The following is a 72,089-nucleotide window of genomic DNA, read 5'->3' as shown; positions in this document are numbered from 1 at the left end:
TGGCTCTGGGACGATGCCAGCTGTCAATCAAAGAACAAAAAAAACCAAAAAACTGAAACACAAAAGGCAGTTTGATCCACACAGGCTTTGGTAAACATACATTATTTCTACCGCTCTTATTCACTGCCAGAGAAGGCAAATGTGGAACAGATTTTTTTTTAAATAATTTTTACAAATCCTCAACTGACTATCACAACATCACACACGCAGATACACACAGACAGGAAATTAATAGAAGGGGAAAAAAGGCAGACTAACACATGTGCATGTACGCGCACAGAGCACTGAGACAGCCAGACACACAGAGAGGTTTACATAATAAGTCTAGGAGGACCGCCAGAACAGACTCAATCATTTAATTTCCATGATTCACTGAGTGAGAGAGAAAGAGAGACACAGCGAGAGACAGAGAGAAGGAGAGAAACAAAGAAAAAACAATCAATGAGAACTAAAAGACAGAGACAAGAAACACAAACTGTTGGCCTTGTTTGGAAAGAATAACACATAACTGAACTCTTATTTCACCTCTTGGTTTTGGAGCGCTCAGTTTTCACATGGATTTGTTGAAACATCTCTTCCTTAAGCACAGTGATGGAATGTAAATGTCCTTAATTGTGTTTAAGTACAATTTTGAGCTACTTGACTTGAGTTTTTCCATTTAATGCTACTTTATACTTCTACTCCACTACAATTTGGAGGCAGATTGCAGATTAATACAAAATATAATCCATAAATAAATGATGATGTATTATCATAGATTAAACTACCCAGCAGTAAATATGACAATTATCCCGACCGTTACCATCTACAACATTAAAGTAATGAACACATTTGAGTCACTATAATTCAGCAATATAATAAATGAATCTGATATGGGTAATCCTGCGTAATGAGTTATTTTACTTTAAGTACATTTTGATGCTTCAGATTTGGAATGTAGAACTTTATTTTTTGCATTATTATTAGTATTTTTACATTGTGGTGTAACGGACCGTACAAATCCCCCCCACTAAATACAGTTTAAACATCATAGCATGAAAAAATAAAGTTTTATAGTTGATCGTTATGTAAAAAACACTCAATCGGGAGATCTGCATTAATGCTTTCTGGTCGCCGAGCCATTATAAAACCATAAATCCATTTTTAAAATCGACAAGAGGAGAGCTAGTAACGTTGGCAGCACCGGCGCTAACAGCCAACATATAGAGGTTTCATTTAGTTACATTATGATGGGTTTATGCTCTGTTTATTCAAAAATTAGTATAAGGCGAAGAAGGTAAATTATAACGTTATCATGATGTGTTCACATGTCATCTTGTAAAATATAGTTTTCGCAAAGAAACTTGAATAAATACAACAAAATGTTTTTGCTGCAATATAAAATAGATATTAGAGAGGAAGTTATGACCTGCTTACCTTTATAACACTAACTCTAAACAGCTAATATTATATAATTAAAACTACTAATGCTAAGATTATTTTCCTAATCTTTTCCTATGTCCTTATCATTTGAATTGTGTGTTTTTATGCAAATAACCACATATATATGCTGACTTTAGGGTCGTTTACATACAATTTTGGGGCGGTGTTTGAAAAATAATTGTTTGGTGGCAGATACAAAAACAGTTTTTGGCCGATATGGCTTATCAACAATCTGCAATCATTATCAGCAGCAAAACAAAGCAACCGGTGCATCTCTAAAAGATATATCTGCTCCCTTCTTTTCGGTTGATGTGATCCGTGACTCAAAACCGTGACTATGTTGGATAACTATCTATCAATAGATCCCAAACATTATACCAAAATAAACTGACAACAATGACAAAAAAAGAGCAGTATAAGAAAACTAAACTTCCAACACTGTTCAGTTACACTGTGTGCCCGAATTGACATGTCTTCCCATTGTTGTGTCTTCTTGACAGCGCATTAAAATGGTGTAAAAGTCGCTTGTTCCGGTGAGCGATCAAAGACAAAGTTGCGTGCAGGTTGCCTCAGGATGTAGCTCTGCACCACAGATATGCCGTCAAAAAGTGGAACTGAATTTTTTTTTTTAAAAAGGCTGCTGTTCTTGTTTTTCATACACTGATTAGTAAACATCATTTCCGTGTCACATGGGAGACAGGATGTGAGCAGCGATGTTTGTGACACATGACAGTGACAGAATGACACATGACAGTCACAAAGCCGGAGATCAGCTGTTAGATGATTTCTTTTTTTTTTCAAGCTAAAAATAAAGTAAATATTGTTGACTGTTGGTGCTTTTACAAAGACATTGGCCCCTATTTAACAAAAACAAGAAGTGGATGATGTGATCTCCACACGGAAAAAGACATCTACAACATTAGCACGTCGTGTCTCAAACGTAGGTATAGCTGTTTCTATTGGATGTGGTTTGGGCTGATGAAATGCCTGAAAATACCTCAGGTAAGATTGTTTGTGAGGATTTTTTTTTCAGATTTAATAAAAGTTTAATATCTTTAACTGCTCTCCTCATTTCTTTCAGGTTGCATCAACAAGTTGTCAACAAAAACTAGGATCTCAACTGACCCTTCCCTAAGCCCCGCCCAGCTTCAGAGCTACCACAGAGCCCACACTGTCACTAACTGTACTCACTAAAAATATATCATATCATTTTAGGATAAAAGGAAATGCCAATTTCAGAGAGAAGCAGACAAAAAAGGTCTACAATATATAGAAGAATATATTGAGGCTGGCAAAATGATTCAGCAGCAAAAACAGGTTAAAAAGATAGAAGCTAAAGCTACGGTTCACAGTGTAAAAGTAAAGAACCACATCATCTGTGGATCGAGGCAATAAAATTAAGGAACAACACTGTTCCTGTGAAGCCAAGTAGGTCTTTATTCACTGTTAAAATCATTAAAAAGCAAAAGCAGCAAGTGTATACATTCAGTATACCGTCTAACGCAAGTTAATGATACGCTAACATACTCTGCTAATGTTAGCTCCACAGGATTTTAGGTAGAAAAGCAACGTTTTGAAAATTTCCTTCCATCCTCTTTGGGTAATGAGTATCACTATTACACAACATTTAACAGTGACTAGCTCAAAATCCACTAAACCGGCCTGAAAATGATAGAAAACCTGAAACGATTACACAAGAGTTTATGTATCAGAGACGATTAGTTGTTGGAGATGACCAATGCTACGATTTGATTGGCCGGTCTGCATTTGAAGGACGAGACTTAGCAGAATGTTGAAAGCTGAACCAAAATGAAAGGTATCAGTATTTCAAAAGTAGATTCAATACTGGAATCAGGTTAAATAAAAAAAACCTTTAAACCCAGATGCCAAGTACAGGTTGTGTGTCTTGCTCATGGGTACATGAGTTGTTGCAGGGATCAAACTTGTGACTTGACATTAACAGGAATGTGTGCTAACCAGAATGTAAAAAAAAAAAAAAAAAAGCCCAGTCACAGCAAGTCCTCCCGACGCCGCAGACTCCCCCCTCCACTTCAGGAACACTCTGACTCTTTTCCTCGAATTCAATTATCAAAATAAATACCGCTACCCTCCAGCTGAACTCACACACACACACACACACACACACACACACACACACACACACACACTCAGACAACATTTATGTTGGCTACAGAGACAGACTGTGGAGGTGTCGATGACTGCCAGACATGTAGCAACAAATGTAGAAGGAAACCAAGCTGCTGGTAGGAAATGATTCTTATGAACTGATACAAGCGATGACTTCACCACACAGACTCACGCACACACACACACACACACACACACACACACACACACACACACATGGCTGGCCTGTGAGTAACGCTGATGTCATGTGCTTTGACTAGCAATGTCTGCCGCTCAGAACAGATGTGTTTTTGCATATGTGTGTGTTGCTCTTGTATGTCAGAGGGTGTAACAGGCATTTGTAAGCCTGCAATTACAACTTCACAGATCCAGGTGAGGGGTGAGGCGCGGGACAGGAAGAACAAGACGGGGGATTGATTCATTCATTAATTGACTGAATTGGTAGGTCTGTACATAAAGTCTACTATTTTACATAAATTCAACCCATGGAGCATTTTAGTCTGTTAAGAAACTGTGGAAATAGTGGAACAGCGCCGTGCTTGTGTTCTACACGTGATGCGAATAGCCTAGAACGCCTATAGCCTCCTTATACGCGACGTGTAGAAAACGCAAAGCGAAGTAGCGACGGTGTTCCTTTGTAATGCTGAAGTCTGTTGCGTCTTGGCTTGCTGCCTGGGATGTCCTAATTTATCCAAATTCAATTACTTTGAATTATTTAAAAGCTTTTAATCCAACTATTGCAGGTGCCATATGGCCCATATGTTTCATGTTTTAATTACATTTTATTTTATTTTGTTTAATTCATATATTTTAATTTTTTTACTTATTCTATTTATTAAGTTTTATTTTATTTATTTATTTATTTATTTATTTATTTATTTATTTATTTATTTATCTTATTTATCTTATTTATTTTATTTGTCAAGGATATATGTGTTTATGCTCGGACAACATTCCAAGAAAAATCTTTGTGGTTTAATTTGACCATATATGAATATATTGAATTCCTGATTTGTTCTGTTTTGTTCCTTTAAAAATAAAAAATAAAGCGGGAAAAAACAAACATATAACAGCATAGAGTGAGCTGACCTTTTTCTTAAACCATAACTCAGCTAGTTGGGTTGCTATGGTTAGTTAGCTAAGTGCTATAGTTGTAGCTATAGCTAGCTATTTCGCTTTCGATTTCTAGATTAGAAATGCTGATTACAAATAACTCTTATTTGTTACAGATTTGTTTCTTCATGCTTGATGTTTATCAGGTCTCACGTTTGATATCAGATCAGATGTCTGTTATAAACTGAGGGCCTTTTCCACCTAGATATGGATCTATTTTTAACGTATTCTGAAGCAAAGACCCAGGGAAACACTGGCGTTCCTCTCATGTCTGCGTCGTCCTTTGATCACCACATCTCAAGTGTATAACGTGGATTATCCTGTGTTATACTTTCCTCCACTATGTCTTTCATCTTCCCTGTCACACTCCACTGCATAATGCCCAATACAGCTGGACCGATGCCGTAAAACATAATCTTGTTTTATACACAAACCCGCCAATGCATCATTAGTTTCAGCCTCAAAAAACCAAGGTTTCTTTATCTTCGAGCCATTTTTTCTGCTTCTTTTCGGTGTATTTTCTTTGCTGACATCCTTTTTTCTTAAAGTTTTGACATGTTCCTTTTTCCCTCCCTTCTCCGTCTCCGCAGTACTCTCCCCCCCTCTCTCTCTCTCTCTCTCTCCCCTCACTTTTGGTTTATCTGTTTCCCTCCCTCTGTCCTCCAGACTAAACACCATGTCTGCTCTCAGACAGAGGAATTGTGTGTGTGTGTCTGCTTGCATTCTTATCTTGCATTTCTGTTACAAGTCCAGGCAATTTGCTGCGTTTCACTGAATGATTGCTATTACTGCTACCACTATAAACATTCCACCTGTTTAGATTCATGTGGACATACTGAAGTGTACATTCGGTCACTTTGGTTGCAGGTATTTAACCTTTACTGGCAAGCCTCAATAAGCATCTGCTTAGGACAAATGCCATTTCAAGTATAGCTGCATGGTAAATAAATGACTGATGACACCAGCATGAACCCTTGGCACACATGATGAGGGGGAACACATTACTCACTGTGTTCTCAGCCATCGTTTCTTCCAAATCTAAAACTGGAAAAATCATAATAAGCCTGTCAAAATATCTCCGCACCCGGTCCAAGAAAATCAAGTTTCTAAATAAATCTTAGGTTCAAAAAAAATAAAAAGGCAGTTGAGTCACGAGTCATGCTTCTTGTTTGTGTCTGTAACATTTTCAAAAGGGATTGTCAAGAGACACTTCATCGTCATAACGCTCTTTTTAAGTCAGTCACTGGTTCACATCTGCATATTTTCCTCTCTTGAATCACACACAGCAGAGTAAACTGAACTCACACAAAGTAGTCTGGCTTCATGAGGCTAGACTTACTTCTATTCCATTATAAGTAGTTTTAAAAAATGTATATTAATAATATATTCATCATTTGCTGGATTCATTGATTAATTGCTGGATACACACAGACATCAATGGTATATAAAATGTCAAATTGTGACTTAACACTCCAAAAACCTAAACATTTTTTGTTAGTTTAGAGCTACAACGATTAGTCCGTTAATGAATCTATGACTGTTATGATTATTATTCCAGCAGACTTCAGCCGGCTGATCTGACCAAACAAGACGTTTGAATTCAACACCTTGAACTGGGTGAACTGGGAAATATAGATTTTGTTGACTTGTCCAAACTGTTGAAATCTTGCCCGTTTTTTCCGCTCTGAGTCTGTCTGAGTCAACCCTGCTGGTGACCTCAGCTGGACACACACACACACACACACACACACACACACACACACACACACACACACACACTTTTCATCTGTGACCTTTCAGCATTAGGACTGTATACCTGCCAGCATGGGTTTGTCCCCAATGGGAGTTGAACCCCCAACCAACCCATGTAGGTTATTTCCTTACATTTAACCAACAAGCACACATTTAATAAAAAAAAAAAAAAGAAAAGTACACTCATATATAAACACACTGCACACACACACATAAACACAGGGCTTTCCCCGAACACTCACACACACACACACACACACACACACACACACACACACACACACACACACACACACACACACATGGCTAGACAGACGTCTGGCTTTGCTTTGCTCGAATGACGAAGCGGCGACAAAACTTCCACCTTCCCCCGACCCTCTGTGTGTGTGTGTGTGTGTGTGTGTGTGTGTGTGTGTGTGTGTGTGTGTGTGTGTGTGTGTGTGTGTGTGTGTGTGTGTGTTTCTTTTTTTTTCTTTCCTTAAAGGATCAAAAGCAGACAGAACAAATCACACTATTCATCCAAACTCATTGCTTTCATAGGAAATTATTTAAAAATAAATTAAAAAAAAAAAAAAAAAAAGCTTGAAAATGATGTTAATGGGATAAAACAGAAGGTTTATTCAGTGTGTAACAGATTGGGAACGCTTGAGGGTTTTGGTTCAAGTCCCCCTCCAAAAAAAGACCTTGTTAATCAGGAATGTTTTGTTTTTTATACATATATATATATATATAAAAATGAGTGAATACAGGGTGTGTAAGGCTTTCCACAGTCCTGCTTTCAAACATGTAGAGACAGAGAGAAGTCATTGATTGAATAGAAAAGGAAAGTAAAGACATAAAGTGGTGTAAATGTGGAGTAAATGTGGAGGTACTCACTGATCTCCATGCTCTGCAGGGAGGTGAAGCGTTTGCAGTTACAAGTACAGGAGACATTGGTGGAGGTGGCGTTTGTAACACCCATCAAGTTCAACATCTAAAGCTCCCCAAACACATCAGACATTCATACTCCGGACGAGGGAGGAAGGCTGGAGAGGAGAAGAGGAGTTCAACACAAAAAAAAAAAAAGAAAGAAGAGAGAGAAACACATGAAACTCCCCCTTTAAAAAAAAAAAAAAACAGAAAATCCTCCCTTTTTCTTGGTTTTTTTTTTTCCTCTCCTTCCTCCTGTCTCGGTTCTCTCCTCCTCCTCCTCTCTTCTGTTTCTCCTCCTCTTCTGATATCTATCTATCTGTGTATTGATCTGTCTGTCTGTCGGTGCAGCAGTGAAATGGAGTTGAAACGCTGCCACAGAAAAGGAAAAATTGTAGTTCAATCAAGCGCAAAGTCCTGGTTTCCTCCTGGAATTAGGGTTGAATGGTTCCGTGTTTTCAGCCGAGGAACCGGCGACTAAAACCTCTAACGGAGGTCTGTCTGGTCCCTCTGCTCCTCCTCCTCTCTCTCTCTCTCTCTCTCTCTCTCTCTCTCTCTCTCTCTCTCTCTCTCTCAGTCTCTCTCTCTCTCTCTCTCTCTCTCTCTCTCAGTCTCTCTCTCTCTCTCTCTCTCTCTCTCTCTCTCTCTCTCTCTCAGTCTCTCTCTCTCTCAAGGGATTTCTCAGTCTCTCTCTCTCTCTCTCTCTCTCTCTCTCAGTCTCAAGGGATTTCTCAGTCTCTCTCTCTCTCTCTCTCTCTCAGTCTCTCTCTCTCTCTCTCTCTCTCTCTCTCTCTCTCTCTCTCTCTCTCTCTCAGTCTCAGTCTCTCTCTCTCTCAGTCTCTCTCTCTCTCTCTCTCTCTCTCTCAGTCTCTCTCTCTCTCTCTCAGTCTCTCTCTCTCACTCTCTCAGTCTCTCTCTCAGTCTCAAGGGATTTCTCAGTCTCTCTCTCTCTCACTCTCTCTCTCTCTCTCTCTCTCACTCTCTCTCTCAGTCTCTCTCTCTCTCTCTCAGTCTCTCTCTCTCTCTCTCTCTCTCTCAGTCTCAAGGGATTTCTCAGTCTCTCTCTCTCTCTCTCTCTCTCTCTCAGTCTCTCTCTCTCTCTCTCAGTCTCTCTCTCTCTCTCTCTCTCTCTCTCTCTCAGTCTCTCTCTCTCTCTCTCTCTCTCACTCTCTCTCAGTCTCTCTCTCTCTCTCTCTCTCTCAGTCTCTCTCTCTCTCTCTCTCAGTCTCTCTCTCTCTCTCTCAGTCTCTCTCTCTCAGTCTCTCTCTCTCTCTCTCTCTCTCTCTCTCTCTCTCTCTCTCAGTCTCTCTCTCACTCTCTCTCTCTCAGTCTCTCTCTCTCTCTCTCTCTCTCTCTCTCTCTCTCTCTCTCTCTCTCTCTCTCTCTCTCAGTCTCTCTCTCTCTCTCTCTCTCTCTCTCTCTCTCTCAGTCTCTCTCTCTCTCTCTCTCTCTCTCTCTCTCTCTCAGTGACACTGTCTCTCTGTCTCTCATATCCATGTTTGTTCCACCACAGTGCCCACAGAGAGGAAGGAAACAGCAGATAAGCAGAATAAGGAGGATGATAAATCCAGTCACTTTTATTTAAATCATTTAGATCATCCCCCAGAGCATGGCCTAATATCCTAACAAGCTGTAAAAATAAAACTTACATGGAAAATATGATCTAATACCAAGATGACAAATAATTCACATTGTGGATGTATACATAAGAGAGAGAAAACAATCTCCTATAATCTACGATAATAAATATGATGCTCTGAGCTCTATGTACAGCTTATATTAAATTTAAGTTTTTTTGAGCACAGTTGATTTATTCAAGAGCACAAATTAGCAACTCTGCTCTTGAATTAACTAATTCATGCTCACAGGCTTTTTTAGAAATGACTTATTTGTGCTCACAAATTATTAAATTGTAGCCCGCATGAATGTCTAATTCATGTACTTATTTAATTAGTGCTCCACAACTACTACATTTTGAACATAATTTCAATGAACTAACCAAAACATGCATGAATTGTGCTCTGGATTTAACAGAACATAATGTTAAACAGTCAAGATTTGAATAAGTGTTTATGACACATCATTTTGCCAAAAATAAACTCCCACTGCAGCTCATGGTCCACTTATTAGCCTTTTCCGGAGCTTTCAACAGAACAAAAAAAGACCCTCCTTAAAGGATCAACGTGGATTACGATAAAGCCCCCTGTAACAGTGCTGTGAAATGTTTCTTAGCGTAGTGGACACTATGGGTATTGCAATTTCCCCGGTATCGTGACGCATCGTGGCCCAACAATCATTAATCAAATACATAATCATCAGGAAATGAGTGGTTTTAAATGGTTGAATACATTCTCTTTGAATCTGATGTCACAAATCCCCCAAATTCAATGTATTATTATGATTAATAGGCTGAAAACTCACCTCTTCAAGAAGTACTACCCGGAGCCTTCCTCGTAGCACTTATTGCACTCGTATTAGTTGTTGCACTCACTGTATTCGTATCAGTTCGCTGCACTTATTGAATTTGTATTAGTTTACTGCACTTATCCTATTCGTAGTAGTTTGTAGCACTTACTATATTCGGATTAGTCTGTTGCAATTATTGTTTTCCTAGTAATCTGCCTCTGCACTATACTTTTGCTCTGGTTTATGCTTTGAGATGCTTGTTTAAGAAAGGAGATGCACTTATGACTTCTGGTGACTAGTAGTTCTCTTGAATACCTATGTTGAATACACTTCCTGTAAGTCGCTTTGGATAAAAGCGTCTGCTAAATGACTGTAATGTAATGTAATGTAATGATTAAATCCATTCATGTGCGCCGGGATCCAAAACTACCGTGCTGTGTTTGGATAGTACTCGCTACCTCGACTGTTTGGCTCATTTTCTGTAACTTGTGTAGCATGAAACTATGGTGGAATAAGTAAGCTAGATAGCTACTAAATAGCTGCTAAATGACTTGATGCATCATCCACGCACTCTTGTTCTAGCGTAGGAAAACACATTGCTATTGTCGCACGTTCGGCTCATTTTCTGTAACCAGTGTAGCATGAAACTATGGTGGACTTAATTAGCCAACTAGCCAGCTTCTAAATGAGCGAAATCAAAAAACTTGATGCATCATCCACACACTCTTGTCACAGCGTAGGAGAGTATATTGCTATCGACACACGTTCAGGTCATTGTTCTATAACCTGTTTAGCATGAAATCATGGAGGAATTAGTAAACTATCTAGCTAACTTGCCAGCTGCTAAATGAGTGAATTCAACAACTTCATTCACACCAAAGACTCTTATTCATACTTTTGTTGTAAGAAAACATATCTATTGTTACATAATCCACCAATCAGAGAAGACTAGTGCTAGCCAATCACAGCACAGTAGAGCGGAACTAGGCGGATCACTTTGGGAAAAAAATAACGCTTTTTAACATCAAAACTTTGTTGACCAGGCAAAATATAAATGATCAGCATGTATAACGAAATCATTTAACTCTGTGTACACTTACTAGCTGTTTTTTTAGCATCATCTCATGGTCTTCATCAGCAAACACCTTTTAATTTAATTTCCTATTGCTACAAAAACTTGAGATTTATTAGAATAAACAACTAATTGGTTCACACAGATTATTAAAGTTTGTGAGAAATTCTTAATTAAAACAACAGAAGTTTGTTAAAGTCATATCACAAAGCGGTTACACTGGAAGAACATTACAAATTCAACCGGCTCACACTACACTCAACGTCTACTTTTATTTTTGTCTGATTTGTCAGATCCAGTAAAGCACTGCAGCTGTTTCAGAGTCAGCTGGGTATGATAGTTCGCCAGACTAAATTGATTTAGACAACTTTTAAAAAGCTATGAGTTGGCCTTCGGTGGAAAAATGACACACTCTTGGCAACAGCCTGACAATAAAAGCTCTACACTGGAGTTGTGTTGCTTTATTCAGCCTTATTTGAAGGCCCAAATAGCATATCATATTGTTAATATGTTGCCAAAATATAAGCGCCCGCCTTCTTATTTCACTTAAACATGCTTAATTGACATGCAGGCAAAAACACATTAAAGGGGGACTTCGGTGTTTTTCCACCGAAGTCTATATTATATATATATTCTCCCATGTTTTTGTGTCTAAGTGATTAATGTTCATATATATAGTATATATATACAGTATATATGACATTATGGAAAGAACCAAACAGTAAAATGAAACGTTATTCTTAGTCTGTTTGTTATTGTGTCATGTGACTTGTTGCCGGTCACGTGACACAAGAATAACAGATTTTTCTGAACAAACATGAGTGAAATTTGGCAGTGGATTGCCGGTATAAAAACAAAACATTTTTATTTTTCTGGAGGGTCTTTTCCATAATGTTGTCAGACACAGACAACATTACAACATTTAATGAAAGCACATTGACGATGAGGACTTGTCTGAAGCTTTCTCCCTCAATAAAAAAATAGTTGTGAAGGGTAAAACATATCGAAGTTACCCTTTAAGAACTTGAACATTTAAAAAAAGTGTATTCAGATATTGAACTTTTAAAATATTCATAAACCCAGAAGTGCTTTAAAGGCTGACTCCAAATATTAAATGTTAGTGGTGTGTGTGTGTGTGTGTGTGTGTGTGTGTGTGTGTGTGTGTGTGTGTGTGTGTGTGTGTGTGTGTGTGTGTGTGTGTGTGTGTGTGTGTGTGTGTGTGTGTGTGTGTGTGTGTGCATGTGTAAGTTCTCGTCTAGGTGTGTGTGCAGGGGATCGACAGAACCAGACGCCATTACGTCATCTCTGTGATTGACAGGCCCCAGGGACCAATGGGGCGAGACTGTAACAGCATGTCTCATCTGAGTCAACTTTCTAATTAGGTCTGCTTGAGTTTATAGCTGCATGTTGAAGTGGTTTTATTGGCCAGCTGGACTCACCAAAGCCCTCATCTTGTAGAGAGAGAAAATTATATGCAACCCCAATTCATTGCTCAAGGTGTAAAATATTTTTTTTATATATAACTTTTGCAAGAAAAGAGTAACAATCTGTTTTCCATCTATTTATTCTACTTATTAAAGGGTCCGTTCAAAGAAATAACTAAATCAAATGTCAGTTTCCAGTATTTTCTAGCCAAAAAGAAACAGGGCACTGCTTCTAGGAAGACCCATTGCAGAAAAATATCAGAAAATGTATCCAGAAAATGTGTGAAAAATGTGTTAGAAATGTCTTAAAATGATGTGAAAAAATATCCGAAAGATATCTGAAAAAGTCTGAGAAATGTCAGAAAAATTATATATAAAAACCTAGTATTATCGTTTTTAATCACCACCAAGAAATCTCATAAAATCTTGTTTTAGTGTCACATGAGTTCAAATTGAATTGTCCAATAGAACTTGACAGGCGGACGTCTGTGTACGCCAACCTGCTTGTGTCTTCCTCACTGATTCAAACAGAATGGAATGGTACCACCTTTCAGCCAAACGTAAAAACAAAAAGATAAAGTACAAATTACATCCACTTTCATTTTAATAGGATTGCAGGATATCAGTCTATCCACTTTATAAATAAAATGCAAAAGTGTAAAAGAGTGTTTTGGCACTCTGCTGCCCCCTGCTGGACTCCGGCGGCACTGACACAAGTGATACCACCAGGCCTGAGCGCAGAGGCCGCACAAAATTATGGTTCCACTTCTTCTGCTGGTGTTGGATCGTCTAGAGAAAGATTCTGGATCATCTTTCAAGAGACAAACTAGAACATTTTCTCTCAAAGTGCATCTGATTTCACCCAACTAATGATGTTTAGCAGGTGGTGTTCACCATGTTTAAACGTCTTAGTTTAGCGTGTCATCATGCTAACATTAGCTAATTAGCAAAATAATTAGTCTGTACTAATCTTTGGGCCAATCCATCCAGTAGATGTTGAGATCTTTTAGGTCAGGAGACCCTTAGAGTTAAAAAGAATAATGAAGATTAATTGCTAAATAGACAATTGCACTTAATTCCATGACGATCCCTCCACCCAAAACCAGAAAGTCAGCAGGTTTCATCCTCTTAGGAACATTCTCTGTACAAAACTTCATGGAAACCCATTTAATTCAAAGATGCTGACGTATTTCAGTCCATCACTTTGGTCCAGACCGACCAAACCGCCATCCCTAGAGTCGTGCTGCCAGCGTGGATAGAAACTGAAGAGGGGGCAAATAGCCTACTCGCCACAATTGGATTGATTTAGCAGCAGGACCGTTTAAGGTAATTTAAACACATCTACATGAGGATAAGATTGAACCAGCTGTGACAAATGACCGACTGTTTATTTCCCCCCCTCCCACTGAACCCAAAGTAAATTGAACCAAAAGTGAATTAGTGGAGCTGCAGGGAAACAGTGGAAGACAAGATGTATCAATAATGACTGTGGGGGGAAGGTAAGTCTCGTGACCTTATCAATACCTCTTTGTGTTTGAGACAGGTGATATATTTCGGCACGTAAAATACTAGAATGCCAAAATTAGCATAAGGAATTAGCATTGGCTATTTAAAACAAGGGCGCTGGCATACCTAAAACTGAGCTTGTAAAAAGAAAAACAATATTCACACATTTTAAATAGCAGCCTGCAAAAAGAAACAAGTCTCAAAGCAATTAAAAAAAAGATAAGTTGGTTATTAATTCATACGCCTTCTGGGAGTTATACAGCGTTAAATACACACTTTTATTAGGGTACCCAAAGTATTTTTATTATACTTATATTTTATTAGACAATTTAAGTATAATAAAGTGTCCCGTTTAATATTTTCCTTGTATTTTGTTGAACTTTGGTGCGTCGTCTGACCCTAGTTGTAAAACAAACTGCCTCCGGTAGTTCAGCACATACTATTTGTTCAATTTCCTCATAGGCCTAGTTTTTTTTGTTTCATGTAGTAAAAGACAAACAGACTGAGCTCCTCTGTTTGTCTGTGTTGCCTTGGCAGAGGCAGCAGGCTGAGACTGATAGCCGACCTGGCAGTGAGTCAGTTCACCGTCTAAAAAAGGCTGAGTCACCAAAACGGACACCCAGGTGTGGTCATCCTTTGTCTCCGTCTCTTTTTTCTTTCTCTCTTTATCGCACCCATGTCTTTGAAGAATGAAGCGGGATGAATCACCGGGTCCTGGTCTCGCTCTCTCTCTCCCCACTCGTCTGTCTCTCGTTGAGAATGAGTGTATCCATTTATCATTGTCTTTTTTTTTTTTGGGTGCTCAGACTGAAAATGGCATTGGTCTCAAAAGAAGGGGCTGTTGGGGAGGAGTGGTGGAGGAGTGTGTGTGGGGGGGTTGTTTTCTGGAAGCGGTGGGAAGATGAAATACAATCCAGGAAGGCCGGTTTGAGTAATAGATCCCTGAGTTTGGAGGCTTATCAGACGCCACACAGCTGTTTCCAGCGCCGTGACACAGGATTTTACGACGCATTTATCACGGCGGCAATCATTATTATCCTCAACCTTGATGATTGTGAGATAAAGAGGCAGAACTATGGACCTCGCACTACAAAGTTGTCTACCAGGAAGGTTCCACTCATATTTGATTGCAACCCCCCTAAAAGTACAATTAAATTGCTAAAGATTTGTTTTCATCTGTCAGAGCTGCGTTGCCATGGAGCCCACACTGTCACTAATTGCGCTCACTAATTTTCAGGAAAAGCATTACAATTGTAAAACAAAAACATGGATGAATCTTGAATTACGGCCGTCCACAAACAAATGGGTGTCGTCACCATGACTACGTCCACTTCTTAAATACAGTCCGTGCATATTACTTACATATTTTACCTCACATTATCCACATCGTTTTTCTTAGTTCTGGCCTCATTTTGGCGATGGTTTAATGGCAATCGACTGGAGAATTAACACCACCAACTGTTTAGATCTCAATGTCCCCTCTGCTTCTAATTTTCGCGTAACAGTAGTGGAGGTAAACACACATTAATTCACATTTTCTTTTGCCGTTTTTTATTTATAATTGAAAACCCTAAAATCAAAACAGCTAAATCAAAATCACCCATCTTTCATTTTGTCATTTACACTAAACTTTCTTGCTCTCACATGTCAACATTTATTCTGTGAAAGAAGTCCTTCAGCAGTCAGTTTTGGACTTTTTTGTCATCTTTTTAAAGTCATGTTTGATGTCAGGAAGCTGCGTTTTTTTTTTCCTCTATAACATTTTCTATATTCTTTGTCTTTTCATTTTCATCCATGTGTTCATATGGTTATCTACCTCCTCCTCCGTGTTTTCACACTGTGTCAAAACGGTTTCATTCTTGTTGTTTCACTGTTCTCTCTTTCCCTGCGTGTCTCACATTTCCACTGGTCTCCATCTTTTTTTCCTTTAATTCTTTACTTTCCGTGTCTCTATCCTCACCCAAATCCCTCACGCTGTATATTTTTTTCCCTCCCACTTATCCTCCTGCTTCTCTCCTTCGTTTTTTCAATTCAATCCAATTCGACATGCATCATTAGTGAGCGGAGACGAACGCAGGGTCGACAAAAACAAAATACCCTCTCTCCCTGTGTGTCTGGCTCTCTCGGCCCAGGTGTGTGGTAGTCTGTGTCTAATGCCGGGATTCAGGGTAATAGCTGTCAGAGTCTTAGGCGGTGGCCAATCCCGTTGCAGGTGGGATTAAACAGGGATTAAGCGTGTTTCTCCGTGAAAGCAGACAGACGACTAGCACTAATCTGACTTTAGCCCTGTACCGAAAAAAACGGCGGGCCTTGAGCAATCCCACTCCTCCGTGACTGCATTTTGTGTACAGTATGTGTGTGTGTGTGTTTGTGAGTTTTCTTCTACCTTTATGAGAACAAAATGTCTTCTGAAGTACAAAACGATTATATACAAAGGCTGAACGTGAGTCTTCATCAGCAGCTGATTCTCAAATGATGGTTCCTACAAACACACCAGTTTTTACAACATTCCCATTAAGAAACTAGCCTACATTACACCAAATGTGAATTAAATTACAAAGAAATACAGTGATTCATCAAATATTGCATGCAAGTTTCAGCTCTCTTCAGATAATTTAATTTATAGCTTCCTGAATGATTGTGCTGTCCTGTTGCAAAAAACTAAAGTTAGAGCTTTTTCAGCTTCTTTAGTGTGACGTATTTCACAGTCAAACAGAATATTCGAGCGGTGAACAGTTACAAAAAAGATTTAAATCAAATCCTCGGCATTTGTTTGGACCTCTAAAAAGAGAGAGTTGTGCAATACGGACCTACAGAGGACTGTGGCTCAACAGATTGACATGTCAGGCCCCTGAAATAGCAAAGATTTGATTTATCGCTTGCAATTGTCACTTAAATGTCTGTTAATAGCTTACTATGTACGGCAGTTTTCATTATTCAAATTGCAAAGCGTTTATTCATGAATGTTGAGTAGTGAGTGCGTTAGTGACACAGCCAGTTACAGCTGCAACAGGTTGCATGAAGATAACCAGTCTTCACCTCTGTATGTGGACCTGAACGGACAAATTTGATCCAGCACCTTTCGTGAGAATCTCAATAAAAGCAGGACATCGTCTCTGCTCTTCTTGGAAACCAGGACGGCAACGAGAAGTCGAGCCAACGCTTGTGTGTCGGGTTCAAGTGTGTGTGTGTGTGTGTGTGTGTGTGTGTGTTGTGTAGTTGTTTGACTGGCCTTATCAGCCCCTTTCACACGGAGATTCCACAGAACTGTCGTAAAGAAGATCCACGGTAATGCAGCCCCAGTGTGTGATTTCAGATAGGCCGGCGGCATCACAGGAGCAAAAAAGAGGTGCGGCATTTGAACAACAGCATCGCCGTCTAGTGTGACGAATAACATGAGAGCCGGGCAGTGACTTGCATCCTTAACAATAATGGCAGGTGAGCATGAACGTCTGGCCAATCCGAGCCCTTGAATGCCACACGGGGAGGGTCCAGTACAGCATTTCCAGTGGCCGTGAAGGACGCTCTGAAGGGCCACTAATGGGCAATACACTGGTTTCTGTTTATATTTATCAACCAACATATGCATCACTTCCTGTGTGGCATTACCCTCCTATAATCAACAACGGAACGGGTGAACTAAAACTCAATTCCTTATCAGCAGAGACTCGTAACATATATTAAACTGTGCATAAACAGTATTGCAATTTAGATGATTTAGATTTTGTATGTTCTTCTTCTGGGACTCAAAATGCTTCAGACAGAACTTTACACGCTAACCCTGAATTCACACCATCACCGGTGAGACATCCATCCTTTCCTCGTCCTCAGACCTAGCCGACCTTTTAAACTGCTGACGCCCCCCCCTCTCTTTATTCATTACTCTGAGAAATGTCTACAGGGAACCAGGATTTAAAGAAAACCTTCAGAATACAGAAGCGGTCGGTAATGTTTTACCCGAAACCGTCAGTGTTAAACATCCCTGGTTCAACTTTGACCCACTTTATTGACAGTCTTATCGCTAAATAAAATGGATTAGATTATCCGGCTAAGCTGAACTAGCTTTAAACAAGCTTGATGATCGAGTTACTTGTGTTTCTTACCTCGTTAGACTTTATTGTTGCCATTGAAATACTACAAATAACCAATAAAAAAGAAGATAGAAAGCTACAAAAAAAATCAGAGGTGAAACAAGTAGAGGAAACACACTCTGATAAAAGCTTGACATTTGACTAAAATCTGTTGCTTCAGGATATTATGAGCAGGTTCACGCCTGGCTGCACACACACACACACACACACACACACACACACACACACACACACACACACACACACACACACACACACACACACACACACACACACACACACACACACACACACTGTCACCCTCTCCTCTCACTGCAGCAGCTGTGTGAGGTAATGTCTGTCTGTCTGGGTCTCTGCAACACCCTGCAAGAATAACAAATCCACCTCTCTCTCTCTCTCTCTCATCCTTTTCTATCTCATTATCTCACCCTCTGTCTGTCTTTCTGTCTGCCACCCGCCCCCCCACCACCACCACCACCACCACCACCTTTACCTCCCTCTCTCTCTCTCTCCTCCTGTCTGCACTCCTGTTTGCCTCGCTCGCCCGCCCGCCCCCCCCCTAACTCCCCCGCTGCCGTTTGAGGCTAGACGCAGTAGACTATTACAAATGTCCTCTGTCGAAGAGAGATTGTGTTGTAAACAAAGAGAGAAAGGGAGGATGAGGGGAAACGGGCGAGAGGGAGGGAGAGGAATCAGATGGAAGAGAAGAGAGACGAACAGAAGGATGATCAAACATAACATTTTCACGTTAACGTATTCATTCACCTTTTTAACCTGAATGGTGAGGTGTATACTGAAGAATCCAACACGCTTCTCTGGGCTTCATGTGTGTTCAGAGACGTTCATGGCTGTTTCCTCTGAGGTCAAATCCAGACCAGCTTAAAGGCCTTTACACACTAGCGTTATTATTTATTTATTTTTGTGATTTATTTGCACTTCCATATATTTTTGGGAACTGTTGTTTTTGTCTCGAGTACTTTCACACAGAATCCGACGCGGCAAATAAAGGTGAAGTCATTTTTTTCGGAGCTTTCTCACCACATCAACCAATCATGTTGTTTAAATGTACATTATCAAGGAGGCTCCGTGGGACAAACCAAGACAGCAAACCTTTTTAGGAATTACTCCTTTCAACCTTGACATTGGCAGTGAAGACCAGACCAAAGACCGCTCTTTCCGTTCTTACCTTTCACAATAAAAGCCCTAGACATATGCACTGCCTAACTGTTTACCAGATTGAACTCAGGATCGCAAACTGATTCAAACTTTTGAAAATTGGCATCGCTTTTTGATGCGAAATATTGGCTGAATAATTAAAGGCCTCAAGCCGGAGCAATTTTTGATCGATAGGTCGTAACGGGAGTCAAGTCAGAGTCGAGACGAACTTTAAAAAGACCAACACTGTGTTCGATGCTTATGTAACTACCTGTCGAAGTGAATTTTGACAGGGTAGTGTTGTTGTTATCGGCAGTAATTAAATTCATACTGATAAATTAACCCAATAATTGCTTCCCTCCAGCCATAGTATAGTGTAACTTAGTGGGAATAAAACCATGTGTATGATTTAAACTTTAACGCAGCCGTTGCAGCTTCTTTGCCTTCCATTTTCACAAGTTTAAAAACAGGTTGGTGGTCCGTCCTCTTCCGCTATGCAGCAAAGATGGCGGCCAATGAGGGTGAGTCATGGATGTGTAAACTGCTATAAAAGACTGGTAAAAGTAATTTTGTACTTGTTGCTCTCCATGTGTTTCATTAAAATATTACCTACTGTTTCAGCTTTGTGTTTATTTCAGTGTACAATGTTGCAAGTTCAAAGGATGAGTTTGTGTGTGTGTGTGTGTGTGTGTGTGTGTGTGTGTGTGTGTGTGTGTGTGTGTGTGTGTGTGTGTGTGTGTGTGTGTGTGTGTGTGTGTGTGTTTATGTGGGTGTGGGTGTATGTTTGTTTGTTGGGGGGCTTAGACATTTTTGGGGGTGAAATTTCCCTTTAACGGCAGAAAAGCAAGGTGTGCAGCGAGATTGAGCGTGTTCGACAAATTAAAAGATGAAAGGAAGTACCCCTCCTGCACACACACACACACACAGCAAACACACACACACACACACACACACACACACACACAAACACCTACACACATTATTTATGCTTTATTTCAATCCAGAAAATTAAAAACAGCAGGGAGGCTGGTCTGGTGGGTTATTTTCACTTCAATGCAGGACTGATTTTGTTTTGAGTGTGTGTGTGTGTGTGTGTGTGTGTGTGTGTGTGTGTGTGTGTGTGTGTGTGTGTGTGTGTGTGTGTGTGTGTGTGTGTGTGTGTGTGTTACTTTGTTCATCCTGAGTGTGTAATGGATTTAATGATGTCATTGTATCTTCAGACTAATCTGATTACACTGTAACAAGTTTGATGTCTCTCAGTTTCTTATCTGTCTCACTGTTTGTCTGCCTGTCTTGCTGCTGGTAACTTTACAGAAATGACTGTCTGTCTCATGTTCACTGTCTGTCTGTCTGTCTGTCTGTCTGTCTGTCTGTCTGTCTGTCTCTCTGTCTGTCTGTCTGTCTGTCTGTCTGTCTTATTTTCATTGACAGCCTTCTGCTCTCTGTCCGCCCAATCAGTCTTTTGTCTGTCCGTCTGTCCGTCTGTCTGTCTGTCTGTCTGTCTGTCTGTCTGTCTGTCTGTCTGTCTGTCTGTCCATCTCATGTTGACTTACAGACAGCCTGCTCTCTGTCCATCTGTCTGTCCGTCTGTCTGTCTGTCTGTCTGTCTGTCTGTCTTTCCGTCTGTCTGTCTGTCTGTCTGTCTGTCTGTCTGTCTGTCTGTCTGTCTGTCTGTCTGTCTGTGAAAAAACTCACTGCTAAAGGCTTTTCAAGTTTAACACCCAGCCATCATTACCAGTGGAGGTAATACAATAAGTAATAACTGTTATAAGTAAAAAAAATTACTTAAAGTTACTTCATTAAACACTGAGCTGGTAAGGAATTAAATAAATAATTAAACTTGTCACTAACAGTCAATAAAGTCATAAAAAAAACAGGAAATATTTTTGTTGACGGGACAAAATACAATTTAAACCATTTCATACATAGTGTGAAATAAATGAATGCATTATAATCACTACTTTACTGTATATATAATTCAGGAGTGACTGAGGAGTCAAGACTTAACAACTCTTTATCTTTCATAATTGTCAGCTTAACTGATAAACTCTCCTGCAGAAATGACCAAAGTGCTTTCGCGTGTTGTCACGATGATGCTGCATTGTGTAAAACATTGAGCCAGGTTACATCTTCTGACGGACGAGCCGGTGGTGGTGTTTTCTTTGTTGTCGCTGCATCACCAGAGTGGCCTCACTGATATGAATGAGAGGGCTGCGTCTTTTTTCACTCAGAGCTGAAGGCGATGTGACTGCTGCCTTTTACCCCAAAAATAAATGAAAGACAAGCTCGTCCGTCTGTCTCACTGTTGGGTTTTGTCTGCATGACTGTCTGTCTCTCTGGTTATCTCTCTGACTCTATTGCCGCCTGTCTGTCTGTCCATCTGTCTTACTTACTCTCGTACTTTTTATGTCTCGCTGTCTGTTTGTCTCACCGTCTAACTCTCTTGTGCTTACTCACTGTCTCTCTGATCATCTCGCTGTCTGCTCGTCTGCCTCACCGCCTGTCTCACTCACATATCTCTTGTCCTGGTTTGAGAAACGGAGACAAATCTGACTGCACACACACACACACACACACACACACACACACACACACACACACACACACACACACACAAACCGAGGCGTAGGAAGGCTTCTTTAGAAGCCAATTTTTGTTTTGGCATATTGAGAATATTCTGTCAAAAACAGCAAAAAAAAAAAGTCCCAGTTTAAAGGCTGGAACTGCAGCACTGGATAAGCCTATTACAGTCTGTGTGTGTGTGTGTGTGTGTGTGTGTGTGTGTGTGTGTGTGTGTGTGTGTGTGTGTGTGTGTGTGTGTGTGTGTGTGGCTGGGAGGCTTTTTGGGCTCGTTGATTACTCATCACCAAAGACACACACACACACACACACACACACACACACACACACACACACACACACACACACACACACACACACACACACAGTTAGTAAAGCCTGTGTGACTGATAGGGTTTCCTAACACAGCAGATCAGACTGTGTCTCTGTTCTGGCTCAGTGGTGTTTAGTGTGTGTTTAGTGTGTGTGTGTGTGTGTGTGTGTGTGTGTGTGTGTGTGTGTGTGTGTGTGTGTGTGTGTGTGTGTGTGTGTGTGTGTGACATGCTGGTTTCTTCTCATTCATTCGTTTTCTTTTTCTTTTTCCCCAATTTCATTTTTCCCTCTTCCCCCACCGCCTTCTCTTTTATATATTCTGTACATTTTTTTCTTATGTTTGTTCGATCTTTCTTCTGTTTCTGCCCTCTTCTGTCTCATTCGTCTCTTCTCTTAATCGTTTTTCTTTCCTCTTCCGTTTATTTCTTCCGTCATGTTTCCTTCCATCCTTTTCTTCTCTCGTCTCTAATCTGTCTTTATTGCTTTCCCTGCTATCTGCCTCTCCCATTTACACCCCTCTCTCTCTCTCTCTCTTTCTGTCTGACACTACACCTCTCTCCTCCCTCCCTCTCTCCTCCTCTCTTTCATGCTCCGTCTATCCCCCTCCCTGCCTCCTTCCCTCCCTGCCTCCTTCCCTCCCTCTCTCACTCCCTCATTATTCGGCATAATCGGTTGTCTAGACAGAAACTCCCCACACAGATCACACCTGAGAGAGAGAGAGATGGAGGGAGCAGAGGAGAGAAAAAAGAGACGGAGGAGGAAATGAGACGGAAGAGAGGGAGGAAAGAGGTGATAAAATGATTTGCCTCCAAGTGTGGAAAGCTGTCTGAGACATAAAACACTCAGATTGAAGGAGAGAGAGAGGAGAGAGAGAGAGAGAGAGAAGAAAGAGGGAGGGTAGAAAAGAAGAATAAGAAAGACTGAAGAGTTTGATACACACACACACACACACACACACACACACACACACACACACACACACACACACACACACACACACACACAGGCCTTAGAGAAACAAGAGCTTGACAATATGAAATACATTCATTAGTTTTCAGTCTAGACGGGTTGAGTGTTTGTGTGTGTGTGTGTGTGTGTGTGTGTGTGTGTGTGTGTGTGTGTGTGTGTGTGTGTGTGTGTGTGTGTGTGTGTGTGTGTGTGTGTGTGTGTGTGTGTGTGCAATTCTATCTTTGTGAGGAACACTCTGCTAGATGGAGGACTTTGTTATGCGGAATCAGAACATTTTGACCACATTGACGTCTGATATCACTGTAACCCGAGTTCTGTATCCGAATATCTCTGTGGATAAAGAAACATGCATGATAAAGGAATATTTGACATTTTAGAAAATATGCTTATTTGCTTTCCTGCCTATAGTTAGATGATCAAACAGGTGTGGAGACTGTAGACGGACCAATACATCCTTCACGTGTCCATAGCACGATATGTTCATGATAATCCTCTCATCACCTGCACACCTTCAGAGTTATTATTATTATTATTATTGTATTCCTTTATTGATCCCCATGGGGGAAATTCAAGTGTTGCAGCAGCTCAACTACACAGAAACAGATAATAAATACACATATTATACAATAAAATAAAAATAAAAATAGAGATAGAGTCACCACCGAGCTGCATCACAGAGCTCCACAGGGGTTCATTTTCTACCAACGGCCATCAAACTGTGTGACTCCTCCCCCTTCTGCAGGATGGACAGCTGAATGGTCGCAAAATAATATTGATATCTTCTGCAATATTACTTTTAAATAGAAATTTGTAATACTTTCAAGATCATGTGCAATATTACCTTTCAATACCATGTACACTACTTTTAATACCACGTTGAATACTTTCAATATCATGTGAAATATTTTCAATATCATATGCATTATTTTCAAAATAATGTGCAATTTTATGTTCAGTATCATTTGCAATATTACCTTTCAATATAATGTGCCCTATTACCTTCTATTACTTTATGAATATGATTATGAATACTACTTAATAATCAACATAATGCACAAAATATACTTTTTTATTTTAGTTTACTTATTGTACTAAATGGATCTTACTTTATTGTTATTCTACTAGGCACTGATGTTACAACTTCTTCTACACTTTCTATTTTTACACTCGTCTTTCTTTATTCTTAAATTGTCTGACACTAGAATTTCCTCCACGGTTACTAAAGTTATATCTTATTTCATTAAATCTAATCTTTCTGCTGTCAATCCCACAATGCAATATGTCATGCTTTATAGAAACGAAAATATTATTGAAAGTTGTGCAAGTGCAAAAAAAAAGCATGGTAGTTATCGACGAACACTTTAATCTACAACTTCAAACATTAACTTACTGCTGATTAACAGATCGTCACCAACCAGCCTGTTGGTTGTATTCTGTAATGTCTTTAATCCAAATCATCCCACATGTCTCTTTATATACTTCTCTCTTCTTCTTTCTCAAACACACACTATTCCACCCATGTCTCTCTACACAGCACATCTCTGCATTACACTGATACTTTGATGACATTGACTATCATCATCCAGTTTGTGTCTACGTCAGTGTCCATTGAAAGAGATCTGACATGGTGCAGAAACTACAAGTGCATGTTGCCCCCTGGTGGTCATTGGATGTACTGCAGAAACATTTTAAAACTAAAAACCAACATTGTTCTTTAACAAGAGAAATCATGCAGCTTCTATATTTGTTACCATAAATACACTCCCAATGTTGACATTTTCATCTCCAATAAAAGTTGTGTTTATTTAAGGATTGAATAAGAGGTCAATTTAGATTTAAAGTATGTGTTTGTATTCAACTTATGTCAGTTTTCAAATTTAATTCAATGCAATTTATTTAGTTTTGCCCAAAATCACGAATACCAAATTTGCCTCAGAGGGCTTTACGGCGCATCAGAACAGGAAAAAATAACCAAAAAAACATTTATCGGGGAGAAACATAGGAAGAAAAATTCTCCCATGATGGACAGAAGTGCAACATATGTCATGTGTACAGAATGAACAACATAATGGAATTACAACAGAGTCAAAACATGATATACATGGTTCATATAACAAGAGTTGTAAGCAGAATTATGATCGAAAAATTACGGATTACTAATAATAACAGCAGCAGTGGATATATTAGAATAATATCCACAGTTTTGGCCCTAAAGCCTCCAGTGTGAACGCCCCAAAAAGCAAACACAACAACACCATGAAATGATTTGCTCACGAACAAACAGGAAACACCTGCAGGCCTCACAGTTAGACTCTAAAAAACGCCCTTAAACCCTCGAGCTCAACTGGTGCAGTGAAGCAGAGCGAAATCGGCGGTGTGAAAGAAGAGGGAGTGTGTTTTTGAAGAATTTCGGAATTAAATGTAACAAAGGCTGATTGTTGATTTCGAACGTCATCACTCCAACCCTGTCAACTCTACAATTAATGGTCAACAAGTATAAAATCATTCAGTCGAACACGGACGTAACCATTATAATCGATAATAAGCTCAGCTTTAAATTCCTGGACAGTCAGGAATGTTGACTCAGTTCAATGTCCCTGATGAGTTTGTTTGATTGATATTCACACACTCAGCCCTTTCAATGTTTAACTCCCACAGAAAAATCAGCTTTACCAGCACATTTAGTTAGTAAAACAATGCACTAATGCACTGTTATGTCTTCACTTTTCTATTATTTTATGTTGCATCTAAATGCCTTGTGTGTGTGTATGAGATCTTATGTCATTACTGTTTTCACTGCTGCACAACTGATTGACCCTCTGGAGTTCTACTTGACTTGACCTTCTAACCAAACACAGTGGGCAATAAGAGAAACACACCCAGTTAGAGTACAGATCTCCACCAGGTGTGTCTCCTTCTCCCCTCCCAAACACAGACAGAGTCACAGTCAAGATCATTCATTCATTCAACTCGTATGGTGCTTAAAATGTAGTGGATTATTTCTTATCAGTTATGGAATTAACTTGCTCAGGTTCAAACAGAGACCAAACTTTTCTATGGATGTTAGATTTGAAACCACGCTTTTTTTTTTAGCATAGCCGATTTTTTTAGTGCCTTTTGCTATAAACAGTTGTTGGTCACTTGCAGTCCCTCTCAGTCAGTCAGTCAATGAGGGTACAAAACAGTCAGAAAATTGTGAGTCACCACAACCACAAAAGGTCCTTTAGCATGCAGGATAAACCGTGGACAGACAGTCAGATACATGAAAGCAAGCACACACAAACGACCGAACACATAATCTCCCCCACTTTTATTGTGTTTCATATAGTTTTTTCTTGATTGGACCAAATGAGAAAGACTTAACAAACATATATATCCCTCCCCTTTTCTTAAAATACACACACACACACACACACACACACACACACACACACACACACACACACACACACACACACACACACACACACACATATATACATTTCATATGATGCCATTTAAACTAACATTACTCTCCAATCCTTTTCCAACTATTACACACATTTATATGATAATAAAATATGATTGGCTAATGACTGTTGGAAGTGTCTCATTATCAATGTTTCAACCTCCAAATCCACAATTTTCTTTACTTCATTTTTGTGACAAATCACTGATAGAAAAGTGAAGCTTACAATTCCACAAAACATAGGAACAAGAACTACAAATCCATATTTGTGCATGCAGAAACACATAGACACAAGAAGGAAGTGCAGTTAAATGTTTCTTTAAAATGAATTATTTCTGCAAAAAGTTACTTCTGCTTCTTGCTTCTAATACTTCTTAACTCAACTCTACAGATGACAACTTCCTGTTTGAGTCTCCCGAGCTTCAAACATTCTACCCAGCAACAGTGTTGTCATCGTGTCTGACTGGCCCTTTAAAGCTCAACTGTTTGAGGTTCCTGTTCCGTTTTGTTCTGTGGACACAGTGAAGATGTTTGGATCAGAGATGACTCTGTCTGTGACCGTTCTGATCGTACTCACTGGAGCTCTTTGTTCTTCTGCAGGAAGTAAGACATGAACTGCAGCTTTTGTTTGAGTCCATTTGACATTTTGTGAGTAAGTCAGTCAGTGTAAAGTGAACGTATGGAGGTAGGGGTGGAGTCTGCACTTTTTTTTAGGAAGCACAAGAAGTTTTTTCTTGAATATGTCTCACCCTTGATTCATATTTTATGTCAGTCATCTTTTGTGAGATTTATTGTAAAAGTTAAATAGTTTACTTCTGTGTTTTCCACAGATCATAAAGATGCATATTTCCAAATGCTTGTATTGTCTTTGTGAGATTCTAGAGTTTTACTTCTCTGTGCCTCTAACAGTTACTCATAAATATTAAACTTTTGATTTCAAACACTGCTTTTTTAAAGGGTCACCAACCAAAAAGGTCTGGAACCGCTGACTTAAAAGAGCGTTGATTTTTTTTGCCATTTCACTGCAAATTTGGTATTTTGTAATATTACTGCACTCTGAAATAAAATACTACAAGTTTCACCCCCTTTCAGGCTGTGGGTTTATTATACAAATTAACTTGTAGAAACTTTAAAGCAAAAGTTTGACATTTAAATGAAAAATATGCATATTTTCTCTCTTTCAAAGAGTTGGATAAGAAGATCGATGCCTCGCTCTGATATGTTCGTTAGATATGAATCCACAGCTAGCAGCTGTTTAGCTTAGCTTAGCATAAAGTCTGGCTCCGTCCCACCTCTAAAGCTCACCAATGAATGTGTTTCACCTCATTTGTTTGATTCAAAGAGAATGTCACAAAACGCTGATCCATGCCATCAACTACAAAATTGGGTTTTATGTATCATGTAATTAATGTCTGAAGTGTAAATATCAGAAGAAGTTTGTTTTCCTTTAAAATTCTTCCATCTTGTTTCATCTCCTTCTTTTCAGCGCCCTCTCACGACTTCCACTACATCTACGGCTGCTATGAATCCGACGATGTGCGGGTGGACGTCGTCGTTGACGGGGACGTGGCCGCGTACGCTGATTTCAGCAACGAAGAAGTTGTGTTCTCCATGCCGCAGCTGCCTCAGTTTTTGAAAGACTTAAAGAAGAAGGCTTATGAGATTGCCAAATTTAGCATTGCTCACTGTCACAGTGTTCTGGGCAAAGCGAGGAAAGCTTCGGATCCGGGTGTTCCCAAACGGCAAGGTGCCGAGTTTATCCAATAATGTCTTATTCTAATGCAATCAAATTTTCAAATAAGCCTCCAAGAAGGTTCCTCTGTCACTTGTCTTACTTTCCAGACGCTCCAGACATCTCCATCCACAGCCGGTACGAGGGCGAGGACGGCGTGGTGAACACTCTCTTCTGTCTGGCCGATCACTTCTACCCTCCGTCCATCAACTTCACGTGGACAAAGAACGGGGCGAAGGTCACAGACGGGGTATCGGACCTGCGTTACAGACACAACAGTGACGGGACGTTCCACAGGATTTCAACCCTGAGTTTCACCCCTCGTCAGGGGGACGTTTACTCGTGTTCGGTGGAGCATCAAGCCTCGTATCGGCCTCTCCCCAGGAGCTGGGGTAAGAAAAAAGGCTGTTAGGACTATTATTATGAAGAGAAGATGAGGTTGAAATCCAAAATATCTCTCTGCGAGACATTAGGAGGTTCAAGTTGAAGATCAGGCTGTAAGAATTACCCATCATACACCTGTTATCTGCACCTGCAACACCAGAACAGACCGATGTTTCGAGCCATGTCTCCTAAAAATAACGTTCCCATACAACCAAACAGAATTGTGAATTTTGTTTTGAGGGAAACGTATCTTGTCATGGATTACTTTTGCTTTTGACGTATCGCAATTAGGTTTCAAATAAGTGGTTGACGGGTTAAAAAACATTCTGCAGAGTGAAGACAACGCTAAAGTTCCTCAAACCTGCATTCTCTCTACTCTCCATCAGGGGGCGACTCCTCTGGTTGTATAGAAGTCTATGAGAAAATGACTCTACTTCTCTCTTGATTTATTCCCTCAGTAAACATTGTAAACATGAGTTTATGGTCTCAATCTCTAGTTTCAAGTCTTCTTCAATACAGCATGATGTTCTTTTAGTAAATTATGGTACATTTAGAGTCAAACAGACCATAAAGCAGGGTATGCTTTAGGGCGGGGCTACACAGTGATTGACAGGTCTCTACCAGAGACCTATACGGCGTCTGTACATCACTCCTCTGCAGTCCAAATATGGTCACTTTCATTCACTGGTTGCAAAAATCCAAGATGGCGACGGCCAAAACGGCAAACTTGAGACTTCAAAACTGCTGTCCGTAACCAATGGATGACTTTACTGCAATTACATCCGTTTCTTATAGCCTATGGTCTTGATCATGACTTGGTCTCGGTGTCGGTGGTCTTTGCTACGGCACTAGCTGCAGGTTTGAACGCTCCCCATACATGTTGTGCCTTAAAACATGTGGTTTTTTTCCGTCCACAGAGCTGCAGGAGGGTCAGAGCAGAGTGAGTCCTGCAGCTGGATTCTTCGGTGCGAGCCTCGTTTTGTGTCTGATCGGATTCGGGACCGGAGCCTACTTCTTCACCAAGAAGCAGAATTAGTGCCTTCACATTTTGGGGATGTTACTGAGAGAAGCTCAACCAGCATTCAACCTAGCACCTGCGTGTTTTATATACAATACTTGTACAACCTCCCCTCTTCAACGAGGTTGGTATTCTATGTACATTAAAGCTACTGTGAAGAACTTTAACCTGGTTATGAAACAGTCTTAGTTTTACCTACATGTGTAAACAAGACCATCAGAGAGAAGATTGTCTATTTCTGTATAGTTATTATTAAAGCTCGTCATCGGAGCCACCGGGTCGCATTCTGGTGAAACCAAATGAACTCAGGCAGGTTCACCAGAAACTCCTTCAGCTCAGACTCAAGCAGAGACCAGTCCACCGTGGACAGACACAGATCCAGCAGAGACCGGTCTACCATGAAGAGACCCAGATCCGGCTTTAATGCAGCCTTCGACCTGCAGTCAGAGCTCTGTAGGGAGGAGCAGAGCTCAGCGCCTGGCAGTAGAGTCTCCTCCTCCCACCAGGAGCAGAGCTTCGACTTGCTGCTCTTCCGGTCCCTGCTGGAAGGCAACACCGACACCACGCTGCTGGAGACCCAGGACGAACAGCTGGACCAGCTTGAGGGAAGGGAGGCGCTGGAGAACCAGAACCAGGACTACACGTAACAGACTGTCAGACCCTGCTGCAGCAAAATGAGGGTTTTCTAAAGGGACTCTGGTGCTCAGAAACACTACCACTTCTGTCCACAGGGACCGCCAGAATCAACACGAAATGAAAGTTCCCTGTGGTAACTTTAAAATAAGCTAAACCTTAACAACACCTCACCATATTTTCAAATGCTGTACATTACACATATTTATTGTATACAGACCACCCAATGCATTATCAAGGATTAACAGAAAAGCGTTAGATGTGGTTGTACATTGCGACTTGTTTCTTAAGTATTTTCTCTTTTTTCACATGAATAAAGTCTCATTTATATTGTTTGGTGTTTAATAAAGAGATCAGTGTTGGATGATGTGCAACATAACCAATGATATATGTGTATGTAATATGTAAGGATGAAAACATACATACAACTGGATATGGATTTGGTTACCTGTCCCTCGAAATATGCGCAACCCTTTACAGCTCAGTCAAATATTACAAATGATAAAGTTAATCCAACTTGTGATTTATGGTAAAATAAAGCAGACCAAGCATAACAAATACAGTGCAAATACTTTTTTATGTATTAAAAAAAATCCCAAATCATAATCGGAAATAGGAAATAGGAAACCGGAGCACCATATAGTAAACCCATACTGACTCCACACAGAGAGAACCAGATCTAGAGGAACCAGACACCAGTTCTTCCTGATCTCTGAACAAAATACGTCAAAATTCGTCTGGATCTTCACATCCCATCACAGCCAGCGTTCGACTCCTGGATGACTCTGATGTGATAGTGAGGAACTGCAGACAGCTTGAGCTACAAAACAGCGTTTCAAAATGAGCAGGGGGAAAAGTGTCGGCATGAAACTGAATTTGTGAGAGGAGTGATGAAGTCATAGAAAAAGAAGAACTGACAGAGAAGACAGGGAAGATGAAAATAAATAATGTTAAAACAGAAGAGGTAGAAGTGAGTGTTAGTTGTTATGTGCAGCATGTGACTTTATGTCTCAGTAACTTCAGACTTTTGAGAATTAGGATCATGTTGTTATTATAAGGAGTCAGAAAAAAAGGATTTACAGGTTAATAGGGTAAAAAATATATATATATCATCATGAAACTTCCGTATCTGATAACTTACATTAAGACAATTATTATTATTATTTGTCTTAAAAGTTACAACATAATGATTTTATATTGTAGCCCATAAATGTTTCTGTTATTCCAGATACACTATGATGATGGTAAGTGGCGGCTGTGGCATAGTGGAGAGCAAGGTAGTTCTCCAATCAGAGGGTCGGTGGTTCGATACCCGGCTTCGGCAGTCGATGTGTCCTTGGGCAAGACACTTAACCCCAAGTTGCTCCCGAAGGCTTGCCATCGGTGTGGACTGGATGTTGCATGAATGTTAGTTAGAGTCTGATGGTGGCACCTTGCATGGTAGCCTGTCATCAGTGTGTGAATGGGTGAATGATATGTAATATACTATTGACTGTAAGTCGCTTTGGATAAAAGCGTCTGCTAAATGACTGTAATGTAATGTTCATAAATAAAGGACCAGGAAAAAAGCCTTTGCTCATGAAAGTCATATTAGTTTAAGGGGAGTAATAAAATATTAAAGTAATATTACAAAGTAAAAAAAAAATAGAAGGCATTCAGTTTTTTTATTACATTTATTTTAAGTAGTTACTAAGAAAAAAAAATCAACATGAAAGTTGTATTAGTTTAAGGGGGAGTAATAAAATATTAAAGTAATATTACAAAGTAAAAAAAAATAGAAGGCATTCAGTTTTTTTATTACATTTATTTTAAGTAGTTACTAAGAAAAAAATCAACAAATATGAGCCCAAAATGCCCATATTAATTCTAAAAACTAATTATTTCAATCACAATAATGTATTCGGTCTCTTCTTGCAGTACTCTAGTTCCACCACCAGGCGTCGCTGTGACCGTTTACCAGCCGTGTCGGTGCTCCCTTTATAATCGTCCCCGGCTCGACTTCCGGTCTTCAGTAGTTCCACAACACGCATGCATCGAGCTGCAGAAACACTAACTTTGGTGCCATGAGTGCTGATAATTGTGCTGAAAATGTGTCTCTGCCTTTAAGAAATCTACTGAACTCCATCCAGTGCATCAGGGACCGAGTCAGAGGTATTTATGACGCAATAGATCAGTTTTAACCCAAATAATGTGGAAACATGTGCATGCTGGAGTGTTTGTCTGTTATCAAAGATGCCAAATGTCCTTCTAAATCTATTTATGAAGGTTGTAATGCTCATATGCATGAAACTGCAAAGTGTTTTTACATGCAGTTATTCCTCAGTGATCTGAATAGGATATATATATAAAACATATGTGTTAAAATACAGTTTAATAGCAGAAACCCTCAGAATGACCATAAAGCTGATTAAACACCTCTGTCATAATCTATATCATTTGTTTTTATTGGAGTGTACACTTCAAATTTGCTTGTTTAAATTTGATAAAATATGCATTCTAAAAAAGACAAGCATACAGGGGAGTACATGTTGCCATAATGCCAACAAATAATAAATATACAAAGTCATTAACACCATAATGCCACCCATAGCAGTCTGTATCCATGTGCAGCAGTGCAACTAACATTTATTTTTCCCCCATTTGTGATTAACGCTAATCTTTTGATTTTTCTTTTAATTATTGTCTATTAAATGTCAGAAACAGTGACAAAGGCTCATCACAAGTTCTGAGAGCCGAGGTCATAAATGGAAATGAGTTGTTTTGTCTCACCGAGAGTCCAAAATCCAAATATATTCATTACATTACATTACAGTCATTTAGCAGACGCTTTTATCCAAAGCGACTTACAGGAAGTGTATTCAACATAGGTATTCAAGAGAACTACGAGTCACCAGAAGTCATAAGTGCATCTCCTTTCTTAAACAAGAATCTTAAAGCATAAACCAGAGCAAAAGTATAGTGCAGAGGCAGATTACTACGAAAACAATAAGTGCAGCGAACTAATACGAATACAATAAGTGCAGCGAACTAATACGAATACAATAAGTGCTACGAGGAAGGCTCAGGGTAGTACTTATTCAGTTTTCAAAGATTTAACATGAAGCTGAAACCAGACAATCTATATTTGACGATTGACTAATTATTTCAGCTCTAGTCATTTGTTATTTATGAAAATAGAAACTCGAAGACATTGCAGTACATTTGCTCATATTTTTCATACGTTTTAGACATTAACTTACTAAATCAGTGACTGAATAAACATGGGTTTGGTTATGTTTCCTGAAAAAGGGAACATGTTTTCTAACTGAATGCTCATTTTCCAACACAGATGGAGAATCCAATGAGTCGGACGGAGCGTTCAACCTCTCCAACTTCTGGGACACTCTGAGTTGAGTATAGTTTATCATGACCTTCTTACTTGTCCCTTTTCTGCTTCTATAAAGGATTAAAAATGTGTCCCATCTCATTACTGGATGTCTTGATCATCTTCATCATCATCCTTTTCATTTAGTTGGACCCTTTAATGTAACGTAACTGTCTCCTCTGTCCTCAGACCAGGCAGTGAAGGCCGTGTCCCAGGAAGCCACTAAACTCAGCCTGGCCTTCTCCAAACCCCCGCTGCCATCACAACAGGTCAGATATTATTAGTGGGATCATAATGTTTGCCTTGCTTAGTTTTATTTTGTACCAGTTATGATCCACAACAAGACTTCTTGGTAAAATAAACATGTTTAGAGCTCTGGAGAAGTTTGACATACAACATAAGGACACATAAAGAGTTGAACGACAAATAAAATAAATGTATAAATATCTGTAAATATGTAAAAAGAAATTACAAAAATGTTGACCATATTCCTAACTCTATATACTAATATTATTACACTAGAAACATGGACTAATATTACCAGCATTCGCACAAATGATGTCAAGGCTCTGTGTAACGTCCGGAGGAAAGGCACGGAGAAACAAAACCCTGCAAAATAAATATAAAATAACAACCGTAAATCACAGAGATGTCATTTCGAACAGGACTAATATGAACACATGACCTCTGTGTTTGGAAAAATATGGAAAAATAGTTTGCGGTTGACCGACACAAGATTAAGATCACAGACGACCTCCACAATTATTACAAATTACTAGAGATCCCCAGGTAATACTAGTCAAAAAATAAAGATAATGATTAGAAAGCTGTACACTGGTTGTGCAAGTCTGTAGATATAAAAATATTGATGTATAGAATTGGTAGTGCTTCGCCACAATAGCATGTATGAATATTGAAAGTAACTCGTGAGTTTCTATGTAGATAGAATGAAAAATAATGCACCAAATTCAAAATGTCTGACTTCCTGTTGGGTGAAACATTTTCAAAACTTCGTGAAATGTTCTTTAAGATCAGAGCAACGATTCCACCAAATTTCATGAACATCTAAAGGACTTTATTCCAACCCTGGCATGTGTTTGGACCACTGCAGAAATTTGCAATTTTTGTTATTCCTGAAGCTTGTGCTGATTTATGTGCACTTTTCGAGCATCCCAAACCCTCAAAAATGTGACGGAGCTGTAGAAAAATAATAGTAATCTCTCCAAAATTGTAAAGTCCTTGACCATCGTGCTCAGGCCCCGAAAATATTGATACGGTTCATATCCAAAATATATATAACAAAATATATAACCAGGTTTAACATTGAGGGTTGTAGATATTTATGAGTTGTTAGAACGTTTTTAATGAAGTTATTCTTATACTTCACAAGCTCCTGAATTATCACACAAACTTTCCTTTTCTCAACATATTCATGTGTTTTTCTGTCTCTCTTCATTCCTTCGTCTCTGCAGGATGTAGAGAAGTTATCCGAGTCCACCCTGAAGAGTGTCCTCACTCTGTCCACAGTCTACTACTGGCTACCCAAGAGCCAAGGTGAAGCCCCCAGAACAGAGTAGAGATGCACCGATTGAAAATGGCCGTTTTCAATGAGTTTAATATTTATTTTGTATATTTCATATTTTTTAAAAAAAAAGGGTAATCTGGAACTTTGCTCTCATTTTTTGTGCTGAGAAAGAAAATGAGACTCCGGCACTTTAGACTTAAATCAGAATCTGCCAAGAGAACTGCAATCGGTGCATCTCTATACAGTCATGGCCTTGATCAGCAATGGACCTCATGCAAAAAAACATTTTGGTATCATTATCGATTCATTTAGAATTATATTATAAGTCAAACAGGATGATTTCAACATAATTATGAGGCTTGGATTGGAGCAGACTGGTGTCACATGACTCCTACGACCGGTCTGGACCGCACATACTTTGTGTTTGTACCTAAGAGAGAGAATTTAAAGCGACAGTGTTCAGGATTTAGTGACATCTAGTGGTTTAGTGGAGTTTACAATAATAGAAGATAACCAAGAAGAATTTCATGTAGCTCTGCACATTTACACCATCACAGGATGATAAAACTTTTCAGTGAAACTCAGACCAAACTTGATGTTTTGTTATCAAGAGCTTGTTGTGTCTCTTTGAGATCAAAGAGCAATGGATATTAATTGATATAAATCTTTGTCAGCACTTTGACTTGTTGTCCCTCCCGTCCTCTCGGTGTCTCAGGTGTCAGTCTGCGTCGACAGGTCAGAGACGCCACAGTCGCGGTTCTGGAGGGCGTCGCTCAGCTGGTGGAGGTCATCCTGAGCTCACCGCTACAGAGGTACACACACACACACACACACACACACACACACACACACACACACACACACACACACACACACACACAGATATACACCCTTGAAAGCCCTTGAAAGTTTTCATGTTTCATTGTTTAAGGACACTGAATTTAATAGATTTAATGTGCAAATGTCATGTTAATGTAATGTCAAAGTATTAAGAAAATAAACTGACAAATTGTTTGTATAAGTATTAACCATCTTTAATAGGATAGAATACTACATAATACAGAATGCAGATATTAGGCGGGGAAGAATCATTTTCATAAGGCCTTTATTTATGAAACAAAAAGACAGAGGGTCTGTACTCCAAACCAACTTTATTCCTCCTTTCAACTTTGACAAATGCAGCGCAGACCAGATCCACTATTTCTATTCTTACCTTTCACAATAAAAGCCCTAGACAAATAATATTTGCAGGAGAGTGTGTCGCATTTTCGTGTCCTTTATTCTTCACGCCTCCGATGTGTAAAGACCTTAAATCAGGCCAAGTGGCTTAAGAAGGTGCATCCACTAAATACTGACTTGGAGGTTTTGAAAATTGAAACAATCGTGTATTTCTTGTTTAATATTTTTAATTAATTTGGAACATTTTGTAAAGATCTGTTCACTTTGATACTGAAAGATCATTTCATGTTCATCAGTGTCAAAACAGTGTCACATTAAATCTACTTTGATTTCAAACTTGAATTGTAATAAAACATAAATGGAATAGAGTGAATTGAAATAATATATGAATAATTAAATATTAATTATATATATATATATATATTTTCTTTTTTTATAAGCACATGGAGTCCTGTATCTCTATTTCCCCTATATTGTAAGGTGTCTAACTTTCCTGTTTCTGTCTCTCTCTTCCTCATCCTCTTCCACCTCCAGTCTGTCCCAGGATCAGCTGACATCAACAGGAAGTGTCTGGTCAGCCTGCGACCACTTCGCCCAGTTGCCGCGAGGTCAGTAGACTTTTTTAAAAAGAAAAACGTGCACGGATTCGGATTTCAAGCGTGGATTTGTTACTGGAGTCAGAAACAATAAGATGCTCTTTAGATTTAAAGTATTAGTAGCAGTAGAGGTAGCAGAGTAGGAAGTGTTTCTGGCAGCCTGCTGATGGTGACGTTGAACTGAAAGTCCTAAAAATGTATTTACGTGTTTAACATGTAATGTCATTTATAACAATATAAAGGTTCTTTAGCCTTTATTTTCAAAATAAACCAGCAGCAGTCAGATCATCCCCATTTAATAAGAATACCGTGTGAGAATGGGGAAACTTTTTTTGTGTGTGTGTATAGCCAGTAACTTTTATTCATAATTCATATTTATGATAACAATAACTTTAGAATGACGATAAGCAAAGTTCAAAAGCGGAGAAGGTTGGATAACCTTTCAAATTAAAAGCTCACAGATCACAGAAAGTTGTTTCATTTTTGAAAGAGAGTTAAGCTGGAACATGAAACAAAACATTCAATGTTTCAATAAAAAATGTTGGCGTGTGGACGTGTCTTTGGTCAGGATGTATGGATCGAGTAGCGATGTTGTTCCTGTGTAGAATAAATGAGCTGATAAATAAGAACGTGATATCTGATCGATACCCCAAACCAGTACATTAGGCTGTAACAGAGGCATTTCTGATTCTGGTATGTGACAAATGTAATATACAAAAGTGTTGAGTTATGAAAGGCTTCATAAACGAGACTTTAATATAATTTGTGTAGTTTGGTTTCGTCGTTACATAGTTCTGGTTCGGAACACCAAGAGATGTAAACATGAAGTGAAACAGACTGACAGGTGACTCCTTTAATTGATTTGTCATCTTTCATCATCAGGATCCACATGGGGAAATCAAATTCTGGCAACTTCTGGAAAGTCTATTAACACTTTAATGCTTCTGATGTGCATATGTATGCTCATTAGTAATCCCTGGTTTAAGCATTAATTAGTATTAGACTGCGAATCAACTGAATGTTATGATTGATGACCAGCATGTAGAAACAGGAGGAGAGGGATGCGTCATGTACGGAGACAATTAGAGGAACACTTTATTTCTTTTAAGAACTTAATTATAATTAAAAATTAACTTACAAAGTAACAAGGTGTCCTTTACAAGCACAGCCGTTTATGTAGGTGTTGACGGGGGAATTAGACAGATCAATTATAAGATCGCTTCTTACTCTGAATCAGTCAACGGTTTTTTGCCAAGAATGTTTGTACATACAAGTTATTTGAACTGTGATTGATGCATGACAGTTAACCCAGTGCAATAGTATGAAATATCATTTAAAATAAAAATATGAACGATAGAATATGATAAACAAAGAAACAATATAAGACAGATTTCACAGATTTCACAAACAGCAGATGGATTTATTCGTAGTTATGCTTCCTGCTTGGTGAAGCATAACTTGATTCGTTTGTTTGGAAGTGAACTGAAACCCGTCTTCTCAAGTGGTTTTGGTGCTTTTGTGGAGTTTCTTTGACAGCTTTCACACACGCCTAAAAAGAACGCACAAACCTGTAAAAACAAACAGCCCTGAATTCCTTTAACAGGTTATAGGAAAGATAAGAGAAAGAGAAGAAAGACCAATGTACCTAGTGTCTTGGGCAGAGAAGTTGTGGGTCAGAGTAAAGTTTTCCCTGACACGACTCCGGCTGCAGGACAAACGGGGACAAAATGTGCAGAGTGTGAGGACAGGTTGTTCAGGTTCACGGTGAATCAGGATAAAAAATATATGAATTTCCTGGTTCAAAAAGTCAGCGCTTTACTGAATTGATCAGTTTATTTATCAAAGAGCGAGTCTACAAATAAAACTGTTCATCATTTAAGTCAGTTATCAAGAATCCAAACATCAGCTTCTTCTAACTTCTGAGATTTAAACTTTTTTGCTGCTTTTATCTGTTTATTTTAAATTAAATTAACTTTCGATTTTTGGGCTGTTGTGTTCAGGATTTTCCAAAATAAGCCAGCCAGTGGGGATAAAATAAACGCTGATATTAGTTGTTGCAATTTTTAATGAGTTTGCTGACACAATTGAACACATGTAGTGGATTATTGTAAAGGAGAATTAGGTTTATTGTGCGTTTCACAACACACTGTTTGTAAACAGCTATTCATATTTTAAACCATGCCATTTCCTTTGTTGATCAAAAATATTAAGAATCATTACACAATATTTATAATTCTTTCTTTATTTAATGAAACTTTAACTTTGAGGTTTATCAAGCGATTATAAAATGTAATTTGTTGTTATTAAACACCAATCATTTGTTCATTCATTAAGCCCATAAATGTCTTGTAATGGACTTTTTCATGCGCTATTGTCAACTTGCTGCCACTGATATATTCAGTTTTTTTTGGAAGGAAACAGATTTCTCCATAGGAAAGCACCGATGTGACTTTTTCAGGCCCGGTACTGATACTTGGACTTTGGGTATCGGCAGATACTGAATTGTTATTTAGCATTTAAATGATAAATAATAAATGTTCACCAGCAACAAAGATTTTTTCAAAAGTCTTAACATTTTTAATGCAACAAAAAATTGGTCAAAACTTATATAACCAGAATATAATGTACATAGAATATTCAATTCAATTCAATTTATTTAGGATAGCCCAAAATCAGAAAATCACAAATTTAAAGTATCCCATATAAGACTGTGTCTTAAGTGAGGACTGTGAATATGATCAAATAAATATGTTAAAGTGTATTTCTATGTTTTTTCTTTGTGTTTTGCAAGATTTTAATTTAGTTTATTGATTGATGGAAAAACTTGGGTGTGTCTTCCACAGATAATAAGGCGGCTCTGTTGTTGGTTCTGTCCGATCAGACGGGAGTTGTGAAAGACGCCATAGAGGAAATAGAGCAGGTACACACACACACACACACACACACACACACACACACACACACACACACACACACACACACACACACACAACACACACACACACACACACACACACACACACACACCCTGTATTCTCAGTGACTTCATTGATCGCAACTGCTCAGACTTCTATTAGAGACCTTAATGCCCCAGTTTTCTCTGTTTTATAAGTTATCTCATCATGTTTTAGTGAGCAGCATCCCTGTTTCCTGATCAGATCCTTTATTAATGAGTTTCTGATATCTAACAGAAATACAGCATAAAGGATAAGGCTTGTCATAATTAATGTTTTTGTTATTGTCAATAAATAACATAACTCCTCAGATGGAAGCCTCCTATTCAAGAAAACAATATATAATATATCACCAGCCTTATGCTTTAATTTACATTGGAATAATTATTTATCAGCTATCATAACATTAATTATCACAATAATGCAACTCTTACTTCATTTATGTGGACACCTGTTAAATCTTGACATCCCCCCCAGGCGTTGTCCGAGGCCCAGGACCCGTTCAGTGACGTCCTCGACAACGACCAGGAGCCTCGGGGCAACCAGGACACCTACTGGTCGGAGAAGGACCGGTCCGTGATTGGTCCGTGCCAGGGGCTGATGAAGGCGTCGGCGGCGTGCCTGAGGAAGCTGACGTCGGCCGTCAAAGCCAACGGCGACGTCACCACGGCTCAGAACATCGCTCAGCTCGACGACCTGGCTGATATCACCAAGGAGATCAGTCCTGGGTGGGAACACACACACACACACACACACACACACACACACACACACACACACACACACACACACACACACACACACACACACACACACACACTGTTATATTATTATGTGATCACAGTGACAAATGTGAATTAAATGTCTTAAAACTTGCATTCTCTCTACTCTCCATCAGGGGGCGACTCCTCTGGTTGTATAGAAGTCTATGAGAAAATGACTCTACTTCTCTCTTGATTTATTCCCTCAGTAAACATTGTAAACATGAGTTTATGGTCTCAATCTCTAGTTTCAAGTCTTCTTCAATACAGCATGATGTTCATTTAGTAAATGATGCTCCATTTAGAGTCAAACAGACCATAAAGCAGGGTTTGGTTATACTTAGCTCCACCCTCTCGTGTCACTACTGGTTGCAAAAACTCAAGGTGGCAACGTCCAAAAACCAAGATGCAGCAATGAAATCCTCTGTTTTACCTTCAAACACTTATTAAATGGAATTTTTGAAGCAGAAGGCAGCCGACTTTATGGCTTTTTGAGTGTCTTTAGCAGCTCTAAGGACAAAGATTAAAAAATATATATATTAAAATATTGGTGTCGACACATTTTCAGCTTCCATGTCGTCAATAATGCTACGAATAATTAAAGCAACCCTTCTGCTGACCCTCGACAGCAACAGGCAGGAAGCTCCGGGCAACGTTTACCTTTAACCAGATTTTGCTCAATAAACTTGAGACAAAAAGTGACAACAAATCTCTGTCTCTCGCTGTCTTTTAGTCTTGATGATCTGGCTCTGTGTCTCTACCCACCAATGGACTACAGCGGAGTGGAGAACAACGTAAGACACACACACACACACACACACACACACACACACACACACTCGTACATACGAACACAAACGCACACAAATACCATCATTAATTAACTAATGAAACAAAGCCACTCCGACGAGCCCCATCATTTTTTGTATTTTTCAGTAAATGTTTTCATGACATGTTGTTTCTTGTGTATCAATCAATCAATTTCAGTTGCGTAAGAAGGTGTTTGTATATTTCCCTGAGTGACAGGTCTGCAGAGGAGTCACAGTTCCAAAGAACATTCCAGTTACGGTCTTACGGTTACGTCCCACATGAGGAAATAGTTATTGCAGCAATGCAAACATCTAAAACACAGTGAAACACTAGAAGAGTTTTGAATGTTATAAATGCAACGAAAAGTATTTTTATTGATAAAAATAAACATTTGCTCGCGATTAACGCCATGCTTCTTTATGGATTTTAGAAGTGCATTACCTGAATCTAGCGTAAACTATGTAAGTAATCAATTATTAATCATCAAAATGCAATATTTAGACGGTCGAGAGGGCCTGAATAACCCAAGTAAACAAGGTACAGTATTTTAATCGAAAATAAAACTTCTTCTATTATTCATCAAACAACCAAACAAAAATCTTCGATTTAGAAAGATTGAACATAATGAATTAGAATTTAATGGAATAGTAAAATAGGTAGCTATCTCCTGCAGCAGATCGGCACCTTACTAGTTTTTCTTTAATCATTTTAGCATTTCTTTTTAGTCAGGGGGATAAGTTGTGTTAGCTGTAACTCCTCTTTGATAAAAAAAACTCAATTTTTCAGATCAGGTTTCGAAGTTAGAAAAGGCCAAACATGCGGCGACCGCAGAAAGCTGGAAAGATGAAGAGCGTGAGCCAACTGGTGGGTGTGGGTGTGGGTGAAGTCAAAACTCCACCAAGTCATTAAGTTGTTCCTGTCATCCTCTGTGCTGCATCTCATGCACAGTATACTAATGCCAAGTGAAGATGAGGAAATTCGACATAAATCCATTTTAGGGAAAAACCAGCATGTGGGTGGATCTGCAGTTGTGGAATGCACAGATAACAGTGTGCCAACCTAAAGGGATAGTTTGGCAATGAGGTACTTGTACATAGTAAGTGTATTAACTACTGTAGATGGCGGCCGGCACGCCCCTAGGTTGGAGAAACAGACGAGATTAAAAGCAAAGGAGCAAAACATAAGCAGTCCAACATAGTGACAAAGAAGAAGAAGAAGAAGTCGATATGGTGAAAGGTTGGATATGTTTTAGGCATGTTTGTAATCCAAAGGGATAAAAAAAATATATCAACGAAAATCAGAATCCCATAGAAAATCTGAATTTATTGCCAACCTAACGAACAAATAGTTGAATATTTGGGTTCATCCCTGGTTGCAGCAATCATTTTTTATAAATATATTCAAGCTATTAGCAGAGATTATTTCCCACCTGATCACACCAAATCATATTGTTTACTTCTGCATGGTGCTTTTTTCGTGTATTTCTGAATTTTTGAAAAATAACCTGCATTAAAGTTTTATTTTAAAGGTCAATTCACCTCCAAATTAAATTATTATTATTATTATTATTATTATTATTATTATTATTATTATAATATAATATTTTTTTATATTTGATGTGTATGTTTTTTCATTTGTGATACTTTAAAAAACACCTATATAAATATTCAATAGGAGTCTCAGTTTTCAGAAACAATGTCAACATTGTTCAGGATCATCCACAGAATTCACTGTCAATGTTTTTTACTTTCTTCTGTAGAAAGTAGCTCCTGTGGAAGCTGTCCACCGTGTGATGAGTATCACTTTCAGATAGCTGTGTTAGGATCAGCAGCAGCTCTCTGTGAGTTTATCAGAGTGACACAGAGGCCAAACTGGTCCAACTGTTGTTAAAGATTAGGTGAAGTGTGGGTGGTGCTTTTGATTCAGTGACAGACAGCATGAAGTGACTGTGTCAACTGCTGCTGCTGCTGCTGCTGGAATTCAACCAGCTACACGCCTCGACCTGTCGGGTTTCAACCATAATCCTTTAGTGGCAAATTTAAGGTTTGTTTTTTTTGGGGGGCATAACACATATTCCCAAACATAACACATATTTTTCTCTGCAGGTGTCTAAATTGGCAACATTGTTAAAGAAAGTTCTGGGGATCATCAGGTAAGATCGATTGATAATAAATAATTATTTCACATCATAAAAAGGTCAGACAAGGGTTGCATAGTTCAGGGAATATTCAAGGTGGAGACTTTCTATTGGAGTTAAATAGGGATTAAGGGGAATTAACAGGAATAATATTTGCTTTGGGCTTCGTTTCATATGCAGATAGAAACAAACAAACAAACCATAATCAGACATAATCTTCTCCTTATGACAGACAAGTATGTCTGCTGATGGGTTATGGTTCAGAGGCAAAGCAGGTTGTCATCCAAATCGGAATGACGGTGGTTCGATTCCCCAGATAGAGGTGTCCTTGGGCAAGACACTGAACCCTAACTAGAGTGTAAAGAAGCCAAGAAAGGGATTTCACAAATGCATGTCCAATTAACCATTTAACCCATTTAATAGAAAAATCAACAATTTAGGTGACAACAAAAATATATCCTCCAAAATAAAACACTTTCCTTCAAAAAAGAGTGTTCCTCTGAGGGCTCCACATCCTCTCCATGAATTCCTGTATGTGATGGAAGTGTGCAGCTGAATGCAGTTACAACTCAATTAAATTGGCGAACTTTTAACCAAAACATACCAAAAGACCTTCTATTGCTTTTTTTTTTTTTTTTTTTTTTCTTTTATCCTTCCAAATAAGTTTCTCTGTCAAAAAGGTAGTTTTATTTTGAAATTCCCAGACTTGAAATGGTCTCCAAATAGACTCTGTTAGTCAATTCTGCTTTCAACAATCAGTGATCAGTGGCTAAAAACTTGTAATCGGAGCACCCTTATCTGGACACCCTTATCTGGACACCCTTATCTGGACACCCTTATCTGGACACCCTTATCTGGACTCAGAGTGTGAGAAACGTGTAGGCAGTGTGAGAAACGTGTAGGCAGTGTGTCTGTGAATCAGTTCATCTTATTAGATCAGATCTTTCTGTCCATGATGGGAGATTACGATTGTCTGCTTTTAACTTAGAATAATCTTTTTATTTTGAATCACAGATGTCTTTATTTGTCTCTGTTAATGTTTGGTCTCTACTCATTCCTACCTGAATAGGTCCAGTCATGTGTGCGGAGAATCACAGCTGACCTGGGTTCAGTTCTTAGACGGAGCCGTCGATCACAACCTGCAGAAAGCCAAAGACCTCATTCAGCAGGACAGCTAGTGTGTGTGTGTGTGTGTGTGTGTGTGCGTGAGTGAGTTTCTGTGCGATTGAAAATGTGCCTGTTGTGTGGTTTTATGCACTTATATGAGAAGAGGATTTCTAATAGAGTGGCTGCGTTTACAAATTTGTGAATGTTAAACATATGAGAAATAAAAGGACGGACTTGTTTCCTCACATGAACTCTTTGTGTGTCTTCAGAGTGAATCCACAGTCGACAGCTCGCTAAAAACAAACGCAACCTGTCACAGTTTACAAATGGGGTTAATTAAAATAACAAGAAGAATACCTTTGAGCTGTGTGTAAAGAATAACTGAACAGAAAGAAAAACAATTCACATCTGGATAAAATAAGAGAAGATAATACAGAGGACAGAATAAGATGACATCTGAATAGAAGACAACCAGATGTGTAGAATGAGACCACATCTGGGTAGAATAAGACCAGATCTGGGTAGACTAAGACCTAAACTGGGTAGAAAAAGACCAGATCTGGTTAGAATGAGACCAGATCTGGATAGACTTAAGACCTAAACTGGATAGAATAAGACCAGATGTGTAAAATAAGCTCAGATTTAGATATAATCAGACTAGATACAATGAGAATACAACCAGATATGTAGAATAAGACCAGTTTTGGACAGAATAGGACCAGATCTGTTTAGAATCAGACAGAATATGAGTAGATCTGTTTAGAATCATTAGTTGTTGCACTCACTGTATTCGTATCAGTTCGCTGCACTTATTGAATTCGTATTCGTTTACTGCACTTATCCTATTCGTAGTAGTTTGTAGCACTTATTTCATTTTTTTATTAGTTTGTTGCACTTATTGTTTTCGTAGTAATTTGCCTCTGCACTATACTTTTGCTCTGGTTTATGCTTTAAGATGCTTGTTTAAGAAAGGAGATGCACTGATGACTTCTGGTGACTAGTAGTTCTCTTGAATACCTATGTTGAATACACTTCCTGTAAGTCGCTTTGGATAAAAGCGTCTGCTAAATGACTGTAATGTAATGTAATGTAGAATCAGACAGAATATGGGTGGATCTGGGTAGAAGATACTAATTATTGAGCTACCGGTAGAGTTACTGGTACAGATCAGCTCCTCCCAGTCCACTCCTCACGGAAGTTTCTTACCACTGGGAGTTTCCCAGTGATCATCGGTGCGTTGGCGCAGAACAAAGAGTTAAATATTATGTCATCACTAAAAACAATACGTCAATGTTTCCAAGGGGGATAATAATGATTACAGATCCTCATAAACGGTAGAAAATTGTCCCTTTAAGACATTATATATCCTGCATCAATTTTAAAGTAATTATTATGAATAATAGCGTTAAAGAAAAAATATATAGTTATATTGGAAGTTTAACATCCGTCCCGCAAGTTTAAACCCATTAAGGTCTTCAAATGTGGATAAAATCATTAAATTGTCATTTATTTTTATTTTTGTAGTTAAAATGAATTACTAACAAGTTGCTACACAAAGTCCAACTACAGTATTTCAAAAACAAGAAAAAATGAAATGAGAACAAATTATACAAAGATACAATAGATGAAAAAGGATTGAATTATGTGAGTTAAATTAAATGAGTAATCTATTAAAATCAGGCCAGCCTCTATTTATTTAAACGTTCGGATCAGAAACTCTTAATAGAAACCAGGAAAAGCTAATGTCTAATGTTCACATTCCCAAAAGATTAAATATGGAACCTGATATTACTTTTTACAGAACAACAAATTAAATGTACAATTGATTCTGTTCTATTGTATTATATTTATATATATATATATATTATATTATAGTCTTTACACTCAAGTTTCAGATTTTTTGTAAAACATGATAACCTGCAGAGCTTCTTTTAAGGTGTGTATCATTTAACGTGACATCACAATGCCACATGAATCACTTTCCTTCCAGAGAAAAGAAGGTTAAAGATTGGCCCATGTGATTATATATATGTCATCTTTTAATTACATTTTTTCTTTGGTGGGCAAATAGTCTGCGGTTATGTCACCACGCTGTGATTTTGCAATCATAACTGTCTCCCTGACACACAGTTTCTGTAGAAATGCACCACCAACATAGGAACGTCATTGTTTATCAAAATTATGATATTTTTGGGTGTATGTTGTGTTCACAACTTGTTTCCAAGTGGCCCAAAAAATATTTTAATGCAAGTTTAAAGCTACCTGGAAAATGCAAAATACATTGAACTAGTTTATACTACTCTTTAGAAAAGAAATATGTATATATAGTTCAGGGAATATTCAAGGTGGAGACTTTCTATTGGAGTTAAATAGGGATTAAGGGGAATTAACAGGAATAATATTTGCTTTGGGCTTCATTTCATATGCAGTATGTATTGATACAAGTCTAATACAGTGACAGAGCAATGATAATGTTTGATTTGTCCTGATTGTGTGCTGATCCAGCGTGTCCTCTACTCAGCCGTTCCCTGTCAATTGTTGTGATTAACCACTTTAGTTAAGCACAACTTTTTAAATATGCCTCCTTTATCTTTGTAGGCACTAGTGGAAGAAGGGAGTGTGGATGGATTACTTTAACTTCTTTTTCAGTGTGCAGATCATTATTACATTGATTATCATCACAAACATTTACAGTTACATAATTGAGCTGAGGAACTGCTGCACACATAAAACATAATAGCAGGGGTGTCCAAATATTAAACGGAAAGTAAAAGCCAAACGATAGTAAATGTGTGGTTTTCAAGAAGTTATACTGCAAGAAAATCACTGTTTCTAGACCATAATAACCCACGTGTTATAGAAAATTCATTTTATATCAAAATAACCATAAATACTATAAACAGTTTGACAATTCAGTATTTTATTGCTGTGCCCATATTTTCATAAAAGTTGTCTGTATCTGCCTCTTTTAAATTCGATTAAATGAATTCAATGATTTTAAACTAGAGTGCCCACTAAAAATATTAACATGCAAATGTAAAATCTAAGCTGTAACAAACGGAACAGATAGAAATGATAAAATATTGGTTTCTGGTGCCAAGACAAGTGATAATAGTTTTTTTTTTATTCATCTCGGACCATTGCCAGCCAATCATTATAGTCTAAATAAAGGAAGTGGTTGACAATGCATGTTGCAAGACCTGTTGCTGTTCACCTGACATGGGGTTGGGTTTCTGAGAGCTATAAAGTCAGGGACACCCTTCAGGTGTTCAGTGCGCGTCCCTGTCTTCACATCTACAGCTCTAGGAGAGCGAGAGAGAGACTTTCAGAAAGATGGCAGAGGCAACTAAAGAATCTCGTAAGTACCCAAAGGTTGTGTGTTTTTTTTTATATTACTGCAGAAAGGAAAGCTTTCCACAGAGGTGATCTGAAGGAGCGCGCAGAGTGCAGTGTGACATCTAGGCACGCACAATCTCCTCCTCCTCCTTCTCTAACTCTTCCATATATATAAATATATATATATGTATATATATATATATATATATATATATATATATATGTGTTTTACAGCCATGGAGTTGTGTTGTGCCAAACTTTTTATGGAACTATTGAATCAAAGACCGCCTGACAACAGATTTTCCAAATGCCGGTCCGAAATATATACATGTGCGCACAGGCAGGCGCATAGCAGCAGGAATGTAAACCATGCAGCATGTATTGTTGCAGAAGTTTAAAAGGTGACAGGTCACACTACTGTATTTAAGCTGCATGTTGGTGCCTGAGGGACATTTTGGGTCTTTAGCTGCTAGATTCTGCACCAGTTTAAGATAAGAGATAAGAGATAAGATAATCCTTTATTAGTCCCGCAGCGGGGTTTAACACTTGTTTGTTGCAGAGCAGGAAACATGCAGCAGGCTTATCAAAGTGTGTTTACTGAAAACTGCTGCTTCTGCGAGAAAGCTTATGATGATGAAATAATTCCCTTCTTTACCATAGTCTGTATATAAGATGAGGACATGGTCGTTGTGACGTCACCCATTGGTCTGTGGACTGTTGTTTTGAAAACTGGAGTTTAGTGAATTTCGCCATCGCCATCATGGAATACGGCTGTCGACATCGAGGCCTTTTGCAACAGAGAAACTGCAATTTATCATTATTGGAATGCGTCTCCGGTAGCGGCAGCGACCTGTCAATCACGAGTTAGCCACGTCCTAAAGCATACCCTGCTTTAAATGGTCCATAATTTACTAAATTAACATCATGCTGTATTGAAGAAGACTTGAAACTAGAGATTGAGACCATAAACTCATGTTTACAATGTTTACTGAGGGAATAAATCAAGAGAGAAGTAGAGTCATTTTCTCATAGACTTCTATACAACCAGAGGAGTCGCCCCCTGATGGACAGGAGAGAGAATGCAAGTTTTAAGACAGTTCTGCATCGTCTTCAATCGGCAGAACCAGAGTTTGCCGCCTGATAAGACGATCAATTCTAACGCCTCAGAAAGCTTATTCAATTTTCAATTCAATTCAGTTTATTTTGTATAGCCCAGAATCACAAATTACAAATTTGCCTCAGAGGGCTTTACAATCTGTGCACATGCGACATCCTCTGTCCTTCCCTCACATCGGCACAGGAAAAACTCCCCTAAAAAACCTTTAACAGGGAGAAAAAAGGAAGAAACCTCTGGGAGAACCACAGAGGAGGGATCCTTCTCCCAGGATGGACAGAATGCAATAGATGTCATGTGTACAGAATGAACAGCATAACAGAGATACAACACATTCAATGTATATGACATGAATTATTCATATAATAAGACTTATAATAACAGCAAATTATTACAGTAGAATTATAGTTATGAAAATAGGGATAGTAATGTGATTAATAATAATAATGGAAGTAGCAGTGGGTGTCTGTGGCGTAGTTATTCCATTCAGAGGATCGATGGTTATACCTGTTATGACACTTAACCCCAAGTTGCTCCTGAAGGCTTGCCATCGGTGTGGACTGGATGTTGCATGAATGTTAGTTAGAGTCTGATGGTGGCACCTTGCATGGTAGCCTGTCATCAGTGTGTGAATGGGTGAATGATGTGTAATATACTACTGATTGTAAGTCGCTATAAAAGCGTCTGTGGTGTCAGTCGGCTCACAGCAGGAGGCACGACTACGGTCCAGGTACCACAACGATTCATGGAAACCTGCAGAACGAGAAAAAAGGGCTTCAGGGTGGAAGTGAAGCTAAAATGCTTAATGGTACAGGTAATAGTAATAGTATCACATGACCATTCACGTACAACTAGCATGCACGTTCCAATGTAAACAGGAAGCAGATTGTCTAATCCGTGGTTGGTTGCTTAGTCACAGAAAATACAATGTATTATTGTAATTCCTATTAAAAAAAAAAAGGTCTTGTTTGATACTTAATAAAATGTCATGAAAGTGCAGCTTTAAGGTTTAAAACACGAAAAAGGAACAATTGAAACTAAACTTAAAATCTACATTCTTTCTTTAATGATGTCACGTGTCAGGAATTTAAATTACAGGTGAAGGTAAAGGCGTCTCCCCATGCTTTTTCAGACTTCCTTTATTAATGTTCATGTTGTCATCTTGAGCACACGGCTTGGTAATGGTATTGTGTTTGCATGTGACTGCGTCATTCTGAAGGTTGACCCACCTTTCCAGGCTGTCGTTCAGGCGGAGTCGAGCCTTTATTTCTTCTTCTCTAGTCCTGTCTTGTTTTGTTTCGCCCCGCCACATTTAAATCAACAAACTGGTTGTCTAATAATGTGATACATCATTTAAATTTGAATGCATCATTTGAAGGTCAAAAAATGGTCAGGCATCCAGATTTAAGCCAACATTAAATTGGTTGAAAAGTGAACTTTTCTATCAGATAGAATAGAAAACAACTTTATTGTCCACCTGAGTGGGAAATTGTCTTTGGCTTACCGAAACAAAACTACAGATAATACCTTTAACAAAGCATAAAGACCAACATAAACACAACAGTAAAGCCATTAAAGAAGTGCCTTGAACCTGCATTATCTCTAATGGCCATCAGGGGGCGCCTCCTCTGGTTGTATAGAAGTCTATGAGAAAATGACTCTACTTCTCTCTTGATTTATTCCCTCAGTAAACATTGTAAACATGAGTTTATGGTCTCAATCTCTAGTTTCAAGTCTTCTTCAATACAGCAAGATGTTCATTTACTAAATTATGGTCCATTTTGAGTCAAATAGACCACAAAGCATTGTACGCTTTAGGGTGTGGCTAGCTTGTGATTGACAGGTCACTATCACCCTTTCAAAGTGTGTTTTCAGTTCATTAAAGTTAATTGTCACATTTTTGGTCGCCTAAAAATGTCATATTCAGTGTTCGGTTGTACTTGGCTCCACCATTTTGTGTCACTTTTGGTTCCAAAAAACAAATATAGCGAAGACAAGAAACTATGATCAAATGAAACCAAATAAATCAAAGAACATATATATATATTATGCAAGAGTTTCTTGCTATCGCTTTTAGTAACCTGAAGTTCAGAGACTCTGTTAACTTGTTCATGTTTGTATGTTTTTATTTCTTTCAGACTTTAAAGGAGTGGACCTCCACCCTGAATTCAACAACTCTATGCACCACACCAGTGAAATCTCACTGGAGGAACTGATTGTGCGCCGAGGACAGCCCTTCAAACTGACCCTCGAACTGAAGCAACGGTGTGACCTAAACATTCACCCGCTCGCCATCTCTGTACATACAGGTCAGTCTTTCATTAAATGAGTTGCTTTTTAATAGTTGTTGAAGCTTCAAGTTAGCACAAAACTCATTTTGTTTGTAGATGCAGTTTCCCCTGAAGATTCCATCTTCAATCATTCTGTAATAATTTCTTGAAAATGTGACCATATTTGCACAATAATTGAAGAAAATGCCAAGATTGATATTATAAAAACATTATAGATGATGATATAACATAATGTATTTTTGTTAGGGTTAGTTTCTCCTTTGCTTGTTTTCTGATCTTGTGAAATATCTGCACCCAGAAGGTTTTTTTAAATCCAATTTGAAATAAAGAAAAAAAGTTGACCTTAATATTCAATTACATTTAAAATTAGAAATTTCTAATTTGACTTTTTAAAGGGGACTTCAAAACAGCTTTAAGTGTAATATCTTGGTACTTTTTACAACCGGGCCATTTATTTCCTGATAAAGAAAAGTTAGAATCACATTGAGTTGAGAACCGTGCTGACTGGAAAATTTAATTAGGTATTACATAATAGGAAAACATGTTATTAAAATATCAGTCAGGACATTTTATTATTGGGTTTGTTACATTTTCGATTAGGTTATGTGCAAATGTGGAAATCATTACATTAAGACAGGTCTTTTTCTTACTTTACTACTTCAAAGTATTCTTAGTTTTAGTTTTTTTCAAAGGATTTCTGTCCTGCACTACCTCTCACATCAGGGTTTTAACTCCTGCTGTTTAATTATAAATATATAACAGTATTGTTACAGCAGTGGATAAACGTCTGACTCCCTCAGTGGCTCCTTTTTGCAGGAGAATCTCCCACCGAGGAGCAGGGGACCCAATCCTTATTCAGCCTCCCAGATATCATAAAACAAAATCCATTAGCAAAGGCTGTGTGGAAGGTGGAGCTTCACAAGGACGCTTCCCTGCTGAGGGGCCTCCTGGTCCTCACCGTTACCCCACCGGCCGACACCCCCATCGGGAAATTCAACATGGTTGTGAAATACAGGAATGAAGATAAGCCGCTGCCAATGCTGGTGGTGCTCTACAATCCCTGGTGCTCCGGTATGTAGAGTACTAAAACCACACTGTTAAGATACTAAAATACTTTGTTACAAGTAAAAGTACTGCATTAAAATGTTACTTAAGTAAACATATAAGTATTATCAGGAAAATGTGTTTTAAGTATCACAAGTACAAGTACTCAATGCACAAAATATCACCCTTTACTGTTAGATATAAATATATATATATATTGTTATTATTTCTTATGTATTTAGATCATTATTTCTCAAGCAATAATATAAAAGCTGAATTTTTCTGTTCTAGCTGGTTACGATGGAGCTCTTTTTGAACCATTAGCTAATGATTTTTTCCATTATGGATTTATCTGCTGATTGTTTTCTCCATTTTTCTATTGTTTGTTAATCATCTCAACTCACTTATTCAGCTGTACTTGTATAAACTGTCAAGAAGTTTAAGATAGAACAAAGCATCATGTTTTAATAAATGTATGTCTTTTTTGTGCAAAGTCTTAATTTGCAAAGTAGCTATTAATTAATGGTGATAAATAAAATTTGAGTTAAAAGGTGCTATTTATATTTCCCTCAGAGATGTAGTAAAGAATACAATTAGAAAGTTGCATGAAAAGAAAACACTGAAGTAAAGTACAAGTACCTCAAATGAGTACGTAAGCACAGTACTTGAGTAAATGTAGCGTACTTACTGTAGTTGCAATCCAACGCTGCTTTCTACCTGTTACTTTTGATACATTAAGTACATTTCGCTGATAATGATCATGTCTTTTTTTCGGCTAAGTAAGATTTTAAAAATGCATGACTTTTTACTTAAGTAAAGTATTTGAATACAATTAATACTGTAAACTGATTCACATCATCCGTCCTTCTGCATGATTTCACTCTCTCTGTAGATGACTGGGTGTATATGACGGATGAGAAGGAGATAGATGAGTATGTGATGAATGAAGAAGGAATCATCTACAAAGGAAGTGCTAGCCACATCTTCCCCTGTAACTGGGACTTTGGACAGGTTATTTTAAACACAAACACACACAAACACAAACACACACACAGTCATTTTTCAATAACTTTAGGGGACATTACATAGACTTACATTCATTTCCTTGAGGCTTAGTCTAACCCTAACCATAAACACTACTTGCTTAATCCTAATCCTAACCCTAACCTTTACCTAACATTACCTTAAACCACCTTAATGTAATGATTCACTTAAATGTAATGATTTTTCTTATGGGGATGTGCATTTTATCCCCAAAGGAAAGGTGTGTCCTCACAACGTCTGTTATATTGGCACACACACACACACACACACACACACACACACACACACACACACACACACACACACACACACACACACACACACACACTCACACACACACTCACACTCACACATGCATACAAGTTTCATGGAAGCAAAAAATGGCCAAGAAAATTGATTCACTACTGAATACTTGAAATTCAAATACTACTGATTTTATAGCCCTGAATTAGTTTATATATAAGACATATAATATTTCAGAATTCATAAATTCAGATTTAAAATTCAGGTACCTGAACAGTACTCAACATTCAGGGTTAAAAAATTGAATATACTGTTCTGCACTGCCAAAAGCTGATGATGTCTTTTTTGAAAGTTTAAATTATATTACTGTTAAAAGAAGATACGATTCAACTCTTCCTTCTGTTCAGTTTGAGGACAAGATGGTGGACATTTGTGTGAAGATTTTGGACCTCAACATCAAACACGGTATTGATCCAGGGGACGACGTCTCTGCTCGCTGTAACCCCATCTACGTTGGCCGTGTGATCAGCGCCATGGTAAGAACTGCTTTCTGGGTATTTCTTAAAGACAACTCAACAAACTTTTATAGCAGCAAAGCATTTATGGGCTGTGATGACTTAATGTATTTTAAGAAAGTACATAAAACATTATTAAAGGGTTTCTCACATTATAATTATAATCAGATCAATTTTGTTTTTGCAAAACCTTCAGTTTAACTTTGAAGTCAAAATAATCGTACTGGTGCTGGTTGGAGTGGAACAGCTCTATGGCGTCTTTGGGCTTCATGCAGTTCTTGCATATTGAAAGATAATAGTTCTGTAAACATTTGTGCCAATAAACAGCTCAAGAAGAGATGTAGATTTATATAATGTAGTTTCATAAAAAAAGATAAATGGCAAATGTACAAATCTTACAGAAAAAAAGGGAATATTTTTGAAAGAAAGAAGAATGACAATTTCCTTGTTTTCTTCCAGATCAACAGTCAAGATGACGGTGGAATCGTGGTAGGATGTTGGGACGGTCGATATAATCTCGGGTACAAACCGTCTCACTGGACCGGCAGTCACGCCATCCTTAAGCGCTGGTTTGACAACTATTCCCGCCCGGTCAAGTACGGCCAATGCTGGGTGTTCGCCGGTGTGATGTGCTCAGGTAACTTCTGACTCAACACCTGTAATGGTGAATATTAGCTCTGAAACAATGACTCGATTAGTCAGGCAGACAACATAATTGATACTCTGTTAAATGTTTGTTCAGGAAAAACAAACAATGGTTGTTGCCAGCAACTCAAATAGGATATTAGCAGCCTTGTACTCTGCATCATTGCACTTTTATTTACATTTCATTGTCGTTGTTTGAGTGTTTTATGTTCATATATATAAACTTTTGTATTTTACATTTCATGTGTACATAGTAGTTAAATGTTTATACTTTGCTCCTATTGGATCACCTTGTTTTTTGTTTATTTGTCTGTTTCTGTGTACTAGTGAGCGGAAGAAACCGGAGTCAAATTCGTCTGTTTTATATAATTGTGAATGTAATACATTTGATATTTTCTAACATTTTGATAACTAAACAAATGAGATCTAAAAAAAACCAGACAATTTATAATTTATTTAATAATACTCATCATTAGTAGCAGCTCTTATACAAACCTGTTCCCCCCCAAGCTGTTTTAAAACTTGAATTGCCCCTTTGCTAAGCCCCGCCCTCCTGTCAGAGCTAATTCTACCATGGAGCCCACACTGTCACTAACTGCACTCCCTGAATAATTATTATAAATAATAGTTTATAAAATTACCAATAAAAATAATATTATTCAAATAACATCATTAGTTCACACAATCTAAAGAGATGTTAACGTTTAGGTCTACGATCTTAAATACATCAGCTAATACCCCTCTAGTGAATTTTGAAGCATTTACGTGTCCTAAAAAAGTCGGTTGCTGTGGTTCAACGAGGAATGCTGTCAGCTTTGTCAGCTCCAGTTTACACACATCATGATCTCTACTGTGTGTTTGTTTTGAGAAAGTACAGTTGCCGAGAAGGAAAAGTTGTATGTCGACCTACATTTAAGTCTGAATATGTCTGTGTTGCTGTGACAGTAATTGGTCATCATTTTGGTACCGTGGTAGATTAGCAAAGATGTTACAACACGCAACAACAAAAGAGAAAACAAAACTCATTTATATTTAGGTAAATGACTAGTTCAAGCATAAGAAAGGCGTTGTTTCTCTACCAGAAAGGTGTCATATTGCTTTTTTGAGTGACTCAAAACTTCATGTTTGGTTCCAGTGATGCGCCTGCTGGGGATCCCGTGCCGCGTGGTCACCAACTTCGAGTCCGCCCACGACAACAACAAGAATCTGATCATCGACGTTTTTCACGCCGACTACGGAGTCAGAGAGCAACCGTCCCACGACAGTATTTGGTGAGACAAGGAGGCTTCAATATCTGACACACAGTGCTTCAACGCAACTCTTACCCAGTACATTACAATATCCCTTTATCTTCATGGCCAGTTTTGTTTGAGGATTTAAACATTTTATGGTTTTGCACCAGAGAAAGTCGTAGCTGTCTGAGGGCGAAATAAATCCCTTTTTCGATTCAAAACTTTTACCTGAATAACAAATTTCATTTTTGGCCATTTAGGGTTAAAATAAACTATTGACACAAAACTGACATTTAATGATTTTAAGTCGATATGGCACATCCAGCAGTTACAGATCAAAGTGTCCCGACAAATATTCAATCTATTTTTAGCTCTGTTTTTGTGAAACGACTAGGCAAACGAGTGATCAGGTAAAATGGCTCAAGTCTAGACTTGTTCTAACTAACAAGAGCAATCTGGCAGTTTTATTAGATCAGATCGGAGTAAAGAGGTGTGGTAGCAGACACACTCTCAGCCCCATTATCATGTCAATGTCTCATCACCTGCTAACCACAGCAACAATAACAGTCTGGTGTCGGTTGGGTGTGGTGACTCACCATGAGAGCTTTTAATCCGCCAATAAGAATGATCAGTTATTTGGTGGTTCAATTTTACACTGTGATCTGTAGCCTTAGCTTCTATCTTTATCCTTTTCACTTGTTTTCACTTCTGAATCAGTTTGACACACTGGATATGTCCTTCAAACACATATTGTAGATCCTCCTGTCTGCTTTTCTCTGAAATGTCTTTATTGTTTTTCCACAAATCTGTTTAGTGAGTGCAGTTAGTGACAGTGTGGGCTCCATGGTAGCCATGACAGCTTGAAGGAGAAGCAGCGGGGGTGAATTCCTTGCCTGAAGTTTTGAGGAATGCCTCTGCACCTGTCCTTGGCACAAAACAAGCAACATTTATACTTTGCCACATGGATAATTTGCAATCTTTATGGGCGTTTTGGAGCTGTAATATCATTAGCGTAATATCTTTTGTGAATCAGACCTTCAGACGGGGAAGATTGCGGTTGAAAGTGATGCATAATTCATGGTGCTATCGGCGGCCCGCGATCTATTCTTTGTGAAAAGGATTGAGTGTGATATTTCAAGGTATTCATTACATTGAGGTCCACCAACTTGCACCACAGGCCCTTTGCGAAGCTTTTACAGTATGTAGGAGCCAGGTATACCCTGTGTGATTTTGTACACCTTTATTGGTCACTTACGGTAATGAATCACGTGGTGTTGGTAATAGCACTAGGGATATCAGCTGTTCACTAGTTAAGTTTGGTGAATGGAAGGAGAACGGGTGAGAGAGGGACACTAATTATCGCTCTTTATCGCTGTTGATGGACTTTGGACACAATTACGAAATATTGAGAACATTTTGATTGTGTGTTATCCGACACCCAATTTTTTTTGTTTTCCTGCAAATAAAACTACCAAACGCAGCTACTGGATCTTTGATTCATTGATGGCCAGCGCGTCCGCAGGGTAGTTAGACTCATTTTAAGTTGCAGATAGTCACCTAAACAGTATATACCTCAAACATGAGTCCAAGAGTGACACAATGTGTTCTATCGGGACTAGACACTAACATCTTTTAATAAAAACAACATTTGGGTCCTATGCAACAGTTTTAATCCATTCTTCTGACACCGAGCTTGTTTGTCTCACGTATTTTAGAATCAACCTGTTTCAAGCAGTTAAACTTTCGAAACAAAAGTTTTTTTTGCATAGTCATAGGCTTTGGGTTTCTCAATGAGGGAGAAGGAGTAGATATACTTATAAGACATTTTTAACTAGGAAATAAAACCATAGACACTTATTATGAAGTGTTTTTATGTCTTAAAACGTGTCCAAAAGGGATCATAAAAGAATATTCCAGACTATTATTGTTTAGTATAATACTCCAGAGGTGTATTTCAGATCTACTGCACTGCTGCAGATTCTGAATGTTGTTTTGTGTTTTAGGAACTTCCACGTGTGGACGGAGGCCTGGATGAGGAGACCAGACCTGGCAGAGGACGGCAGATATGACGGCTGGCAAGTTCTGGATCCAACGCCACAAGAGAAAAGCGAAGGTACAGAATACCTTTTTTATGTCCATAAACTTTGTTGCTAATATGAGAATTTATCATCCAAAAAAAACATCCTCTGGGGCTCATAAATGTGTTCAGAGGTATTTTTATATTGTATATATATATCTTGCACCTGCAGCAACACACACACATAGTAGTGCTGCAAATTACTATTTTTATTCTTTTTTTTTTATTCAATCATTTTATCTATAAAATGTCAGACAATGGTGAATTACAGTTTCAAAGAGACAAATGTGAAATCCTCAAATGTTAAGTTTTATCCCACAAACACTCCCAACATATTTAGTTTACTAACATATTTGACGCCAAAGGTCCTCATATTTTCGTAGCTGGAGCCGAGAATGTTTGATATTTCACTAAAACAATTATATCAAAAAAGTTGCTTATCGTTTTAGTTCTACACATGCATGAAGCGCAGGCCCTTAAATGTATTAACTTATTTGTGAAAGATCCTTTAAACTACTATATGTAGGATTTCTGATTGCAACGTACATTTTTGTTTTAATAATAATGAAACATTCCCTGTTGCTTTCAACACGGTGTAATTCCTAATTCAATGAACGGATGGCATTTTGAAACCCTAGAGATTTGATTTGAATTGCCTTACACCAAACACATTTTTGGAAAAACTCCAGTGTGAGTTGAGAAGTTTATTTTTTTCATGATTTTAACTTTCTCTGTAGGTGTTTACTGCTGCGGTCCAGCTCCTGTCAAAGCCATCCTGGAGGGACAGACAGACCTCAAATATGACATCCCATTTGTCTTCGCTGAGGTCAACGCCGACTGCATCGACTGGCTGGTCAGTAAACAGATTTAGAGCCTAATCTCAACGTCACATCTTGTGATTTAGTGTTAAATAAGAGGGCCAGCCTAAGCCTCACGTATTTTTGTTTGTGTGGTCTATCAGGTGAAAGCTGACAGGTCAAAGGTGAACATCTTTTCTGACACCTCAAGAGTTGGTCAGAATATCTCCACCAAGTCTGTCGGCTCTAACAAGAGGCTCAACATCACCGACAGCTACAAATACAGAGAGGGTTAGTTCACCTGACAAACAAGTCACACTTCAACACCTGTTTATGATGCACTATAGACCCCTTCCCTGTCAGTAAACGTGATGATGTGTTTTTGTGGGCAAAGCGTAGTTGGAAGTAAGCACCTTGTTATCCCCAGATAAATGACAACTTCATTCAGATCATTTTCGGTAACACTGTTGCAAATTTAAGCACTGCGGAATTAGCAAACTAGCTAAGTAGCCAGCCATCCCCTTGGTAGCATGCTAATTCCACCATGCTTTGATGCTACGCTGATTAAGCCAAGTTCCCACTTCAGGACTTTCGAAGTCATCAGATAGCTCTGTTCACACAACAAAACTTGCTGTCTTGTAATTGGGAGTCATGAAGTTGTTGGTCGTGGTTTTCATACTACGCTACAAGACTAACCGGCGACAGGGTCACATACTACAAGATCCTTCGTCTGGAATCCCTGATGAGGTCTCTAAACTAAGTTTTGTTATGAAAAAACATGCCAGAAGTCACAAGGGCGTAGCGTAGCCTTCTGTCTGAACTTGCTGTGGTGCAACAGCTGTGACGGCTGAGGAGGTTAGCAGAAAGCTATGTTTAACTATTATATAGTACTATAGTAGCTTAAGAAATTGACTGAATCCCCATACAGGATCAGAGAAGGAGAGATCGATCTTTAAATACGCCTTGACCAGAGTCTCTGGTGATGTCACGAAGGAGGACGAGGATTACGTGCCGGAAGAAAACGGAATCCCCATCAGCAGCCCAAAGCTAACTCCGCCACCGCCAGTATGCATGCATTTTGAAGAGGTGCGTCAAGTTCCCTTTAGACTATTGAATAGGATGTTTTGTATTTTATTTTTAGGCTTTTTTTGGGGGGTGGGTGTGTGTGTGGGGGGGTCACAATGCTCAATTTTAGGACCGCTGCTCTTCAGAATATACATCAATGATCTCTTATCCCTTTTTGATTATGTTGAAATCATTTTGTATGCGGATGACACTGTGCTATACATTCACGGAAAAAACACATTAGAAGTCAAAATTAACCAAGGAAATGTCTCAGTCTAAATGTTTGAAAGACTGTTACTACTTTTCCAACAGATACAAGCTTTGGGACTGTCCTGACATCTGCATTAATAGGCAAAATTTTAAATGTGGAAAAAGTAGCCTTAAAAATCTTTGCCCTTACCTTTGATTCAGGTGGCAGTCATCATGTTATCCTCTAATTTTGTCATCAAACCGCGATTTATTTTATATTTTATTCAAAATAGAATCAGTAATGGTAAGGTTAAACCTAAACAAACACACATCTTGGAACTGTTGTTGCCTGTAAATATGGAAAGGGTGGCATTTGTGCTTGTATTTGGAAGTAATGAACACCCAAATAAAAAATGCTTTTTTGGTGTTGTGGTGTACCATCCCTAGGCGCAAACGCTTATGCTATCTCAAGATATGTAATGTTTGTTTGTTGTATGTATGCCTTTTAACATCAACTTAATCAGAGACAAAACAAATTGAATTGGTTCAATGTGTGTATTTTGGCCTTTTATAAATGTCTCTGAGTGATTTCATTGTGTGGTGCTGCAGGTGGCCCCGCCGACGGACGGTAAGGATGTGAGATTGAACCTGGTGCTTCATTGTGAGAGCACCACTGCCCGGCAGGTGTCCATCAACATCAGTGTCAAAGCCATGAGGTACAACGGCCAACTTGCTGTGAACATCCAGAATGAGGTTCAGGAGAAGATGCTGCAGCCTGGGATAGGTGAATCTTTGTCTTTGGATATGGAACTGTTGAATTTTGGAGGCAGATATCATGAAAGGTTGACAAATAAAACCAAAACGATCTGTTTTTCTAGATGCCACAAGGGTTATGTGAGAAAACACTGTATGTTTTTGTTGAATGCGTTGTGAATCGACTCTTCTCTTCCTTTGTCTCTTGGAGATCTGTCCATCCCTATCCAGGTCCTGTTCTCAGACTACCATATACCCATGGTGGAGTGTGACAGCATGAAGGTTTCAGCTTTGGTCACATGCAAAGAGAATCCAGATTGCTCATACCTGGCTGAGGATGACGTCGTGCTGCTTGACCCGCCCATGACCATTGAAGTGAGAAAAAAAAAACTGCTGTCTGTCACACAGCTGTTTGTTTCTCTTTTCATACTCAAAGTCCAGGATTCAAGTTTCAAAATGAAAAAAATTATTAAATAAGACTACAGACAAGCAAACGGCACTATGACGCTGTACAAAGGCAAAGTGGTGCTTTGTGCTAAATACTCATTTCAGCATAACATGCTCAAAATGACAAAGAACTAACACTTAGTTTAGTGTGTTAGCATGCCATCATTTCCTAATTAGCAATAAACTACAGCTGATGGCAATGTCATAGTTTTGATCATAAAATGAAAAACATAAAAACGTCCGCCAACATCACTTCTGACACGGCACCAACACCTATCTATCTTCTTTTTTACCGGACCGTTGTGTTGAAGAGGGAACTGAACCTTAAGTATAAGATTAAACCCAAACTACAAAGAATTGAACTGTAAAAAAGCTTGTATTCTTTAATGTCACATTTCCATTATAAAGCTGACACATAACTGCAAAGTATTTTAGTAACCGGAAATATAAGGTGACTAAAAAAGGCAACAATATTTTGATTTGACTGACCAACCAAATTCTAATCCAGGTCCAATTGGTCAATTATTTCAGTCTGTTATTTCTTTATAGCAGACTGCTGCCATGAAAAACAGACCGTTGATATGGATGCAGTTCTAACCTCTGTACACATTGAGCAGACTATTTTTTTTTACCAGAAGCAATAAAGTAATTTTTTTAATCAATAAATCTTTTCTTAAATCAACTAAATCATTTTTAAATTCATATTTTGTGTAATTCTATTGATTTATTTAATATGATAAGCAGGATAATGAACAGCGTGCGGGTCCAGTATTGCAGGATATTATAATGTGGGCCATTATCATGTGTTTACATGAATAGACTCTGGGAGACAGTAATATTACTATTATATTAATACATTTTTTTTCATGATATCAGCAGCTGTAACCGTACACTGTAAACTCCTTGGCATTAAAACATACAAACCTTTTATTTTAGCTTTTTTTCCCTCTCTTCATCTTGGTGCATGACGGGTTGTTGTTTAAACAAGTTGCCATTTCGTTGCCTGACTGAATGTATTTTAATTATCTGTTCAAATGTGTGTTCCAGATTCCCAAAGAGACTTCCCTGTACAGACAGGTAACAGGGGAGCTGAATTTCATGAACCCAGTCAACGACACGCTGAAGCAGTGCACTCTGACATTGTCTGGAAGCGGACTATTCAGGGATGAGGTTCAATACAAGTGAGTGTGTGTGTGTGTGTGTGTGTGAATATTACCTGGCAAGGATGATGAATGCCTTTCAAGGTGCAAATAACAAATAATGATTTATTTACAGTAGCAACCATAATGTTAATTGTCAATCACAAGATACTAGATCACAAAAAACATATATAATCTTAGTTTGATATAAGCAACCACACATTTCTAGTATTCTCAGAAAGTATTCTTAATGATATGAAAACAAATTAAAGCAAATTTCATGCAATTTTATTAATAAAAGTCTAAGGTAATTAAGATCAAAATACATTTATTTGATTTTCTGTCCAGTCATGGGTTTCAGTAATGCGTATCTTTGTGATTAGGTCTTAGAGTTCAGATGTTTCCATGCCAATCTGAGATGCCAACATTTTTTGGTTACCTTACTTAACATATAAAAGTGATTTTCAACAAATCCATTTTTTTGTATTACTCTTTGTTGCCCACAGCCTTCCAAATCTTAAGAAAGGCAACAGAGTACGTGTGCAGTTCTCCTTCATTCCCTACAAGAGCGGTAAGAAGACTCTCATGGCCGACTTCGACTGCTCCTCCTTCAGAGATATCAAGTGCAGCTCCACCATCCTTGTCAAGCCGAGGCTTTACTGAATTGTTGAGTAAGAGTCACATACCTTTACGCAGAAACAGAATGTCAGATTCACAACTTTTTACGAGCCATAAAAATTCGTCAAATATGGTGGTGGTGTATATAAACAGCTACTGTGAATTTGAGTCAAAATGTTTTCTTGCCGCATTGCATTATTGTCTTTTTTCTGCCACAACTGCTCCTACTAATGTGTGGTGTTAAATATGTGTTTAATATGACAGCTGTGGAAAGAAGCCACAGTTACTGTCTGTATATTCGAAAGATGGACCTGATGGACCTGGTTTATGCTCTTAGATGCTTGTTTAAGAAAGGAGATGCACTTATGACTTCTGGTGACTTGTAGTTCTCTTGAATACCTATGTTGAATACACTTATTGTAAGTCGCTTTGGATAAAAGCGTCTGCTAAATGACTGTAATAATGTCATTTAAAGGTTTGTTTCATGCTCCTTCTCAGACGAGGGCATTTACAGTCAGTTTAGATGTTTCTTATGGCAATTTGTTCATAAGAAACTAGAAATTAGTCCATCCATATGACAGAAATGATACATATGAGCTTAGTGATAGCAGTAGTAGCACCAACAATAGCAGAATGAAATAATCAAAAAGGTATTCCTACTAATAATAACAGCAGAAGTGGATATATTAGAATAATAATGATAATAAAGCAGTAATAGTAATAGAGCTAGCGACAGACTTAGCATCTTCAAACAAACATTCAGAGAAAACTTGTATTACAAAATACATTGTCTTGACGTAAGTAATGAACTGCGGATGTTTCATTAGTTTAATTTTTACGTGTTTTTATTTTTTTACATCTTGAGGCACAGATTGGATCTTATTGAGGATGTATTATTATTATGATTATTATTATTATATTCCTTTATTGATCCCCATGGGGGAAATCCGGGTGTTGCAGCAGCTCAACTACATAGAAACAGATAATAAATACACATATTATACAATAAAATAAAAATAGAATAAAAATAAAAATAAGAAATAAGAATAAAAATAAAGATTTACAGTATATCCACATCATTAAAAGGCGTGGCTGTCTCTTTAAGGTCAGAGTCCAGCTGTCATTGAATGGTGGAGGTTGATTCTGATAACTTTCTTGCCAAAGACATGCACTGGAAGCAGGGTATTTTACACTTAAACCAAATACATATATATTTTTTAAAGACTCTATATATCTACTCAGTTGTGACGCAGCGCTAAAAGCCGGTTTGCTGCAGCGATATACAGCTGACAGTGGAACCTGCTACAGAAACGTTGTGTTGCTGATGCTGAAAAACATATTTATAAACACATATATATATACATATATATATATATATATATATATATATATATAAATATACAGTTTGCTCCACATATATAATAAAATGCATCAGTATTACTCCAGTGTTAATTAATCTTGTTGGTGATTCTTTGGATACAAACTCTTATTATGTCAAGTTGAAAGTTTTAATGAATGCAGGTAAATATGATGTGCAGAAACACACCAGTTTGTGAGGGGGTTCAGGGTCCTCTTCAACCTGCAGTCTTCTGAACTTTTAGCTTTAACTGCACCAAGAAAATCTATCCATTGATTCTCTGTACTTGCTTTGTCTTGAAATGATGTGTAAACTGGACAGTCTTTGTCTTTATTTGCATGTTTGTATGGTTTTGTTGAAAATGTCAGCAATATGCACAAATAAAATTACATCGAAAGCCACTTGCCCTATGTGTCTTTAATAGTGACGCTACTGATCGTTATGTAATATCATTATCACAGAACATACTTCTGTGATAATGAAATTAAATGTGTTGCTTCAGGATTTAAAAAAAAGACAAAAAGGATCATACAGACTTGTCTCTAATTTTTACATTTGTCTTGTCAATAAATATTATATACTTTTAGCTCTTCCGGCCTCTATGAATCCTTCACATTGAAACTATCAATGGAAGGAAAAATTGCTCTTTGTCCACACAAATTTACAGAAAAAAAAAAAAGGAGAACAAATATAAAGTCTGCAATACATTGATACATATGAGTATCTTTGTAATCGTTACGTATCTCTCTGAGGTTTTGTTTCTCTTTGTGGTCGTTTTTTGTCCCTTTGTGGTCATTTTCTGTCTCTTTGTTGTTGTTCTGTGTGTCTTTGTAGTGTTCTCTATGTTATTGTATGTCTCCTTGTGGTCATTTTTTGTCTCCTTGTTGTTTGGGTCATTTATAAGCATTTTGGCTGTAGTTGTTTTGTGTCTCTTTGTAGTTTGTTTTGTGTAGTTTTGTAGTTTTTCCATTGGCCTTTTGTAGTTTTTTGGCCCCTTTTTTTCATGTGAGTATCTTTTTATGTTTTCTTTGTAGTTATTTTATTTCTCTCTGTGGTCATTTTGTGTCTCTTTGTAGTTGTCAAGCATTCTTTGTTATTGTATGTCTCTTTGTGGTCATTTCTTGTCTCCCTATTGCTTGGGTCTTTTAGAATCTTTTTTCTTTTTACTGTGGTTGTTTTGTGTCTCTTTATAGTAGTTTTTAGCCTTTTCATAGTCATTTGAATCTCTTTTTGTCTCTTTGCAGTTACTTTGGTGTCTTAGTTATCTTCTTGTGTCTCTTTGTAGCTTTTTTTTATGTGTCTTTGTGGTCATGTTGTGTCTCTTCCTGGTTGTTATGTGTCTCTTTCAGTGACATTTTGTAGGTGAAGTCCAGTGCAGGGCCTCACTGACACTTTGGGCCCCAGGGACTGTGCCCTGTAAGCCCTTTCAGTAATTTATCCATGCTTTAAAGGTATGCTGGAGATACAGTGTGTTGGATTTCAGGAAAAGCATGCAATGGCACTTTGATGTAATATAACTAATTGATTCACAGCAGTATTTAAAAACACAATTAAGAAAAAAAATAACCTCGAAGAAAATTAAAACAAATTGAGAGTTGCTTGAATCATCTAGAAGGAACTCCCTTTTCTCTGAAATAGAAACCGAAAACCTGCTGTTCTCCATCTGATGATGCATTCACTGCTGTGGGAAAGATGGATGTTTGGGAAAACATTGCTCCTAATGAAATAGCTGATTGGTGACACCAACATTTTTTAATACCAAAGCCTATTATTAGCTTCTTCTACCAGTTGACAGCAGCTTAGTGCAATTAGTTGAGTAAGAGGACTTAAGTATTTTTATATCATGCTATTTCTTTTCTGCTTCACTGAATTTTAGGGGGAGTTTTTATACACAAAAACTTGAGATCAGATTATCCCAAATTTTGCATTATATATAGCAGTGTTTTTGATGCATTCGGACTTTACTTTTCAGAAATGGAATCTGCTTTATTGGCCAAGTGTATGAACACATAAAAGGAATTTGAATCCAGTTTTGAATTACTCTCAATGTACTTACACGCAGCTAGATAGAAACATATAAATATTACAACAAAGCTGAAAAAATATGAATATATTAAAATAAAATTAATATTTATTTACAAAGCAACAAATATAGTGTCCATATGCAAGCCAAGTGTTTCTGTAAATAATTAAAAATATAATTAGTGTAAAAGAATATATATTGGGTAATGTAATGTAATGGCTCTGTAGCGCTTACCAGGGGGGAAATAACAATTTTCTATTAATTACTTTTGTTCTTTTGGATTTATTAATCATGTTTAAGGTCCAGGGACAGAGGGTGAATATGCTGTTCAGATTATAAAGGCCTGGGTTGTGATGTTTTTTGGCTATTAAATATAAGTATTTATTTAATTAAAGGAGTGTTATATTTAATAACATACTCCTTTAAATAAATAAATACTTATATTTAATAACACACTCCTTTAATTCAATAAATAAATAATTATATTTAATAAGTGTTTATTTATTGAATTAAAGGAGTGTGTTATATTTAATAACACACTCCTTTAAATAAATAAATAAATAAATAAATTATATTTAATAAGTGTTTATTTATTTATTTAAAGGAGTGTGTTATTAAATATAAGTATTTATTTAATTAAAGGAGTGTTATATTTAATAACACACTCCTTTAAAAAACACTAAATAAACACTTATTAAATATAAGTGTTTATTTATTTATTTAATTAAAAGAGTGTTTATATTAATAACACACTCCTTTAAATAAATAAATAAACACTTATTAAATATAAGTATTTATTTAATTAAAGGAGTGTTATATTTAATAACACACTCCTTTAAATAAATTAATAAACACTAAAATATAAGTATTTATTTAATTAAAGGAGTGTTATATTTAATAACACACTTTTAAATAAATAAATAAACACTTATTAAATACAAGTGTTTATTTATTTATTGAATTAAAGGAGTGTGTAAATAAATAAATAAATTAACTAATATATTTAACAAAGTGTAAATTTAGCGCTTAAATTGGGTTATTTTGTCTAAAACTCAACATGAATAATCCCTCCACCACTGCCTACGGCCACCAGAGGGCTCTCTCCACCGCTCACCTCCGAATTCCTACAATTTCTCGACGCCCTCGAACGCAGCGCGGAACAGGAAGTGAACCGGACCCCGGAAACCAGAGAGAGAAGCGCTGCAGTCAGCCGGCAAGTTCCTGACTGCTTCCTTCACCCGCTACTACCCCACACCCCCCCCACTCACACACACACACACACACACACACACACACACACACAGACGAGCTGAGAAAACCCGCATTGAAGAAGCAGAAGAAGAGTAATGTCAGTATTAGCTACGAGCACGTGTAAACACAGGTAACGCTTCCGCTCGCTAGTGTCCTCGTCAAGAGGAGGACGTGTGTTCGATTCCCCTCGTACGCAGCAGCCGGTAAGAAAGTGTGTGTGCGTGAGAGAGCGAGCGAGCTTCGTATGCTAACGGCTAAGCTAACGGCTAGCGGTTAAAACGCGTGAGCAGCTAGGCTAGGCTAGCGGCTAAGCTAACAGTTAAGCTAGCAGCTAAGCATGTTCGAGCTAACAAAGCTAGCGGGGGGCTACAGCTACGGCTAGCTTTTGTTAAGCTAGGGTGAGTGTTGTGTTCTCTGAGGAAAAAGGCCGCCGACGTCGTTTGACGTGATGGCGGTGATTAGCGTCCATTCATTAGCTGGAGGCTAAATGCTAACAGCTAAAGGCTAAAGCTAAAGGCTAACGGCTAACGTCTACGTCACCGACCACAACAGTGCGGCACTAGGCTGTGACGTCACGAATGCAGGTTTTTGTTGAAACTGCGTTTTTGTTTGTTTATTTATTTATTTAAAGGAGTGTGTTATTAAATCTAACACACTCCTTTAATTCAATAAATAAAAAACCTATTAAATATAAATGTTTATTTATTTAATTAAATAAATAAAAAATACAAATATTTGTTTATTTATTTAATAAATAAAAAAGTTTTTTAAATATTTATTTAATTAAATAAATAAAAAAACACTTATAAAATATAATTGTTTATTTATTTAATTAAATAAATAAATAAAAAAAATAAACATTTTTAAATTTATAATTAAATTTAAATATTTGTTTAATTAAATAAACTTATTAAATATAATTATTTATTTAATTAATTAAAGGAGTGTGTTATTAAATATAACGCACTCTTAAATAAATAAAAAACACTTAATAAATATAATTATTTATTTATTTAGAGGAGTGTTATTAAATCTAATGCACTCTTTTAATTAAATAAATAAAAAAACACTTATTAAATTAATTTATTTATTTAAAGGAGTGTGTTATTAAATCTAACACACTCCTTTAATTAAATAAATAAAAAAACACGTATAAAATATAATTGTTTATTTATCTAATTAATTAAAGGAGTGTGTTATATTATATAACATATATGGCCACTAAGTGGATGCGAAGTATGTTATGTTATCTGCACCCCCCCCCCCCAGAAATCCAGGTTTTCGTCAGCCACCATTTCTCATCTTGAGGAATGACTTGCATTTCCAGTGTTGAGCAGTTTTAATCCAGAGTAGTTTAAACTGAGTGACCAGGTTTTGGGTTCAGTGTGGAGATCTGAGAGCACACATTGCATTTGATATTTGTTTTGCTTACGTTGTGAAATGAAGAATCTGGGAGCTGTTAGGATCATAACAGTTTACTGCACCATGCCACTTCACCCAGTGTGTTCAGATCTGACTAATGAGGGGTTTTTTCAGATTATTTTTGGATGCACATATTGAATATAGTATAACGTTATTGGAATCAGTGCCATGCAGGAGATAAAAAGTCAAACTGATGCATTACTAATAGAAATTATTGCCGCACAGTTTGGTTTTGTGTATGGAAGCGAATGGATGATAAATTTGATCATTGAGAATGAATCTTTGACCTAAAAGAAGACACTGCAGCCAAAACAAATATGTCCAAAAAAGTTAAAAAGACACTGAGTTAAACATTACAACAGTAAACATTGAGACATGTTAAAAAAATATTAAAAATATCCGTGTGGACAAGGACATATTTTGAACAACAGATTACAAATACCATCACTGTATATACTGTTACTTCATATGGAGGCAGTGTGGCATATCTTAAGTTTAAAGGAGATATATGATGTTTCCTCTGGTAAATGTTTGGATCTGTTTGGCACTGTGATCAGTTGACAAGTATTATTTTCATGCGCGAATGCTAACCAGTGTTTCAATCTTTCAGTAAACAATCAGAGATGCCTCAGAAACAGAGGACCAAGTCCTGGACGGAGTTGAAGCAAGCTGGAAATGAATATTTCAAGACGGGCCAGTATGGAGAGGCCACCAATCTCTACAGCCAGGCGATCAAAGAGCTGGAGAAGTGCAGTAAGTGTTGCTTAAATATTACCTGTGGACACATGATGAGTATAAACACAATCATGTTTCTTTACACTAAGACGGGTGAACAACAAGAACAGTAGTTGCAAGGCAAATGAACAATGAGATCAATGGAAAAGGTCATATCAGCATCTGAATTCAATAAGGAATTTGTTAATTTGACAATGTTATGATTCCAATTTGATCTTTGTAAATATTTTAATGGTTACCACACCAATACAGTGTTTCCAAGTAATTAGACTGCAGCCAGTTTCTTAATTAATAAAAAATATTCTTAAATTTCTGGGCCAACTTCAAAATGTTACTGAAGTAAAAGCACAAAAGTACTAGCTAAAGTACTACTAAATATACAAGTAAAAGTAAAATAACTAATTATGCATATTGCAGCTGTTCAAGCTCATTTTTACCACTCTATATACATCTTGATAATACATCATCATTCATTAGTTAATTTATATTTTGTATTATGAATCTGCAGAGTTGCTAGTAACATAATATTGGCAAATAAATGAAGTGAAGTAAAAATGACTATTTCCCTTTGAGATGTACTGGAATGGAAGTAAAAAGTTTCATATGAAAATACTCAAGTAAAGTACAAGTACTTCAACATTGTATTTAAAGGACGGATGTAGCAGAAAAACTTATTTCAGATGCCTAAAAGAAATGTAAATCTAAAAAAGTCAATACCTGTTTAAGTGTTTGCTATATTTATGGTATTTTCTGACAGAGAACTGAACTGAAAGAGAAACTTATCGATCGATCCCTTTTTTAGTGCAGTCTAGTTGCTTTCAAGAGAGATTAGATGAGTTTCACATTCAGCTTGGTTCCCATAAGAAACGGCTCTCTGACAGAAAGACAGCCCTTTGGCAGTTTACCAAATACAAATGCAGTATTTGGCACACTGTTGTCTTTGTACTAGTAGTTTTAGTCCAGAGGGCCTAAATCTCTGTAGTGATCTACTCCTTCTGTCCTGACCCTTTAAATCAATGTTCTATCTACGTCAGTATCTCTCTCTTTTATGATAATGACTCATTGTGTCAGTTGGTCATTGCTCTTCTTTGTGTCTGCTGATTTATTTTTGACTGAGATGACATGATCAGTTTGGTTGAATGCTCCTCTTAAACAGTGTTATTTCTCTTTTTAAGATAAAAAGAACCCGGAGGATTTGGGCATTTTGCACTCAAACCGTGCCGCCAGCCAGCTGAAAGAGGGCAACTGTGGCGAATGTGTTAAAGACTGCAATATGTAAGTGTATTATTGTCTGTGATTCTGTGCAGTTGTCTTAACGTTTTTGTATTTTTGCATTACTCATATCACATTTTTATACAATTTCATCTTTTGGGGCTTTTGTTCTTGACACTTAGCTTTTATGTTCTAATGTCAGATAAGTTAAACATGTGAAAAAAAGACCAGATTGACAAACATATACACACACCTGAGCTTAATTTTATTTAATAAAGTGATAATCAATTATGAACCTTCATGCCAGCAACCATTTTCTGTTTGTAAGGATGGTTTTTTTAGGCGTTGATGGTGTCTTGCAGCTTTGACTCTTCATAAGAGGTGATCAAGCCTTATGTGCTGTCCTATTTGTTGGGTGTCTAACTTGTGAAATGTGTAAATATTTTCTCTCAGGTCTCTGGAGTTGTTCCCGTTCAATGTGAAGTCCCTGCTTCGTCGTGCTGCTGCCTACGAAGCTCTGGAGCGTTACAGGCTGGCTTACGTAGACTACAAGACTGCTCTGCAGATCGACTGCAACATAGCAGCTGCTCACGACGGCACCAACAGGTACCTGGTCTGCACAAGACTAAACCTCTATGAGGAGTATTTAAAGAAAGATGTATAGATTTGTTTGTGTGTATCTATTCTCAATTCACCTGTGTCAGGTAGCTGGCCCCTCTTCAGGCCAGCACCATGAAGCTAAAGAGAGCTTAATTAAGATCCATAGTGCCAAAACAAATTTAAGTCCACATTTATAAATTTGTCATAGTGGTTCACACAGATTACTGTCCAGGTGCTCGGTTTTGTCTGTATTTCTGGTGGTTTTTATCAGCCTGTTGTTGGAGTTAACACGAGTTTACTAGAAATACTTATCACTCCAAACAAAAGATCATCCTATAAACGGTAAAGTCTGATGGTAAAAGCACACAGGATGGGTTCAGGGGCGTTTCTAAGAGTAATAAGGTTCTAACCCCAGACCATTGGGGTCCAAGGT

At 37.9% G+C, this 72,089-nt stretch overlaps 4 protein-coding genes across 6 annotated transcripts in view; all 4 read left to right on the top strand.

Annotated features, from left to right (window-relative positions):
- The first annotated feature begins 26,815 nt into the window (after positions 1-26,815).
- Positions 26,816-30,438, top strand: LOC129105972 (H-2 class II histocompatibility antigen, A-Q alpha chain-like). The gene is made up of 4 exons (XM_054617259.1): positions 26,816-26,910; positions 27,794-28,054; positions 28,150-28,431; positions 29,341-30,438. The coding sequence occupies exons 1-4, from the start codon at positions 26,835-26,837 to the stop codon at positions 29,457-29,459; spliced, it is 738 nt and encodes a 245-aa protein (XP_054473234.1). The 5' UTR covers positions 26,816-26,834; the 3' UTR covers positions 29,460-30,438.
- A 1,661-nt stretch (positions 30,439-32,099) lies between these two features.
- Positions 32,100-44,745, top strand: ccndbp1 (cyclin D-type binding-protein 1). Its single transcript, XM_054617252.1, has 11 exons — positions 32,100-32,225; positions 33,403-33,462; positions 33,628-33,707; positions 34,911-34,992; positions 35,679-35,775; positions 36,677-36,750; positions 39,582-39,658; positions 40,170-40,420; positions 41,187-41,247; positions 43,369-43,415; positions 44,470-44,745. The coding sequence occupies exons 1-11, from the start codon at positions 32,138-32,140 to the stop codon at positions 44,576-44,578; spliced, it is 1,026 nt and encodes a 341-aa protein (XP_054473227.1). The 5' UTR covers positions 32,100-32,137; the 3' UTR covers positions 44,579-44,745.
- A 3,095-nt stretch (positions 44,746-47,840) lies between these two features.
- Positions 47,841-63,101, top strand: LOC129106405 (protein-glutamine gamma-glutamyltransferase E-like). Its single transcript, XM_054617796.1, has 15 exons — positions 47,841-47,865; positions 51,096-51,266; positions 52,065-52,319; positions 53,185-53,303; positions 53,987-54,115; positions 54,554-54,731; positions 55,875-56,010; positions 57,975-58,084; positions 58,786-58,901; positions 59,010-59,136; positions 59,774-59,910; positions 60,709-60,883; positions 61,064-61,227; positions 62,347-62,480; positions 62,945-63,101. The coding sequence occupies exons 1-15, from the start codon at positions 47,841-47,843 to the stop codon at positions 63,099-63,101; spliced, it is 2,133 nt and encodes a 710-aa protein (XP_054473771.1).
- Positions 63,102-67,547: 4,446 nt separating this feature from the next.
- Positions 67,548-72,089, top strand: part of tomm34 (translocase of outer mitochondrial membrane 34) — a 12,962-nt gene continuing 8,420 nt past the window's right edge. For 2 of the 3 annotated variants that reach the window (XM_054617064.1, XM_054617065.1), the window contains exons 1-4: positions 67,656-67,890; positions 69,720-69,862; positions 71,020-71,119; positions 71,510-71,662. In XM_054617064.1, the coding sequence (XP_054473039.1) occupies positions 69,733-69,862; positions 71,020-71,119; positions 71,510-71,662 (383 nt within the window). In that variant the 5' untranslated portion in view covers positions 67,656-67,890; positions 69,720-69,732. The other variant, XM_054617066.1, reaches the window with a different exon arrangement.

The sequence above is a fragment of the Anoplopoma fimbria genome, chromosome 17 (assembly GCF_027596085.1).
Source record: "Anoplopoma fimbria isolate UVic2021 breed Golden Eagle Sablefish chromosome 17, Afim_UVic_2022, whole genome shotgun sequence".
NCBI lineage: Eukaryota > Metazoa > Chordata > Actinopteri > Perciformes > Anoplopomatidae > Anoplopoma > Anoplopoma fimbria.
This window is presented reverse-complemented; position numbering and strand designations above follow the sequence as displayed.

What these genes read in the sequence shown, in the direction of transcription:
- LOC129105972 (XM_054617259.1), top strand. Translation starts at nt 26,835, where the DNA reads ATGTTTGGATCAGAGATGACTCTGTCTGTGACCGTTCTGATCGTACTC. An exon ending in TCTTTGTTCTTCTGCAGGAA is followed by an intron (nt 26,911 to 27,793) that starts GTAAGACATGAA and finishes CCTTCTTTTCAG; the next exon opens with CGCCCTCTCACGACTTCCAC. An exon ending in GCCTCTCCCCAGGAGCTGGG is followed by an intron (nt 28,432 to 29,340) that starts GTAAGAAAAAAG and finishes TTCCGTCCACAG; the next exon opens with AGCTGCAGGAGGGTCAGAGC.
- ccndbp1 (XM_054617252.1), top strand. Translation starts at nt 32,138, where the DNA reads ATGAGTGCTGATAATTGTGCTGAAAATGTGTCTCTGCCTTTAAGAAAT. An exon ending in CAACTTCTGGGACACTCTGA is followed by an intron (nt 33,463 to 33,627) that starts GTTGAGTATAGT and finishes CTCTGTCCTCAG; the next exon opens with ACCAGGCAGTGAAGGCCGTG. An exon ending in CTTCGCCCAGTTGCCGCGAG is followed by an intron (nt 36,751 to 39,581) that starts GTCAGTAGACTT and finishes TGTCTTCCACAG; the next exon opens with ATAATAAGGCGGCTCTGTTG.
- LOC129106405 (XM_054617796.1), top strand. Translation starts at nt 47,841, where the DNA reads ATGGCAGAGGCAACTAAAGAATCTC. An exon ending in CTACAATCCCTGGTGCTCCG is followed by an intron (nt 52,320 to 53,184) that starts GTATGTAGAGTA and finishes CTCTCTCTGTAG; the next exon opens with ATGACTGGGTGTATATGACG. An exon ending in GCCGTGTGATCAGCGCCATG is followed by an intron (nt 54,116 to 54,553) that starts GTAAGAACTGCT and finishes GTTTTCTTCCAG; the next exon opens with ATCAACAGTCAAGATGACGG.